We start from the raw sequence: 72,089 nt of genomic DNA on the forward strand, positions 1-72,089 counted from the left end.
GGTAGAGATAGTGTATTATATGTAGTGATAACTTGTGGGAGCTATGAGACGTGGATAAAACGTGATTGGATGAGGGGTTTTGTATGTAGTTATTTTAATTTAATTATTGTTACATTATATAGAAATTTATAAAAATAATTAAATGGTTGGATGGTCTTGAATGATTTTTTTTTTAAATTACTAGTTATGTATGTTCTATGTAGTTTTTTTATTTAATTTTAATGAATTTATTTATGTTTTTATTGATTGTTGAAACATTACTTAAAACTAATAATAATAATAATAATAATAATAATAATAATAATAATAATAATAAATCATATTGTAATCATTACGAGAAATAACAACAAAGTACAAAGCTTATATATTGTTTACGTTGATAGCTTTTATATAAATCGTATCATTTCATCATGTTATTGACACTCTCATCACACTTAGATCATAAGAACCATCACCCTTTACCGGATCATATCTGGACACGTGTCTTGATTATCTTGTTAACTTCTCAAAACATCGTGTTTCCTGGTGAAGGGGTATGGTCCCAGATCTCGCGTTAGCATGACCGCGAGTGACCATTACCCTTATCAAAACCCTCACTAGCTAACAACCCACCTATGTCCATGCGGGAACGCACAGACACAAGGGTTGAATCCAAACTGCCCATTGATAGAGGACTTACCTGGGATATGAGAGCGGTAGAGTGATGCGGCATAGCATCACATCTGGTGTATGAAAACGGAAGTATTCACAACGATGCGGCCTGGTACCGCGTCCAGTGAACACTTCTATCAATACAAGGAAGCTGGACAACAGCAACAGTCACCACAGGCGACGATGCGGCTAGCACCGCATCTCGCGTATTTCTTGATCACAAGCAAGGGACGCGGTAACATCAGATGTTACCACAGGCAGCGATGCGGCTAGCACCGCATCCTATACGCCCAACAAGTGGGACTGACACCACAGTGCAAGTAGCACCAATGACAGTCATCTGTCAGGGCTACGTAAGTAACAGACTGACGTGGCGTAACCTCCACACCCGACAAGCCTGACACACCTGCAAAGGTGCAGCACGTCGTCAGTCTGTCCATCATCCTCCTCCTTCACTCCTCGGCTATAAATACCAACCCCAAACCAGGTTTGAGGTATCTCTTCACAACTCTCTCACTACTACTACTATCATACTTTGCTTCCCAAGCAGATTACTGATTCTCACGCCGGAGAGTGGTAACAAGGAGCACCCGCCACCCCATCCTCCTTGTTACGAGTCACGGTTTGTTTCCTTGTGCAGGAGATCAACCCACCGGTGATCCAGCCAGCGATCCTCGAGAGGAAGGGATTAACCCTTCTTGACGAGATCAGTGAGTTAACCCTGCCCGGTTAACCATTGTTTCATCATTGGCGCCCACCGCTACTCTTAGCACTTTTTCAACCATCCTTTTCCCTCTCACAAGATCATGGCTGATCACCAAAACAACACCGAGGATAACCAAAACCCCGCAAACCCAGGGCCGGTAGGGGTCAATCCCTCAACCTCACACCCTGGACACATCGGCACCTCGACGCAAAGGGGCCCATCCCTTACGTTCGGACATGACTTATCACAGTACGCATCTGTGATCCCACCAGGCACGGACCTTCATACCTGGTATGACCAGCAGGCAGCCCTGCTGACTGCAACATACAACCGCGCTTGTGCGGAAGCGCAAATACAAGCCGGGCCCACCCCAGCACCGCACACCCCTGCCGATCGTATTTTACAATACGAAGGCAGGGTACATTCACCTCCAGCTTCGAGAAGCAGATGTGAAGACCGCGGATCATCTTACTGTGAGGTCCGCACAATAAACGAGGATGATTCCTCGTACGGGTCCCACACCAAGGGGCCAGTGCATACCCGCCTAGGTCCTTACGGTGAGGACAGGCGACGGTCCGCATCCCGACATGGCTCTGGAATTCAGAGCCGGTTGGGACCGTAACCGTATACCGAAGGGTATGGTCGTAACGACTCGGATGACCATACATATATCGGGGATTCGCATGACACCAGCAGCAGACCGGGAGGACGCAACTACGTCCCTCCCACTCACCCCCGCAACACATACCTCAGGGCTGCAAAACGCCCTGAGAACCAGCCCTACAGGCCGAAAGCTGTGGGCGAAAACTCCAAATTCGCCCCGCGAATTGCCCACGCCCATGTCACCACAACAAAATTCCCATTCAACGTCCGGAAATACAACGGTTCGTCCGACCGGGATGACCACATGAACGTTTTCATGGGCGCAGGGTGCAACGGCCTATGGGATGAACCCACTTGGTGCAATTTCCCCCCCCAGACCCTTACGGGTCTGGCCAGGGCTTGGTTCGATTCTTTGCCAGTGGGATCACTGGACTCATTCGAGGATCTGCATGCAAAGTTCCTCGCCCACTTCAGCCAGCAACGACGTCACGTACGTGATTCGCTAGACGTCATGAATATCTGGCGCAGGGACGACGAATCTCTAGAAGCATTCGTCGTCCGGTACAATAAAGAGTGCCTAGAGATAGGTGACGTGCAAGACCAAATGGCACGGAACCATTTCATCAAGGCCGTTAGGGACAGGCAGATGGTTATGACCATCTCTGGCAAGGAGGGCTTGCCTAAAAAATGGGAAGATGTCATGGCCGCAGTCAAGACATACGCCCAGACGCAGCGGTCCCTCGAACCGCATATGGCAAAGGCACAGCCCCAAGCCGAAACCTCCCACCAGGGGTCCAAGCGTAACAATAAACGCAACCGAGATGTTGGAAATCGCGACATTTCCAAACCATACTTCCCGCGGACCAACTCGTTTGACCTGAGGAACTACAATCCCCAACGGGACAACCGGGCGCCAAAGAAAGATTCTCGAGACCGCAACTGGACCGAGATCACTATGTCGCCAAGCGAAGTCCTTCTTACGGACGCACAGCTCTTGCGACCGGCCCAACCAATGAAGTCCAAGAAAATTCAGGATCTCACACTCTATTGTGAGTATCACAAGGACTCGGGCCACACCACAAACAACTGCATCAGTCTCCGGCTGGAGATTGAGCGAGCTTTAAAAGAGGGAAAACTGCAACCTCTTTTTCCAGGTGGACAAAAACCCACCAAGCGCATCACCCCTCATGGCGAAGGCACCTCCTCAGGGAAGAGGACCATGTATGTGGCCTCGACCCACATGATCAATGGAGGCAAAGGAAGGCCGCACAAAGCGGCGAGAAGGCCGGACAATGACTGGAAAGACGAGCAAGTCGTATTTCCAAAAGTCCGAGGCGGACCGCGCGATAGGCGCGCCGTCGTTATTACAGGCCAACTGGCGCATTACTGCACCGAGCGTCTATTCATCGACCCGGGCAGTACTTCTGATATAATCTACGAACAATGCTTCAACCAGTTCGACCAGGAGGACAAGGATCGGTTGCAAACAGTAGATTACCCGTTGGCCGGGTTCGCAGGGGAAACTGTCTTTCCCCAAGGCCAGATTACTTTTCCTGTGCGTCTTAGCAGCGGAAGGCACACAAGAACAGAAGAGGTAAACTTTATGGTTTTACCTCACACCTCCAGATATGACGTACTCCTTGGGAGAGAATCCCAAGGCGATTTCAATATGATTACGTCCGTCCCCCACTCTGCTATCGGTTTCCCAACCGAATCGGGGGTCGCGATAATTTAGGCACGCAGAGACGTCATGATGTCGGACGAAATACGTCCGACCAAGGACGCAAGGCGCACCCCCAACAACCAACCAGAAAAATGGGTTCTCAACGCGAGATACCCAGAGCAAAAGGTTACATTGGGTCACGCCTTGTCCCCGACCACCAAAGCGCACATGAAGCAGCTTCTCTTCAGGAACCAGGACATTTTCACGTGGACACCCGCAGACATGACAGGCGTCCCACGTGATATCACGCAACATCACTTGAATACCATGCCAGGTATCAAGCCGGTGATCCAAGGCCAACGCCACCTTGGATCCGCCAAAAACCAGGCGATGCAAGAGCAGGTAGAAGAACTGCTCTCCGCAGGCATCCTGCGGGAAGTTAAATACCAGACTTGGTTATCTAACCCAGTCATGGTAGAGAAACCATCTGGGGGCTGGCGCATGTGCGTCGATTACAAGGACCTCAATAAAGCCTGTCCCAAGGATTGTTACGCACTTCCAGAAATCGACGAAAAAGTCGATAATCTCGCACCATTCAGATGGAAGTGTTTACTCGATTGTTACAAAGGTTATCACCAGGTACAAATGGCAATTGAGGATGAAGACAAAAGGGCATTCCGCACTCCTACCGGGAATTACTGTTACACAAAAATGCCGTTTGGTTTACGCAACGCGGGCGCAACCTACCAAAAACTGATGAACGACACTTTCCGCGGGCAAATAAGCAAAAGTGTCGAAATCTACATGGACGACCTAGTCGTCATGAGCATGGAGGAAGATACCATGCTCACAGATATTGAAAGAACATTCCAGACTCTGCGAAGCGTTAACATAAAGCTCAATCCAGGGAAATGCTCGTTTGGAATGGAAGAAGGCAAATTCCTTGGGTTCATCGTGACTAAAGATGGATTCAAGGTAAACCCGGAGAAAGTTCAGGCGATCGAGCGCATGCCATCGCCTTCAACGATGAAAGATATGCAACGACTGGCCGGCAGGCTAGCCGCACTCAACAGATTCTTAGCCAACCATGCAGCTAAGTCTTACCCTTTCATCAAGACCCTGCGGAACTGTTTAAAGAAAGAACAATTCCAGTGGACCGCAGAGGCTGAGAACGCTTTCCGAGAAATGAAGGAGTGTTTGATACAACTCCCAACTTTAACCGCACCACGCAAGGATGAACCACTCATATTATACCTATCTGCCGCGGACAACGCGGTAGGTGCGGTATTGATAGTGGAGCGGGAGGGGGTTCAAACACCCATCTATTACATCAGCAAGATGCTCAACGACCCAGAAACAAGGTACTCAATAATGGAAAAATTGGTATTAGCACTAGTGCACGCATCACGACGGTTGCGACGCTACTTCGCGAACCATGTTATCACGGTGCTAACCAATTACAGGATCGGCCCGATCCTATCCAAACCTGACATTTCTGGGAGATTAGCAAAATGGGCAATCGAGTTGGGCGCGCACACACTGAACTATAAACCGCGTCCCGCGATTAAAGGCCAAGTCTTAGCTGATTTTGCCGCCGAGGTACCGGCCGATCGTATTCAAGAATGCGAAGCAGCACAAAATCCTACGCCAACACCAGCTTCCTCGGAGATATGGGCACTTTTTACTGATGGTGTCTCCAACGAGGAAGGTGCAGGCGCAGGTCTGCGACTCGTCAGCCCTGATGGCCAAGAACTTACATATGCAATCCGCCTCGATTTCAAAAGCACAAATAATGAGGCAGAATATGAGGCCCTACTGGCAGGACTACGTTTAGCAGTCAAACTCGGCGTACAACATCTGGAAGCACACGTCGACTCTTTGTTGGTTGTAGGACAGATACGCGGCGACTATGCCGCAAAGGGGGATATCATGATCCTCTACCTCGAGCAAGCCCTACAACTAACATCAAAATTCACTTCATTCAATATCCGACATATCAACAGAAGTGAAAACAAATCCGCAGATGCACTATCAAAACTTGCATCCACCAGCTTCCAACACCTGGCAAAGGAGATACGCATCGAAATCCTGCAGAATCCTTCGGTACCCCTGCGCCAGGTCAATGTCATCCAATACGGCATAACATCTTGGATGACACCAATTATTGCATATTTGCAATCAGGTGTGACTCCCGAAAGCAAGTCAGAAGCACGCAAGTTGCAATACAAAGTGTGCCATTATCAAATGGGAGATGGTATCTTATACCGAAAATCATTCCTAGGGCCACTCCTACGATGCGTCAACCCCCAGGATGCCACATACCTCATCAGAGAGATACACGAGGGTATGTGCGGCATACACGCAGGACCACGCATGGTAGTGGCTAAAATCATGAATGCTGGGTATTACTGGCCCGGCATGCACCTGGACGCCGTCAAAGAGTTGCGTAAATGTATCAACTGAAAGCGACATGCTCCAAAAACTTTGCGCCCCAAGAACAACCTGGTCCCGGTCACCACAACATGGCCCTCCAGAAATGGGCAATCGATGTGGTCGGACCCTTCCCAGACGCAACAGGTGCGGTCAAATTTATCATAGTAGCGGTTGATTACTTCACAAAATGGGTAGAGGCAAAACCGCTCACCTCGACCACTGCTATGATAACAAGAAAATTCATATGGGAACACATCATCTGCCGTTTCGGTCTACCAATGTGCATCGTCAACGATAACGGCACCAACCTTGATGCCGAAGAATTCAAAAAATGGCTAGAAGAACTGCATATTGAGCACGTATTCTCATCCGTGGCACACCCGCAAGGGAATGGCCAAGTCGAGAGTATCAATAAAAGTCTAGTCGAAGGCATCAAAGCACAGTTGGGAACAGCCAGACGTGGTTGGGTTGACGAACTCCCAAGCATCTTATGGGCTCACCGCACAAGCCCAAAAACGAGCAACGGGGAGACACCTTTCAGCCTAGTTTATGGCTCAGAAGCGGTGATCCCCGCGGAAGTAGGCCTCCCTTCACCCAGAATGTTGGCTATTGAAAAAATAGACAACAGTATGGAACACATGATTGACTTAGACCTCTTGGAAGAGAGGCGTGAAAACGCTGCCATCAACGAGTCTAAGTACAAATCCAAACTGTAAAAGTACTACAACTCACGTGTCCGCGTTTGTACTTTCAACCCAGGAGACTACGTACTCCGCCACAACGAGGCATCTAATGCTGAACGCCCAGGGAAACTTGCCCCAAAGTGGGAAGGACCCTACCTCATAAATGAGGTCTTGGGCAAAGGGGCGTAGAAATTACAAACATTAGAAGGCGAACTTATCGCACGTACATGGAATGCACAACAGCTTAGACGCTGTTACATGTAAGCCATGTTTTTACATTTTCATGTAACATATCGGGCCGCAGGCCATTTGCAAATAAATAAACGAGCAATTCAATGCAATATTGTTTGTTACTACTATTACAAATGTGTGTTCCACTTTGCGGTATCTGCAAAAACAGATTGGCAAAATCTTCATTCGCGATACCCACGCAAAGTGCTAACCACACACAAATATTGTAATAAGCCTGCAAAAGGCAGAATATTAAGTGTCTATCCAGCTGGATAGACTAGTTTTTACAAAACTTACACAATTCCTAAACCCTAATAAGGTAAACAATGGAATTGACGCATACTCATACGACAACGGTATGGAGTATACTCAACCCCATTCCCAATGGGTAGAGTTCCGGACAAGTTTTTACTAAACTTACACAATTCCTAAACCCTAATAAGGTAAACAATGGAATTGACGCATACTCATACGACAACGGTATGGAGTATACTCAACCCCATTCACAATGGGTAGAGTCCCGCATACACACGTCCAATCATGCAAAAAGTAAAAACACTTGTACAAATTGAACAACAAACTTTATATTCAAAAAATTCAGGCACCCACGCAGTGCATAATGGATTTACATAAAGTTTCCAAACATATACAAGAGGAAAACAAAAAAGGGGCACACAGGCCAACCTAAACCCTATTTTGATCCACTGGTACCCGCGCCATCGTGGCCGCCACCAGCAGGATTCTCCTCTTCCGCATCGGCATATAGCATCCGCAACCGGTCTACATAATCCGCAGCCTCTAAACATTCGTCCAGTTTCTCCACACAAGAGAGAGACGTATCATAAAAGGAGGCAACGGCCGCATCAAGAAGCGCTTCGGTGTCCACGTCACGGAACCCGGGCCGTTGGTCAGTATAGCCGCCTTTGGACATGATGTTTATATGACCGACACAGCGACTATAACCAGCTTTTAAACCAGCGTAACGAGCACGCTGCTTGATCAAATCTTTGCCAGTTGCGGTTTCAGGAGCATCCATAATGGCCTGAACAATCTGCAACAAAAGAATAATAAGGTCATCTGTTGGTGCATGTTTTGTGACAACAGCTTAGATTTGGTCTTTGGATATCTTGTAATTAGTAAAACAATAAACAGTTAGCGGGTTTAGCTTTGTAATAGTTTGTAATAGTGAAGTAAGAGTGATTGGGCCAAACCAAACCCACATATGGGGAGTGGTTTGCGAAATGGGCCTTGCCCATGACCTAGCCCATATGCAAAGCTTTGTCCTATATAAACAAAGCTTAGCATTAGGGTTTAGGTTAATCATCTAATCACCTTAATCACTTGAGAGAATTCGTGAAAGACAACGGCTTGGACGAATTAGGATCTTGATTGATTGTAATCGTTACGAAGATAATCAATAAAGATCGGGTTTGAAGTGATTCGTGTTCTACTCGTTTTCTGTGAAATCTAATCTAGGGGATTCCGCACTCTAGGTTGGATCGACGATTCTGTTACGATCCACACGCGTTAGGGGACTTACAATTGGTATCAGAGCATTCGGCTCTTGATTGGCTTGGTTCAGAATCGTTTTTGCAGAAAAATCGGCGTTTTTTGGAGTTTTTGGAGTTTTTGGAGGCTGTTTCGAAGATCTGCTGCTGATTTCGGATAAAACACAAGCATTTCGGATCATTACTGATCAAAAGGCTTGCATTCCGGACCATTACTGATAGAAATCTTGCATTTCTGATCAATTTCGGACCAGATTTCTTCAATTTCGGACAGAAAACAAGCAATTACGGACCATTTTGGATCTTCTGATTGCATTTCGGATTTTCAAAACTGCATTTCGGATAATCAGGCTTGCATTACGGATTGAACTGTTCCATTTCGGATTAATCAGTTGAATTTCGGACAAGTTAGGCTTGATTTCGGACCATTTTTGCTTGATTTCGGACCAGAAGGTGTGATTTCGGATCAGACAGTTTCATTTCGGACCAGAGTGATACATTACGGATCTGACTAGTGCATTTCGGACAGAAAGGTGTTCATTTCGGACCATTCCGGATAAGCATCATCATTCCTGACCATTTCGGACCTTTTCTGATCATTTCGGAAGGGGTGGAATTTTTCTTGGCTTGCGTAAGAAAAATTTCACTGTTTCGTGTTTAGGGAACTATCCGTAACTCATTTGGACAAACCGTTTGCACCGTTGGTTTCATTGGATTTTTAGGACAAAAAAAAAAGGTTTTCCCATTATATATCGTTGGAATCGTAATCTCGAGACGAGTCTAACGGTATAATTTAGTAAAAACAGATTTCGGACACAATTTGTACGGTTTTCCCAGTCTGATTACGTTAAAATGTCGAACATGACTAAATTGAACGAACTCTTAAGGATGGAACACGAGGTTGGCACTACGAACAAACCACCAAAGATGATGAAGGTGGAAAACTACTTGACTTGGAAGGATAGGTTTCAATCCTTCATTGAATATCAGGACACTCGCATGTGGATCTGTATTGTTGACGGGTACACAAACCCTACACATGATTTTGAAGGCAGACCTCGTGTGACAGCTTATGTGAACATGCAGGAGAATGATAAAAAGATGTATGAGGCTGAAAAGAGAGCCTTGGCTGCTATCAAGATGTCTTTACCTGATAGCATCAAACATACCTTTAAGAAGTACACTACTTCAAAGGAAATGTGGGATGCTCTAGAGAAGAGATATGAAGGAAATCCTGATGTCAAAAAGAACAAAGTTGATCTTCTGAAGAAGCAGTTTGCTGTGTTTAAGCACATGAAGAATGAGTCACTTGAGGACATCATCACTCGATACTACCATCTGATGTCAGAGCTGGATAATTATGATATAGACTGCTATTCTGACATAGAGAAAAATGACAAGCTGCTAGATGCCCTGCCTGCTAAATGGGATATTTACACTCTCATGATAAAGGGAGAAGCTGACTATGAAACAAAGGAGTTGGAAGAAGTTGTTGGAAAGCTAAGAGCTTATGAGCTCAGCATGAAGAAGAAGGACACTGGATATGATCAGGTTCAAGATCCAGGGATCTACAATGGGCTTACATCTTCTTCATCTCATGATGCTTCTAGCGACTCTGCCACTGCTTTCCTTTCGTGTGATAATGAGCAGGTTACAGTGAATGAGGATGGTGATGTGTGCTTTGTTGCAGCTGCAGGAGGATCAACAGGAGTTAAGAGACAATCAGCTTCTAAGCAAACAAGCAGTGTAAAGTCAATGCCTATGAGTGTGAAGTCTGCTGAAGAACATCTTGCACTACTTGCTTCCTTTGTTGCCTCTTATGAGAACTACATTCAGGGGAAGATATCTGATCCTGCTACCTTAGATGAAGACTATGATCAGATTGACCCTGATGATCTAGAAGAGATGGATTTACAATGGCAGATGGCCATGATTTCGACGCGTGTGAAGAGGTTCATGAACAGAACTGGAAGGAAGTTTGTGGGGAAGAATGTTGGTTTTGACAAGGCAAAAGTCAGGTGCTTTAACTGTCAGAGTTATGGTCACTTCGCCAGGGAATGTCAGAAACAAAAGCATGAGACTTCGAACCAGAGTTCAAACAATAGAAATTCATCAAACAACTCTAACTCAAGGGCGTTGATCTCTACTGCAAGAGAGGGTTCGTATGACTGGAGCATTCACTTGGAAAAAGATGAGAATGTTACACAAGCATTTATGGCAGAGATCGTGCCTGTTGAAGAAGGAGAAACTAAAGCAGATGCTGAGAAAGAAAGTGATGCTGAGGTAAAGAAGGTTGATCAGACAACTGAAGCTGAAGAGGAAAAGCCAGAGTCTGAGCATGAAATGGAAGCTGATGAGAAAGATGAAATTATCAAAAGAATGGGAGCTCAACTTGCTGCTCTCATGGCCAACTCAGACAAAGCGACAGGAGAGGTAAGTAACTCTACTACTTCTGTTTGTTTAAAGTGTCGTGAAGTGCAGGGTGAAGTTGACAAATTGTCAACTCAAAACAAAAGTCTTGTGAGCGAAATGTCTAACGTAAAAGAATCAAATTTCTTTGCTAAAAGAAATGAGTCATCATATTTGAAAAAGATAAAAGGCTATGAAGCTGAAATTGAGGCTTTAACCTGCAAACTGAATGAAAAACTTCAGGTCATTGACTTAGCTCATGACATGATGGCTGAGAAAACAAAAGAGATTTCTGATAAAAACAAAGAGTTGTCAGATGCACAACTTAAAATTGTTGAACTTGAAAAGAAGTTAGGTCAATTCAGAGATTCTACTTTTGTTATGAAACATATGATGGGTGGGTTAAAGAAAAGTAATGACAAGACAAGTGTGGGATTCCAGGGCTTTAATGAAGTCCCACCTCCTCTTAGTCATGACTATTCTTTCTTACCTGATGAAGATGAGTTCACAGACTTTTTGTCAACATCACCAAGTAGTTTCACTTCCAGTCAAGGTGATGTGTTTGTGGATAATGATGCTAAGAAGGAAAATAACAGCAAACCTGTTTTGAAAAAGAAAAATACACCTTCTAAAAACAATAATCAAACTTTTGTTAAAAAGGTTAATTTTGTTCAAGGAAGTGATATGAAAACTGAAACAGCTGTGATCGAAAAGGAATCAAATGTAGAGTTTGCTAAAAACAAAAACATAGAAAAATCTGAAATTAAGCAAACTGAACAAGATCCTTCTAAAGCATCATCGTCAAAACCAGAATCTAGTTCAAAGGCTTCAGGTGAGAAGTCTTCGAAAAGGAGATCGTGCTTCAAATGTCACACAAAGGGACATGTAGCCAGCTGCTGTCCAAATAAAAGGGTTGAAGCACAAGTTAGTGAGAATCAAAGAGGGAAGTCACCAGAAAAGAACGGTGATAAAAAGGAAAGAGAGTCTAACTCTCCAAAGAAATCTGCTCCAAAGCAACAACAGGGTGTTGCTAGTGGTGTAGATAAGGCTGAAAAAGGAACTCCTCAAGTTCCTCGTTTTCAAAGAAATCAACCAAGATTTCAGCCTGAATCTACATCAGGCAGATATGAGAGACCTAGAAGTAGTTCACCAAGAATGAACAACCAAAATTCAAATAATTTCAGAAGTCAAGGTCAATATCAAAATCGATACCAAAATAATGGTGGTAGAATTTTTTATAATAATGGCTTTAGAAATTACAACAATCAAGCTTCTTGGAATCAAAACTCAAGATTTCAAAGGTCACATAGTCCAAACACATATAGGAACCCACAGGACCAGAGACCTTATGGAAATCAGACCCCATTTCCATCAACAGGTCCAAGATCCAAGACTCCAATCAGGAGTGATGGACATTGGATGGATGTTCCTGTAGTTGATGAATCTGGACGACCCAAGACCATCAAGGCTTGGGGTGGTTGGTGTGTGCAAGAGCTGCTAAGGAGGATTATCAACTTATGGTATGTTGATAGTGGCTGCTCCAGGCACATGACGGGGGATGCGAGGTTGTTTTCTGAATTTGAAGAATATGATGGTGGACATGTTAATTTTGCTGGTGCTAAAGGTGGTTGGATTACTGGAAGAGGAAAAGTGACGAATGGGAAGATCACATTGGACAAAGTGAACTATGTTGAGCAACTGAAACATAATCTGATGAGCGTGTCACAAGTCTGCGACAAGGGTCACTCGGTCCATTTTACAAATACTGAGGCATTAGTGTTGAAACCGGGTTTGTTCATTCCGGACGATTGGATAGTGATGCGTGCACCGAGGAAAAATGATACTTATGTCATGGACATGGGTGCCAAAGATCCAACTGCTGCGGTAGCGTGTTTACTGTGAAAAGCATCTGAAGCTGAATCTATGTTGTGGCACAGACGCATGGCTCATATTCACTACCGCAAAATGAATTACATTATCAAAAATGAGCTAGTGAAAGGAGTTCCATTGCTGAGGTTTCAAGTGGAAGATAAATGTCTTCCATGTCAAAAGGAAAAACAACACAAGAAACCTCATAAGTCTAAAACAGTAAATTCCATTAATGCCCCTTATGAATTACTTCACATGGATTTATTCGGTCCAGTGAATGTAAGGAGCATAGGTGGAAAGTACTACTATCTTGTTGTCACTGATGATTACTCACGTTATTCATGGGTCTTCTTTTTAGGTACAAAGGATGAAACAGCAGAGATGCTGATAGATCTTTTTACAAAATTGGAAAACGTCCATGATGCAAGGATCAAGAGGATAAGGAGTGATAATGGCACGGAGTTCAAGAATCGTATTCTGGATCTCTACTGTCTTCGAAAGGGAATAGAACATCAATACTCTGCTCCTTATACTCCTCAACAAAATGGAGTCGCTGAGAGGAAAAACAGGACGTTGATTGAAGCCGCTAGGACGATGCTTTCAGATTCAAAGCTACCAGTTCTTTTCTGGGGAGAAGCTGTGAATACAGCTTGCTACGTCCTAAACAAAGTTTTAACCGTTAAACGTTTTAACAAAACTTGTCATGAATTGATGTTTAACGAAAAACCAAATTTAACCGGCTTTGAACCATTTGGATTACCCTGCACCATTGTGCGAAACAAAGATAAACAAAAATTCGGTGAGGTGGCAGACGAAGGCTACTTTCTAGGCTATGTACCTGGCACACCGAATAAAAGGGTTTTTAATCTAAAAACTGGTAAAATTGAGGTTGTTTTCAATGTGGAAATTACTTCCTACAAACCTCAACAATCGACGAGTGGTCCTGCTATATTATATGATTATGAAAGTGTTTTTAAATCATTTAATATTCCTGAGGTTTCTGATGCAGATGATTCTCAGCTGATTCAAACAGTGATTGGTGAAGACGATGAAGGCGAGTTCATGCCTAGATCGAATGTTGATATGTCAGATGCTCCGGAAACTTCCCATGGTGCTGCTGATCCTGATTCAAGTGATAGTGAACCTGAACCCAATCAGGGGGAGGATTTCATTAATCCATTTGCAAATCAAAATATTCAGGGGGAGGTTGGATCAAACCTGGGTGACAATCTGGAAGTCGATGCTGTTGCTACTACACGAGCAAATAGAGATCATCCAGTTGACATGATTCTTGGAGATCCTACTGCAGGTGTTCAGACTAGAAGAAGCATTGCAACGAATTCTGGGTTATTTGTTTCGATTGAGAAGACTGGGATAGTGAATGAATGCTTGTATAGTTGCTTTATTTCCCAAGAGGAGCCGAAGAATATTCATATGGCTCTTAAAGACAATTCATGGGTTGAAGCTATGCAAGAAGAATTGGCCCAGTTTGCGAAGTTGAAGGTCTGGGAGTTAGTGGACCTTCCTAAAGGTGAAAGGGAGATTGGCACTAAATGGGTATTTAGGTGCAAGAAAGATGAAAGAGGTATTGTCACGCGCAACAAGGCTCGGTTAGTTGTTAAAGGGTTTAATCAGCAAGAAGGGATTGATTACAATGAAGTGTTTGCACCAGTGGCAAGGTTGGAGGCAATTCGTTTGTTTCTGGCTTTCGCTTCATTCAAGGGCTTCAAAGTTTACCAACTTGACGTGAAGAGCGCGTTTCTTTACGGAAAAGTCCAAGAACTGGTGTATGTCTCACAACCAGAAGGGTTCGTTGATCCAGACTATCCAGATCGAGTGTACAAACTTGATAAGGCTTTGTATGGGTTACATCAAGCTCCCAGGGCGTGGTACGAGACACTGTCTGCACATCTGCTCAGAATGGTTTTAAAAGAGGTCAGATTGACAGTACACTGTTCATTAAGAGGAAGAAGGAAGATTTTCTGCTGGTACAGGTATACGTAGACGACATCATCTTTGGGTCATCTGATGAGAACATGTGTAAGGAATTTGAATAGGTGATGAAGAGCAAGTTTGAAATGAGCGCTATGGGTGAGCTGTCTTACTTTCTGGGATTACAAGTTGAACAGAAGGAGGATGGGATGTTTATTCATCAAACGAAGTATGTGTATGACATTTTGGATCGGTTCAAAATGAATGATTGCACTACTTGCAACACACCCATTTGTGAAAATCACAATCTCGGCCCAGATCATGAAAGCACTGAAGATGTTGATCCTACTCATTACAGGGCGATGATTGGTTCTCTAATGTACTTGACTGCTTCAAGACCTGACATCATGTTTGCCGTATGCTTGTGTGCCAGATATCAGGCGAATTCGAAAGAGTCACATATGAAAGCAGTGAAGCGTATTCTTCGTTACTTGAAGGGGAAACCTAAACTTGGGTTGTGGTATCCAACTGATAGTGATCTGAGGTTTGTTGCTTACACTGATTCAGACTTTGGAGGATGCAAATCAAACAGAAAGTCTACAACAGGTGGTTGTCAGTTCTTAGGAGGCAGGATCGTGTCTTGGTAATGCAAGAAGCAATCCTGTGTGTCCACATCTACGTGTGAAGCTGAATATATTGCTGCGGGTAGCTGTTGCTCTCAGGTTCTCTGGATTCAACAGAAGATGCGCGATTACGGTTTGGATTTCACTCGTACTCCTATTATGATAGATAATAATGCCACTATATCAATCACAAACAATCCCGTAAAGCACAGTAGAACTAAACATATTGACATACGTCATCACTTTATACGGGATTGTGCTGAAAAACGACTAATTGAATTACATCGAGTCGACACAGAAGATAACCTTGCTGATCTTTACACTAAAGCTTTTGATCGAGCTCGCTTTGAACACTTAGTCGAACTCAACGGGATGAGGAATCCTGAATAACTGGTTTTTCATAAGAATTTTGTAAATAGTTTACTGCTTTCTCAAAAATCAAAAACATAAAAAATTGAAAAATCAAAAACATAAAAAATTGGAAAATCAAAAATGAGTTTTCACTGTGTGAAAACGGAGAAATGATAGTACATTAGCAAGTTAGACTGTCACACTGAAATTGAACCTAACATTGCTTAAGTGTGATAGCAGCTTCATCATATGATGTACCAGTAGGCAAAAGCATGAAATAATCAACTTACCAAAGTGATATAAACCTAAAAGCACTGAGTATAAGTGGGGAACACATCAGTGGTGCATGGTTTAATGACCTTAATTCTTGCGTTGATAGATTGCCAAAATCTGAAGTTTTGGGTCTTTATACTGTTATTTCATCCGGGGATATCATGGGTGTCCTTCTGCTGCATCCAGATACATGCTGACCTAGACACACCCAAGATATCTTAAAAGAGCTAAAAATGCCAAAACCCTGAAAATAGCTCTCAAAGAGAGTCATTCAATAAGTGCAAAATGCACAATTCGTACCAAAAATGGTATCTGTCTTAGCCCTCGATAAGATATTTTGGTCTCTCTGCTGTACGGAAGTACTGACCTGTTCACCAATTATCTATTGTTGAAAATTAAAATGGATGAATTCAGTATACTCACCTACTACGATGAATCTTTGTGCATACCTTGATCGCGGGGGTACATCCTGAAGTGGGACACGCTTGTATTTCGGTATAATAAAATTACCTTAACGTATCATACGGTAATGGTACTTGAAATGTTCATGCATTCTGTTTAAGTGGACAAACATACTGGTAATCGTCTTGAACTGCTTTTCACTAAAACATTACATAAAGAATTAACTAATTGTGTGAAACAGTTTGATTGTGCTGATATGATCTTCTTACCGGTGATTCTCACAAAAATAGAGTGTTTATTGTTTTTGTTATTTATTTGCTTTCAGGAAAATGCAAAAATACAAAAATAGTGTCTTTTTCTGTTTAAAATTCTTAATGTACGGAAAACTGTTATTCTTGGAGGAATTGTTACTGATAGGGGGAGACGGTGTTAGTAAGTGAGTTCAAAAATTTTCAAATCAGCAGGTTATAGGGTGTTCTGTTTGAAATTTGTGCGTGTTGGTGCTGAATGGAAAATGCTTAATCTGTAACACAGTTTAACAAATCTCTTGAATAATAATAATTGTTTAACTTTTGTTGAAAAATTCTTATGGTTTCTCGAGATGTTTGTTTTATAGTATACAGATTGAAGCTGTATGTTGCTGAAGAGTTGCTGTGAGGATGAGAGTTTGCTTGGATGCATGGTAGGACCTCCTTTCTACATTGCAGACAAAGTTGAAGAGTTGAAGATTGCTATTCAAGTGCTGAACAGGAGTTTTCTCAAGCGCTAACGTTTTGAAGATTTGGTGATTGGATGCATCAGCTTAGGGGGAGTCTGTTGCTGACAGAAGCTGTTAAAGCTAAAGCTATCCAAAGACCAAAAGACTGTGAGATTCTGAAGACTGAAGTTACCTTTGCAAGCTATTGTCAAGGGGGAGTTTGTTGGTGCATGTTTTGTGACAACAGCTTAGATTTGGTCTTTGGATATCTTGTAATTAGTAAAACAATAAACAGTTAGCGGGTTTAGCTTTGTAATAGTTTGTAATAGTGAAGTAAGAGTGATTGGGCCAAACCAAACCCACATATGGGGAGTGGTTTGCGAAATGGGCCTTGCCCATGACCTAGCCCATATGCAAAGCTTTGTCCTATATAAACAAAGCTTAGCATTAGGGTTTAGGTTAATCATCTAATCACCTTAATCACTTGAGAGAATTCGTGAAAGACAACGGCATGGACGAATTAGGATCTTGATTGATTGTAATCGTTACGAAGATAATCAATAAAGATCGGGTTTGAAGTGATTCGTGTTCTACTCGTTTTCTGTGAAATCTAATCTAGGGGATTCCGTACTCTAGGTTGGATCGACGATTCTGTTACGATCCGCACGCGTTAGGGGACTTACATCATCATGTGGTCAACTTTTGATACAAAGTCACGAAATACTTACATGTGCAATGCCATGACTCCGCATCCACTCACGGTCAGCCTCCAGTTGGTGGAACGAAGAAGTCAGAGCATCTCTGGCCTCAACGGCCGCATTAACCCGCTCTTCCGCTAAAGTCATGCGGGCTGTAAGGTCTTTGACCGCGACCTCCCGGGTCTGAACCTCAGCCTTTCAAAAGCAAGAAACAGTTTACACGACATCAGTAAACATTCTCAAAAGGCAGAAGGAAAAATAAACACAGAAAAAGCAACTCATACCTGGAGGCTCACAACAGTTTGGTTTAGGCGAGTGCGGTCAGCATTCGCCTCATCAAGGGCATTAGCAACACGAGCCCCCGCTTTCTTGGCCTCTTCAAGAGCCTTCGCGGTCCGAGCCTCATCTTCCTTAGCCCTGCCTGCAACTGCCTCGGCCGCTGCCTTCTCCTTGGCCAAAGCAGCATTTGCGGCCTTCAGATTGGCCAACTCCTGGCGAGCAAGAAACAGATTTTCATTCTGTTTAGCCCAAGATTCTTTCCATGTCTTGCGCTCAGCAGAAAGGGTTTCTTTCCAGCTTTTACGCTCCTCAGAAAGTAACTTGGCAAGAGTACGCACCTGTTTAAGTTCGGCAGTCGCAGCCCATTCCTCAGTCTGCTTATGCTTCTCAAAAGCAGCCTTGTCTTTTTCAAGCTGCTCCGCACCTGCGCGAGCAACCCTAACCAACTTCTCAGCCTCTGCCCACATCCGTGCAGCTTCTTCCTCCCTCCGGCTCAACAACTTATAGTCTTCCATAATGGCATTTGCCACTATGGAACTCCCCACAAGCATGGTGGAGAGTTGGTTGATGCGAAGTTCAGGGGATGCGGCACGAGCGCGATCAACTTCAAACGGGGTGCCCAGACCACCCAAAATTTCCTTGCATGAAGAAGGATTATTGGAAATATCATCCCCCTGCAAAACAGTCCAGGGGGGTCGATGATAACTCGTACTCCGCTCCGGGGTGTACGTGCGGTAATAGTACTCCAGCTCCGACTCTCCAGGCTGAATTGGAGGTCCTTCATAACCCGCACCCCCGGATGCAGAACCAGAAACCTTCTCCACAGTTGGAGATTTCTGCTGCTCAGCATCCGACTTCTGCTTCCCAGCATCCGAAAACCTCAAGTCCAACCCATCGCTATCAGTTGGGCTGATCAGGTTGTTGGAGGAATCCACACTATCAAAAATCTGGGAAGCAGTCTTCTCCACCGTCTTCTCCACCTGCACGGTGGGATCAGGAATCACCTCAATAAAAGGTGCCGCATGCTCCTTTGGCACCCCCGCATCCACAGCTGCGGTATGCGAGGGAGACAAAGGAGCATCAAAGAAAGAAAATCCTGCATCTTGTGGTTCTGCAATGCAAAGAAAGCAATAACTATTAATCAACAAGTTGTGCATGCAAAACACTGAAAAAAGTTATACTCACCAGCAGCAACCGCAGGTTTCTTTTGCACCGGAGCAGCCCTTTTAGACTGCAGCTTCCGACACTTCAATTCACCACCACCAGCAGCCTTTTGCTCTGGTTCTCTCTTCTTACCAACAACGGGGGGCCCGCAGCGGTTCCACCCGCAACCACACCGCTACCTAGAACACCCAAACCCTCAAGGGTATCAGATACTACCAAGTAATCGGTATATCTGCGATAACAAGATCTATAGGTACCTGCGGCCTGAGACACCGGAGGGGGGCAACTGAGCCCTCAGTCTTCTCCTTACCACGACCCCGCGTGGTTTTCTTCACCTGCTTCCTCTCCACATGCTTCTTAGGGATGCGCTTTTCAAACTTCCCCAAGTCTACAAGGATAGCTGCATTGGAGAAATCAAGCAAACAAATTACAAGGGTGAACTTGGAAAACAAGTACAACTTAGAAAATACCTTTTTCGCCTTCTGGCACGGGTGCCTTCAACACATCACATTTGGGTACGCGGAAGTTGCCAACAATTTCAAGATTAAAACCTTCCCGTAGGTCAACCGGAACCAACTCAACTTTGCCCTCGAAATCGGGCTCAGACATCCTCCACAGACCAACCGCAGTCTCTGATACAACACATGCATATTACTACAAGGATAATGAAGCAAGGAAAACGATAAAGAATAACAGGCTTACCACCACTCTTTTCCCGCAGAACGGGCCTTGCCTTCCTGTCCGGCCTAGTAAGCATCATCCGCAACACCCACAGCTGGTTGTTGTCTAACTTCTTGAGTTCAATAGGCCGCAGCCTAGAGAACCAGTCTACAGTCTTCGTGGTGGCAACAGGAATATCCTCATCAGTGACACCATTATTGACATCCCGGAAAGTCATATTGGTGTATACCGCGCAGGCTTTAACGTAGAAGAATTTCATCTTCCAATGGGTCACACCCTTGGGAGGTGTCATCAACTTTAAACTCCCATGACGTTGGGTAAAAGAAAAAAAACCGGTGTTCACCGTCAACTGGTAAAACCGCCGGAAATTCTCAACAGTGATGGCCAAGCCATGGGCACGAAAGGTATACTCAAAGTTCCTGATTCGGAACATCCCAAATGGACTAAGTTGGGAGATATGGAGATGATAGTACTCCAACACCTCCGCAACAAACACCGTCACCGGCAACCGAAGGTTGCCTTCGGTGAAAAAATCTGCCCACAAGGTAATATAACCGGCCGGAGCATCGGCACCGGTGTCCCCATGTTGTGGGTAAGTGGCTTTCCAATCATCAGCCATTGTACGGTGGTCATTAAGTTCTGAAAACTACCCCTCGACCATTTCAACACTGGTAACCCACCACCAAGAGCATCACCGTCATCATCTTCGTCTTCATCAGCCGCCACTACCAGCTGTTCAGGGTTCTCACCCTCCACATTGTGTGGATTCGATGGTTCAGCCATCAGGAATATAGAAGATGAACACTAAAAACTCAAAATAACCTCACCGGAAGTTCAGGAAATCTCTTCGGAGAAGACAAAGGGAATGTTTCTCTCACCGGAAAAAATTTTGAAATTTCGAGCAAGTGAGGGGAAACCACGAACGGTTTCCCCTTATATACTCATCGCAATTAATGCGGAGGGAGAAAACGAATCATCACGTTCAAAAAGGACCAATTATGCGGCAACACGTGTACATCAACAAATCCGCTGACGGTTATCACGCGGCCACGCGCCTGACAAATGAGACGTTTACACTCCTTGCTATAGTGCATTTAATGCCTCGGGCAGTGCAAATGTCCTTTCATTTCAGCACATGCCTGAAAGATCTCACCAACTTCCACCAACTTACACGTGTGATCAGCCACGTATGCAACAAAAAGCGACTATATTATCCAAATTATAAGCGGCATGCGGTTTTTTCTGGTATACCACACCATAACCCATACCGCATGTCGTTTTTTTTACATACCCCTAAAAATAGGCAAAAAATATATATCTCTACACCATAAGGGGTATAATACCTATCCGCACTACCCACGAGCACACGTGGAATATGCGGAGATGACACACACGAGCCCTTTCAGGTGTGTCAGATACTCAGAACCAGCGTTGTTCTTTGGACTGAACCGCATCTCAGAAACAGGTAAACCGCATTGCCTTCATTCTCTTCAAGCTTCAAATCCCTCCTGTCCGGTTCACAACCACAGAGGGTGCATAAACAACTCCTTCAACGAGAAGAAGGAAGGGAATATACGTGCACGCACATCAGCAACCCTGACTCCTGATCCTTCAAGAGACACATCCGAGCAACACACCCGTTTCAAGCGAATATGGGGTGAAAAAACCGCAGACGCTCATGAGTCGCTGCGGACACAACCATAGCTTCCGCAAACGGTTGCTACGGAAGAGCCACAACTAACTTCACATCGATGAACGAAACTACTTCAAGGAAAACTCCTCGGTATTGGAGCGTGAAGAAAAGTGGCTAAGGAAGAGGTGCAGACGAGATCCATAGTACTCATACGAGCTCTTGTCGAACAACAAGCGGCCGAACAGCGGTAACAAGTCTGCTTATGACTTTGTTACCCTACTTGTATGATGGATAGAATAAACAATGGTGGGCATTACCATGCCTATGACCATGTTTATTTGACCATTATCCAGATTCACATTGTTCGACCAAACATGGCCAACAATGACGCAAGCACCCAACATTGTTCCCACATTCGTGGCCAACAATGTCCAGCAACAAGGTAACCGCAAAGGACGTGCGGTTACTTGAGAGCTAATCAAAAGAACATGAAAACCCCACAAAAGGGATCATCATTTCATGTCCAATTACTGCTGACGACCACTCTCTTCTTCATTCACCACCTCAGAGGTTGGTTCGAAGTTTGTGCAGGACAACTTCAACCACCATTTCAGAGGTTGGATCGAAGTTTGTGGATACATCCAGCTCGATCTCCGAGGTTGGTTCGACACACCAACAGGTGGCACCCAACCCAAAAGACGTCAGAAACGGTAGACCACACTACCAGATCAAAACTTGAGGCTGAGAATTTCGCATCAGACGAAATCTTCTCACCGGTACGTAAGAGGCTTCGCATGACTCTTCCAGATCTCCAGCTTGATTTACGAAGCGCAAAGACCATCTACATGGTCTAGAATCTCCTCCAGACTCCAAACTACCTTCTAGACACCATAGTCCAGTACTCCTCCGACATGCAACTTGCATATGGCAGCAACACTAGACTGGGGGGACTTGAAGGGGTATGGTCCCAGATCTCGCGTCAGCATGACCGCGAGTGACCATTACCCTTATCAAAACCCCCACTAGCTAACAACCCACCTATGTCCATGCGGGAACGCACAGACACAAGGGTTGAATCCAAACTGCCCATTGATAGAGGACTTACCTGGGATATGAGAGCGGTAGAGTGATGTGGCATAGCATCACATATGGTGTATGAAAACGGAAGTATTCACAGCGATGCGGCCTGGCACCGCGTCCAGTGAACACTTCTATCAATACAAGGAAGCTGGACAACAGCAACAGTCACCACAGGCGACGATGCGGCTAGCACCGCATCTCGCATATTTCTTGATCACAAGCAAGGGACGCGGTAACATCAGATGTTACCGCAGGCAGCGATGCGGCTCGCACCGCATCCTATACGCCCAACAAGTGGGACTGACACCACAGTGCAAGTAGCACCAATGACAGTCATCTGTCAGGGCTACGTAAGTAACAGACTGACGTGACGTAACCTCCACACCCGACAAGCCTGACACACCTGCAAAGGTGCAGCACGTCGTCAGTCTGTCCATCATCCTCCTCCTTCACTCCTCGGCTATAAATACCAACCCCAAACCAGGTTTGGGGTATCTCTTCACAACTCTCTCACTACTACTACTATCATACTTTGCTTCCCAAGCAGATTACTATCGTACTTTGCTTCCCAAGCAGATTACTGATTCTCACGCCGGTGAGTTAACCCTTCCCGGTTAACCATTGTTTCATCACCTGGCTTTATAAAAATATATAAATTTTGATAAATTCTATTCACTTAATTGTTCAGTTTGTTTAATTATTTATATTAAGGGGTTGTTTGGCAATTTCTATATAATTAAGTGCTCACCTAGTAAAAAATCAGAACTATTAAATGCCCAACTATATTTCATTTTGGAGGGGTTTTTTTTATTTTTGATGATAACAGAAAGTCTTAACATCTATTGTCCAACATGTTTTGTGGTTAAACTCATTTCAACAAAATGGAAAGCTTTTCCTTTTTAAACGTTATTTATTGATATCGATCGCTATCTTTTTTCAACGAACTCTTGTTACTCCAAAAGTGTCATCTTGTTTACATATTATTGTTTATTGGGTGTAGTATAATCCCACTTTCATGATAGGCAAGGTTAGACAAATGTCTAGGACCCAAAAAAAAAAATAATAATAATAATAGGAGCTACCAATTTTTTAAAAACCTTTTATATAGAATGTGTATTAGTGTATCAGGCCTAAACAAGTTAAACAAAAACTATATTTATTGTAATGCTCAACTAAAGAACCAATTTTAGAATAAAAAGGACCAATTCCAACTCTAAGCAATATGTGGTTCGTTTATAATTTAGACAACAATCATCATTCTCGCTAATTGAAACGCCGTGAGTGCTCATTTCACTCAATGGCGTCGCGAACCGGAGAGAAATTAGAGGTGGAATTATGGGAAAGAGTAAACTACTTTTTGAGTCCATGTGTTTTAGTGATTTTAACCATTTGAGTCCAAAATCAAAAAGTTTAACGCACTGAGTCCCTATCGACTCATTTTATAACATTTTGAGTCTATCTTTTAACACTTGTACCTTTGATTTTGGACTCAAGTGGTTAAAACCACTAAAACATTGGGACTCAAAATGTTATAATAAGAACGGTTAGGGACTCAAAACGTTTAACTTTTTCATTTTGGACTCAAGTGGTTAAAATCATTAAAATGCAGAGACTCAAAAAGTAATTTACTCTAAGGGAAATTAATGATGTTTCAAGAATATTCTAGGTAGGTTAGTTAACAACTTGATATTGTGATACTGCATTGTATCACTGTTTTCTCTAAATCCCTAATTGATAATTCGAATCTTTAAATTTTGATATTGTGCTTGCGATTGAGACATTTTTGCGAATTCTGATTGAGACTTGGAAGGCAAAAAGCAGAATTGATTTTTCTTCATAACAATTCAAAAGGGTCCCAATTTTATAGTTTGCTTAACGCCTCCAAAAACGTTAGACTAACCAGATATTCATATAAAAAAACCAATAATAAAATGCATGTTGGTCACATATTATAATATATATTAAACTATATCATGTTAGCTACAATTAAGTTTTTTCTTTTGTATTTTGGTCATCAAAGCTTCTTGTTTTTGAATTTTAGCAACATGAAAGAGTAAACTGCAATTTTACCCCCTGGAGATATAGCCCATTGGTACCCTTACCCCCTACCACGAAATTTTTGCTGTCTAGCCCCCCAACGAATGCGAAACTCTGCAATCTTACCCCCTGTCACCCAACTCTGTCAAGTCAACGTTTGTTTGACTGTACCAGCAGGAGTATTTCGGTAATATCACCTCAAAGCCATATTCAAACTCAGATCTTCATAATCTTCATGAATCTTTAAGAACACATCTTCAAACCAGAACTTCATAATCTTCAATAATTTTCATAAACCTTCAAGAACAAATCATCATCTTCAAACCCAGAGTTTCAAGAACATAACCACCTTTAACCATTATCATCATCCCCTAACCATCTTCAACCATCATTATCATCATCATCATCATCATCTAACTAAATCAAAAGAACAAGTTTAAGATGAAACAAACTCATTTTCACTTCTTTAATCACCAAACTCAGATCAAATTCATCAAATTAAACATACCCAGAAAGCAAAAAACTCATAAAAACCCTAAAAAAATCCCTTTTTTTCTACCCAGATGAGACAAACTCATTTTCACCTCTTTAATCACCAAACCCATATCAAATTCATCAAATTAAACATACCCGGAAAGCAAAAAAACTCATAAAAACCCTAACAAATCCCTTTTTTTCTACCCAGATGAGACAAACTCATTTTCACCTCTTTAATCACCAAACCGACATTAAATTCGTCAAATTAAACATACCCAAAAAGCAAAAAACTCATAAAGATAGCTAAGAAGCAAGAACTGACCAAGAACAGCCAACCGCCGCCGCCACCTCGGGTTACGGCGGAACCCTAGATGCGCCCAAAACCACCACTAAACCGCCTCCACTCGTCATCCCCAAAACACCACCACTAAACCACCACACAAAACCATTCAAACAGCCGCTGGCCACCACACGTCGTCAAGACTGCCGTAGCGCGCCGCCATGGCCGGCTGCTCTATCACTCTCATGTCTCTCTCTCTCTAAAAACTGCAGAGATGCATGTGTGTGTTGAGGGTGGTGAAAGATGTGGGGGATATGGTTTGATGAAGAACTTGATGTAATGAGTTGTAAATCCTGGTGATGAATTTGGGTTTGAAAGATAAGATAGGGGCAAAAACAACTTTTCACACTGTCACAACTCCTGATCCCTAGTTCCCGGGAACGGGCGGCCGTGAGCCAGTTTCGGTGGTATCACGTTTATTTATTCAATTTGGCAGCGGAAATTTTCATCAGGACCGTAGTTAGGAAATATTTAATCAGAGTAAACCACCTCGTTTTATAACACTAAACACATGGGTAAAACCCAAGTTTTTAGTACATACATTTCATAGGAATAAATCCTATTTTATTTCATAAAAACATCTATTTTATTCTTAGGTAACTTTATTGCCACTTTTCCAAGCCTGCAGTGCTGTCCAGCTGGCTTCTATTTGGCTTTCACATTTTGTTACCTGAAACGCGTTTTAAAAACAGTTTGTCAGTGGGAAATACTGGTGAGTGAATCCCAGTTTAATCAAGTTTAAATAAAAAGTCACAGTGAACAGTATTGAGGGCGCATCCGCAATTACATTTGTTTCCAAGTTATATCAATTACCACCACACGGTAATGTCGTTCCGACTTATGGTCATGTTACTCCTTTACCAGGTGGTAACAAATTTTGTATACAAAACCCCAAATTTACCGACTGTAATTGTATTCTTACAAATACTCAATAAATGTTATTTGCATGGAAAAGTATTTAAGGTTTTGTAAAAACAGTTAACAAAAAGAGGATTACTCACATTGCTGTTTTAGGTTATCCTTTAGGGTTTCCTGGTGAATATCTATAATTTACACGAATGCACGTGTGTTAGTATAATAACCCATTTTAACATTAGTAATACCCTCCCCGAGACGGCATTCCAACGACTACGTCGGGCAGAACCACGACAGCCGTTATGGAACCCTAGATCAATCGGGCAGCGTATCTAATACGTCTCTAGGGGTTATAACACTTACATCGTAGCAGAACCTCGCTATTTAGGGGGTATAATACCCGAGTATAATAACTTCCTACAGAAATTGTGATTTGAGATTGAAATTGTGAACGTCGGAAATCGAAAGCTGATGCGTTCTATTTATAGTTGTGAAATCTGACTTCCAGGCGGCCCGCGTAAGACACAGGCCAGGTTTACGCAGCCCGCGTCAACCTTGGTCAACACACTAGCTTGGCCTGGTCATCTACTAGGTTTGACACGATATCGACACGTGTCAGCTCAGGGCTGCGCCACAACTTAGGTCACTCGCGGCCCGCGTTAACTATCGAGAACTATTACGCGGCCCGCTTCAACTTAAGAAATCAAAGGAATCCGGTTTACACCTTCATACGGCCCGCGTGAATGGTTGGGGTGGGTCTACGCGGCCCGTCTCAACTTAATATTTATTGTTTTTAATTTATTTTAATACTATAAAGTATTTCGGGCTTGGTTTTCACATACGGGATATACATATTGGGACATTTTATAATAGGGTGTCGGAACCTATTTATGAGGGTGTTGATTTTACCGAGAGTTGTTACATCCTCCCCACCTTGTTTTAGAGCTCGTCCTCGAGATCTACTGGAACAAGTGCGGATATTTCTTTTGCATTTCTGATTCAAGCTCCCAGGTGTACTCAGGTCCTCTTTTGGAGTCCCACTTCAGTTTGACCAGAATTAATCTCTTATGCTTGAGGTTCTTGATCTTCCTATCTTCAATTTGCAAAGGTCTTTCTACAAATTTGAGTTGTTCATTTACCTCTATATCCTTAAGAGGTACTATTAGTGATTCGTCGGATACGCATTTCTTGAGATTAGATACATGAAATACATCATGTATTCCTGCCATTTCCCCTGGCAGTTGTAGTTGATAGGCTACAGGTCCTATTCTTCTAATAATCTTGAAAGGTCCAATATACCTGGGACTTAGCTTTCCTCTTTTGATGAATCTTACCACTCCTTTCCAGGGAGAGACTTTTAGCAGTACCTTGTCACCTACCTGGAATTCTAACGGTTTACGTCTGTTATCAGCGTAGCTCTTCTGTCGATTACGTGCGGTTTTCAGTCGTTCCTTGACTAAAATGATTTTGTCAGTTGTTTCTTGTACTATCTCGGGTCTAGATAGCTGTTTTTCCCCAATTTCTGCCCAACAGACTGGGGTTCTGCACTTTCGTCCATAAAGTGCTTCGAATGGTGCAGCATTGATACTTGAGTGATAGCTGTTATTATAAGAAAATTCTATCAAAGGTAAGTGATCATCCCAATTACCCCCGAAATCAATTACACAAGCTCTAAGCATGTCTTCCATTGTCTTGATTGTCCTTTCGCTTTCTCCGTCCGTTTAAGGATGATAAGCGGTGCTTAGATTCAACTTAGTTCCATTGCTTTTTGGAAACTTGACAAAAAATGAGAGGTAAAACGGCTATCCCTATCAGAAACAATTGATAAAGGTATTCCATGTAATGAAACAATTTCATTTACATATAACTTAGCTAATTGTTCCATGTTAAAGGTTTCCTTCATCGGTAAGAAATAAGCTGACTTGGTTAGCCTATCTACAATCACCCATATTGTATCATTACCTTTTCTTGTTTTGGGTAGCTTGGTAACAAAATCCATTGTTATCAATTCCCATTTCCAGACTAGCATTTCTAATTGCTGTAATAAACCTAAGGGTTTCTGATGTTCAGCTTTAACTTGTGAGCAAGTTAAACATTTAGAAACATAAGCTGCTATATCCTTTTTCATTCCTATCCACCAGAAATTTTTCCTTAAATCCTGGTACATTTTATCACTTCCTGGATGCATCGTATATTTAGATTTATGAGCTTCTTCTAATATACGGTGACGTAAATTTCCGAATTTAGGTATCCACATTCTCTTTTTATGGAACCTCCAAGTTCCATCTGTTCCTTGTTCTAATTCCTTAATCATTCCTTTTAATTTTTCAGTATCTTCCTTGATTACTGATTCTTATGCTTTTCTATCTGATTATTTAAATCTACTTGTAGATTTAATTTAAGAGAACGTACCCTTTTTGGCTTTTCGTGATATTTTCGACTTAAAGCATCAGCGACTACATTGGCTTTTCCTGCGTGATACTGGATATCACAATCGTAATCGCTAAGCAATTCCATCCAGCGTCTTTGTCTCATATTCAACTCTTTTTGCCCAAAAATATACCTTAAGCTCTTATGATCTGTGAATATGGTAAACTTACTACCATAATGATAATGGCTCCAAATCTTAAGGGCAAAAATTATGGCTCCTAATTCCAAATCATGGGTTGAATAATTCTCTTCATGACTCTTAAGCTGTCTAGAGGCGTAAGCTATAACCTTTTGACGTTGCATTAACACACATCCATAACCTAACTTAGAAGCGTCACAATACTACAAAGTCTTTAATTCCTTCTGGTAACGCTAATATGGGTGTATGGGTTAATCTTTGCTTAAGGATTCTAAATGCTTCTTCTTGTTTTGGTCCCCGTTCAAACTTAACAGATTTACAGGTTAACTTGGTTAAGGGAATGGCTATTCTAGAAAAATCTCGGATAAATCTTCTATAATAACCGGCTAATCCTAAGAAACTTCTAATCTCAGTTGGTGACTCAGGAGTTTTCCATTTAGTAATTGCCTCGATTTTTGTTGGATCCACATGAATTCCTTCATGATTAACTAAATGTCCAAGGAATTGTACCTATTCTAACCAAAACTCGCACTTTGAAAACTTAGCATAAAGCTTTTCCTTTCTTAATAAACTTAGAAGTAAGTGCAAGTACTTTGCATGCTCCTCTTTACTTTTAGAGTAAATTAGAATATCATCTATGAAGACAATTATGAATTTATCCAAATATGGTTTACATATTCGGTTCATCATGTCCATAAATGCGGCTGGGGCATTGGTTAAACCAAATGGCATGACAGTAAATTCATAATGACCATACCTTGTTCTGAATGTGGTTTTAGGAATATCCTCTTCCTGTACCTTTAATTGATGATATCCTGATCTTAAATCAATTTTAGAGAAAAATCGAGCTCCTTGAAGTTGATCGAACAGATCATCGATCCTCGATAATGGATACCGATTCTTAATCGTGACTTTGTTCAATTCACGGTAGTCAATGCACATACGCATTGATCCGTCCTTCTTTTTAACAAACAAAATCGGTGCTCCCCATGGCGATGAGCTTGGTTGTATGAATCCTTTCTCCAACAATTCGTCTAATTGGTTTTTCAGTTCCTGCATTTCAGCGGGTGCCAAACGGTAAGGTCCTTTGGCAATTGGCGTTGTCCCTGGTAACAGATGGATTCTGAATTCAACTTCCCTATCTGGCGGTAGTCCTGGCAATTCTTCTGGAAAGACATCTGAAAATTGGGATACTACTAGAATGTCTTTTAATTCTTTTCCTTTAGTGTTAGTGGTTATAGAAATCAAATACACTATAGATCCTTTTCTTATATAACTTGCAGTTTTCATCACAGAGATGAATTTAGTGGATCTAGATGGTTTATCTCCTGTAATTGTGATCTTTTCACCCCTTGGTGAATTGACTTAAATTGACTTCTGGTCACATAAAATACTGGCTTTATTGGCTATTAACCAATCCATTCCTAATAAAACATCAAATCCTGCCTGATTCATTGGATAAAGGTTTGCAATAAACTTTTGATTAAAAATTTCTATTCTTGCTCCCTGCAAGATTTCAGAAATCCTAACGGTTTCTCCATTTGCTGTCTCTACTAGACATTCTTGTGGTAGTTTAATTAATGATTGATTTAGGAGTTTGCAAAACGAAGTATTAATAAAACTTTGGTTTGCACCAGAGTCAAATAATACTTTAGCAAAATTATCATTAACTAAAAACGTACCAGCTATGACGTCCGGAATCATCCTGGCTTCATCTGCAGTTAGAACGAATGCTCTAGCATTTTTAGTGTTCTTGTTGTCTGCAGCTGGAGCTAACTTTGGACAGTTTGGCTTGATATGACCTTTTTCTCCACAGTTGAAGCACATTCCATTGGTTGGTTTCCTTCTGCAGGTTTCTTCCTTATGTCCTGGTGCTTTGCAGAAATTGCAGAAAGTAGAGCATCTTCCTGAATGCTTCTTTCTGCAGGCTTTGCAGTATGGCGCAGAGGTAGAACCTACATTCCTACGGTTGGAATTCCCAGAACGGAATTCTTGAGTAAGCCTTTGGGTTAGTTTTCTCCTCTGGTCTTCTTCTCTAGTACGGATTAACTCATCTGTCAAGGTATTGGCTAGTTCTACAGCTTCTTCTATGGTTTGAGGTCTAGCTGCCTTGACTACATGTCTAATCTCCCCAATTAATCCCCAGATGTAACGGGAAATTAATACCGGTTCAGGTGATGCAAGGGTTGGTACTATCCTAGCATATTCAAAGAATGTGGTAGTGTAACCCTTACTGTCTACCCCGGTCATTCTAAGATTCAGAAACTTATTTGCTATCTGTTCCTTTTCGTTGGGAGGGCAGAATTTCCTTTCTACCATGTTTTTGAATTCTTCCCATTCCATGTTATAAATCCTATCACTTCCTCTTGACTGGAGGATAGTGTTCCACCATTCTAAGGCTGCATTTTTAAACAGATTCGAAGCAAACATTATTTTATCTTCTTCAGCACACTTGCTTATTTTCAGAACAGCCTCAGTTTTCTCTATCCAGCGTAGAGCTGCAATGGGTCCTTCATTGCCCGAGAATTCTATTGGTTTACAAGACCAGAATTCTTTATAAGAACAACCATATGATATGGTTCTTCTTCTTTTGGGAATGGGCGCTCGAAGTGCGAGTCCATTGTTCACGCTGTGTTCCGGTTCAGTTGGTCGCTTACTGCTATGCTTACTTTTATTATTCGCTTCTTGAACCGTTTGAATAATAAATGGCATTGCATCTATATTTCCTTGTGCCACTATGTGTTGAACGGCACTATTATCCATTTGGTTTCCATTGTTGTTTGGATTCTCATTAACCATGTTATTGTTACTCTGGTTATCGTTATTCAGATTATCTTGATTTCCCTCGTCGGCCATCTGAATTTTAAACATTTACCAAATATTAATATCACAAATAATATTTGAATATAGCCAATCACATGACACGCACTTTTAGTCAAAAGTGTCGATCATTGCGACTTTTACTCTATTCATATATTATGCATCTATTACACACCAGTACTGAAATTAAAATTACAATACCGACTGAAATGTAAAGCTACAATACTAGTAGTATGCATTCGTAGTTTTTTTTTTCTAACACGTACACACATATATTATATTATATTATATTATATTATTATTATTATTATTATTATTATTATTATTATTATTATTATTATTATTAGTACTACTACTACTACCGTTTCCACCATCACATTTACTGATATGGATTCATCCAAAAATCCATATTGCGCTCGTCGTATTTCAATACGAGACGCTCTCCCACCTGTCTCATTCTCTCACTGCTTTCTAAAATTTCCTCACCGAAAGTCCTAATTTCTTGTACGTTTTCTACACTCATTGGGGGTGCAGGTTCTAGGACTGGGTTTAGAATCTGGGGTGCGGGTTCCTGGTACGGAGGGATAGGGGCCTGGTATAGGTAGGGATTCTCTAAGATCTCTCTAATGTATGCATCATTAATGTAATAGGGATCTTGAGGATCTAACCCTGGGTAGGCTCCTAGATTGGGCATTGGCACATTTTCCTGTATCGGGTTTTGTTGCACGTAGTCCCTAACATCATCCCACCAGGGGTCGTAATTGTTTGGGTCTAGGGGATTTGGTGCAGGTACCCTAGGTATCTCCTCCGGGTTGTAATCAGGCATTTCTTTTTGGTTTTCAGGGTTTTCTACTTCCATGGGTTGGTCAGGATTTGGTAGTTGTTGTCACACCCTGGCTTTGCGGAAGCGTGGTCAATTTGGTGTGACTTCTTAATACCATAGCTTAATCATAACAAAGCTATATGAATTAAAAACATGCAAGATCATCCATTAAATTTTAAAAACCAAATACAGTACCATTGTCTTAACGGGAAAACACCCTAACAATCAGAACATTGTTCAACAAACAAACAAAACATAAACATGGTTTAAGGACTGTGACTTGTCCAGGAAAGAGTCACATTCCCTAAACCCCGGATGACCTCGGAAACTAGTGCAGCGGGAAAACGCGCCATACCGTGCCAGATCTTTTAATTCCCTGAAATACATGTAAGTTGAAAAAATCAACAATAATGTTGAGCGAGTTCATGCGAAAGTGAGTAAATAAACCTTTGTATTTATCAAAATCCTGGTATGTAGCAAATAAGGAAAAAGAGATCACCAATGGTTTGCAAGGCCATTGATACGTGTGAAGTGCAAGTAGGAAGACTCAACCCTTGCGATTTTGCGTCGGGGCACAAAGTCACCCCGAGGTCCGTTATGCTGGACCTGGGGTTGGGCTCGCTACACCCAGATAGATCTACCGCTTACGTCCCTCGGTCCTACAATGAGGATTAATGGCCTCCAGTTCCCGCCTACCCACTCACATGATCTAAGTAGTAACCCTCCTTACGCTAACCATACCATGTAAAAAGTACTCGTAATCATAGTAACATGTATTTCACCCCCGCAGTTTAGAAAACTGAAAACAGTTAAGAGAAAAGGGGGACATGAACTCACAGTCGGTGCGTCTCTACCAAGTACTCCAAATCAGGCAGCTGTGCAACGACCTACATGTGCTAATTCTATTAGACGGACGGCCGTGCCTTAGCTTTATAGTTTAAGTTTTTGGGAAATAGTTAGACAACTATTCCGTGTTTACTTTTCGTATATACTTGGTAATTAATCTCCTTCCCAAGGATGGGGGATTTAATACATGTGCGTTCGAATTATATCATTAAGTCTCACTTAATATATTTTTACTTCTAATTCCAAAATATAAATATTTTTCTCAAAAGTATTATATTTTCTTTTCACATAATTTTCTCCAAAAATTATACGTTGATAAAATATGCGTTCGTAAATATTTCCGCATAAAGCGTAAGTTACGTTTTATCGATCGAGTGGTAATAATAATTACCAGTGTAACTTATATGATTATCGTAGAGGCGTTCGTATTATTTTGGATCTGTTAACGTTCGTAAATATTATTTTTACTCTAAAAATAATATTTATGTATTTTCACAAAATAATTATAAACAGTGTGGTGAAAATATAAATATATATATTTATCACGTTTAGTTTTTGTGAAAATCCCACCTCCGAATATTTGTAAATAAAGTCGTGGCGAAACTTATATTTCGAAAACATGTCAAAAGTATTTCTAACACTTATAGTGAAAATATTTCTAAGTGTTAGGTTTTTAGAAAAATTTCGCCAGAGTTTCCTCTGTAACTGGAGGTGGCCACGCTTTCAAGCGTATCATTTTCTTTTGCAAATCAATTTCAACAACTTCTTTATTCAATCAAACAATTTCCGACACATCAACTAGTCGACAAGTATGTAAATCGCATAAGTCACATGAACTTGTAGTTTTTCCGAAACTATAGTGTAAATCCCATTATATTTTGTGGATCTTTATATAAAGTAATTTGATCTCGTAAAAACCTCGTTTTTAGAGTAAGTCCGTCTTTACAACTTCCCGTCATCTTTTTCAAAGATTGTTATTTTGTCAAAACTTTTCATTTCACAAGTGTTTACACACTCGTGGTTTATAAAAATCATGCTTGTTAATGTAAGATTCATTTTTAGAAAACATGATTTTTGTGATATGTGGTTCTTTGAAAATACCACCCGCAGATACGTAGATCTGCTAGTTTTGAATACTATTTCATAAGTAAAATACTTTTACACAAGTTCATGGTTCGCGTGTGGTAGAGTTTCACCTTTTAACCCTTGTTCTATTCAAAACAAGCTTATGTCAAGATCCATGACCTTAACCAAACCGGGTTAAATGATGATCCGAGCTACCACAACGTAGATCGGGTCTAGATAACCACACAAAATCAATACTACAACATTTACACAACTTGTGATCTTTTAACCATCAATACTTGCATTTTTAGTAAACTTTAATGCTTCAAATTGTAAGATTCCAAGTTTTAACCGTTACATAACATATTAACCACTTTAGAATAGTTCAAGAGAGTGTTTTAAGCATTATACCTCTAGCTCGAGGCTAGGGAAGAATCTATGCGAAAAAGAGGTGGATAAAAGCTAGATAGAGAGGTCCTTCGTCTTCCGTTTGCTCCAAGGCTCCTCGTATGTGACCCGTAACACTTATATGGACTTGGGATTGCTTGATCAAAATCGAACAATGATGGATGGGGGTGGGGTGCCTTCGGCCGAGAACCAAGAGAGCAAGAGGGAGAGAGTTTGGTTGTGATGTGTGGAGTGATTAATCTCATGTGCATCTTAGGTTACTTATAGACAAACTCAAGTTCTTAATCCAATGGTTCATGTGTTGTCTAGATATTAGACAAGTGTGATTATTTTAATCACAAAGGTACCAAGTGTCTCCCCCCTACATGGGGACAGTTTGTAATGGGGGGGGGGGTACCTAGTTGAATTCTAACCATTAGTTGGTGTTTAGTTAGGTTAACTAGGTTAGATTTAGGGACTAACTTGGTTAGAAGAGTGTTGTGCTCTAATGCGAGTGTTAGGGTATTCAGGGACCCTAACTGGCTCAAAAAAAGATCCATATTGTTAATGTCAATATTTTTATGTTCCGGGTATAGTCCGGTTGTTCGGTTGGATAGTAATCCGTTAAGGCGCTTAACAAAGCTTTTTAGTGTCGTAAATACCATTTTTAGTGACACAACTTATTCCTGACACTTTGGAAAGTGTCTGGTAATATTTTTCTCATGTTTTGGCACTTTATTAGCTAGCCAGAAGCTGAAATGTTAATTAAAGTGCTGTGTTTGTGCTCAGTGTATGTTTTAGGCACATCCAGTCATCGTAACTTATTCCTAGAGACGCAGTTCTACAACCCTTGTATCCCTACACTCACTATGGGTGTAGTAAAATATTTCTGGCTCATACAGGCCTTAGAGGCAGTATCTGCCTGATACTGGCTTTATCAGCATGTTCAATAGGTTATCCGTTCATAGTGCTACTGTGCTTTTGTGCATCATGTTTGTCACTAGAGTTCAGTATGTAAATAATGTAGTGACGGTATGTAAAGTATGATGCAGGAATATACAAGTATCAGAAATCAAGTAGCAGTTCATCAGTAATTTCAAGTAAGCACAGTAATTAAGCAGCAATTAATTATTAGTTAAATCGTACGGATACCTGGTTTAGTGAGGGTTGTCACATTCTCCCCCCGTTAGAAAAATTTCGTCCCGAAATTTAAGTTCTGCTTGTAGAAGCAGGGTTCTTGGGAAATAGATGGGGGTATTTCTCTTTCATTCGGTCCTCACGCTCCCAGGTGAATTCAGGACCATGGCGGGCATTCCAACGAACTTTGACGAGCTTGACACTGCTCCGGCGGGTCTTGTTCACTTTCCAATCCGTGACCTCAACGGGTTCTTCAACGAAGTGGAGCGTGTCGTCAACATGAATTTCGTCGGTAGGAATGACAATGGTATCTTGTGTTGGACTTTTCTTCAGATTGGATACATGAAATGTATTGTGAACTCCATTTAGCTCAGCAGGTAAGTCCAGCTTGTAAGCTACGGTCCCGATTCTTTCCAAAATCCTGAACGGACCAATATACCGCGGATTCAACTTTCCACGCTTCCCAAAGCGTGCCACACCCTTCTAGGGTGATATCCTCAACAAAACCATATCACCAACCTCAAACTCTAGAGGTTTCCTGCTTCGATCCGCGTAAGCTTTCTGACGGTCACGAGCCGCATTGATGCGATCTCGTATTTGTGCAATCTTATCGGTGGTTTCCTGGACTACATCAGGACCAACCAACTGTCTATCACCGGCGTCAGACCAACAGAGCGGTGATCTGCACTTGCGCCCATAAAGAGCTTCAAATGGCGCGGTACCAATGCTGGTATGGTAGCTGTTGTTGTATGAAAACTCAACCAAAGGTAAATGCTTATCCCAGCTACCGCCCAAGTCCATAACACACGCTCTCAGCATGTCTTCCAACGTCTGAATCGTCTGCTCGCTTTGACCGTCGGTCTGCGGGTGAAACGCGGTGCTCATATTCAACTTCGAACCAAAAGCTTCCAGGAAGGATTGCCATATCCTTGATACGAACCTTCCGTCTCTATAGGAGATGATTGAGAGAGGCACTCCATGGCGTGTAACAATCTCTCTCATGTAAATTTCAGCCAATTTGCTCGTATTATCCTTATCCCTGATAGGTAAGAAGTGCGCTGATTTCGTTAATCGATCCACTATTACCCAAATAGTGTCATGGCCTTTTGGCGTTCTTGGCAACTTCGTAACAAAATCCATGGAGATTTGTTCCCACTTCCACTTGGGAATCTCTGGTTGTTGCAGAAGTCCTGAAGGCTTCTGGTATTCCGCTTTAACCTTAGCGCAAGTTAAACATTTGCTCACATAAACAGCAACATCGCCTTTCATCCTAGGCCACCAATAGTAATCCTTAAGATCCTGGTACATCTTATCCGCTCCAGGGTGGATAGAGTACCGCGACTTGTGAGCTTCATCGAAAATAACCTTCCTTAAACCTCCAAACAAAGGAACCCAAATCCTTTTCTCAAAACACAACGTTCCTTCCTTGTTTGGTACTAATAACTTCTCCATCCCACGGAGATACTCTTCTTCAAGGTTTCTCTCCTTGAGAGCTTCTTTCTGCGCGGCACGAATGCGCAGAGGAAAATCGGTTCGAACAACCATCTCCAAAGCCCTAACCCTTATGGGCTTGATCCTCTCCTTTCGACTTAGGGCATCGGCGACCACATTCGCCTTCCCTAGATGATACTTTATCTCGCAGTCGTAGTCATTCAACAGTTCTACCCATCGTCTTTGTCTCATATTCAACTCCTTCTGGTTGAATATGTGCTGGAGGCTCTTGTGATCTGTGAAGATTGTGCACTTCGTACCATAAAGGTAGTGCCTCCAGATCTTTAAAGCAAAAACCACCGCGCCTAATTCCAAATCATGTGTGGTATAGTTCTTTTCATGTACCTTCAGCTGGCGTGACGCGTAGGCAATAACCTTTTGGTGTTGCATCAACACACAACCCAATCCTTGACGCGATGCGTCGCAGTATACCACAAAATCATCTGTACCCTCTGGTAGGGCTAAGATTGGTGCGTTGCAAAGCTTATCTTTCAATACCTGAAACGCTTCTTCCTGTTTGATTCCCCAATCAAACTTCTTGTCTTTCTGCGTGAGGAGCATCAATGGTTGAGCGATCTTTGAAAAATTCTCAATGAATCTTCGGTAATAGCCAGCCAAACCCAAGAATTGTCGAATCTCGGTTGGCGTCTTTGGCGTTTCCCAATCCTTGATCGCCTCGATCTTGGTTGGATCCACGTGGATTCCATCTCCATTCACCACGTGTCCAAGGAATTGCACTTCTCGTAGCCAAAACTCACACTTAGAGAATTTGGCGTACAACTGTTCCTTCTTTAGCAGCTCCAGAATGGCTCTTAAATGCTGCTCGTACTCAGCCTTCGTCTTTGAGTAAATCAAAATATCATCGATGAATACAATGACGAACTTATCCAAGTACGGCTTACAAACTCGATTCATCAAATCCATGAACACTGCAGGTGCGTTTGTCAAACCAAACGGCATAACCAGAAACTCGTAGTGTCCATATCGAGTTCTGAAAGCTGTCTTTGGGATACTCTCCTCCTGTATCCTTAACTGATGGTAACCAGATCGCAAATCGATCTTCGAATAGAAGCTTGATCCTTGAAGTTGGTCGAACAGATCATCAATCCTTGGCAGAGGATACCTATTCTTGATCGTCAGCTTGTTCAACTCTCTGTAGTCAATGCACATACGGAAACTACCGTCCTTTTTCTTGACAAACAAAACTGGAGCTCCCCAAGGCGAGAAGCTCGGTCGGATAAATCCCTTGTCTAACAACTCTTGAAGTTGTGTCGACAGTTCTTGCATCTCAGATGGAGCAAGTCTATATGGTGCCTTAGCCACAGGCGCGGCGCCTGGAACTAAGTCAATGCGGAATTCCACTTGCCTTTGAGGCGGCAAGCCAGGTAAATCTTCTGGGAAGACTTCTGGGTATTCCCTCACGACAGGGATGTCTTCGATCTTCGGTTCTTCAGCTTTCTTATCCACAATGTGTGCCAGAAAAGCAACACATCCTTTCTGCAAGCACTTTCTTGCCTTCAGACAGCTAATAATCCTCATCGGCGTCTCACGCTTCTCTCCGTGAACGACAATGGTCTCACCATCTTCGGTCGGGATACGAACGACCTTCTCATGACAAACTATCTCAGCCTTGTTACTCGATAACCAATCCATTCCTACTACCACGTCGAAGCTTTCCAACTGGACTGGTAGTAGATCAAGAGCGAACTCACGCTCTCCCAATTCGATTACGCAACCTCGAATCACCTCATTAGCTTCTACTAACTTCCCATTCGCCAATTCGATCGAGTACGGAACATCTAATTTACTAGCGGCGAAACCAAGCATACTCTTAAATTCTAACGACACGAAGCTATAATCGGCGCCAGTATCAAATAAAACGGATGCATAGCGTTGGTTTACAGGGAACGTACCAGTGACAACATTGGGATCCTGGCGCGCTTCCCTTGCTTCTATGTTGAAAACCCTTCCGCGGGCTTGGTTTAATTCCGGGCAATTCCTCTTGTAGTGCCCAAGATCACCACAGTTGAAACATCCGGGCCTCTGCCCATTTCCACCACCGTTTCCAACTTGATTGTTTCTCTGGTTACGATTTATGGCGCCCGCTTGGTTTGCATTATTGACCCGATTCCCATCACCTCCATTGTTTCCTTGTGGGCGATTCCCAATACCACCACGATTATTTCTATTCCCAAGCCCTCCTTGGCCTCCCCGGCCAGCACTAGCCCAACAGGAATCCTTCAAGTGACCAGTCTTTCCACAAGCTTCACATACGTTTGGCCCGCATCGACCAGAATGATGGCGTTGGCAAGAGTTACACTTGGGATGTGCACCCATATATCCCTTACCTTTCCTCCTACCACTAGCTGTATCCTGAGCTGGCATACTTGGTTCCCCTTTCTTAACCACCACCCCGGTGCCCTTCTTGAAGTTTGAAAACTTCCACTTGTTCCCTCCTGATGACTCCACATGAGTCTCTTTCTTAGTTGGCTCAACTTCATCAAACTTGTTCAAACGAATTGCCTCCGCCGTGAGAGCCACGCTCAAATCAATGGCTTCAGTGATAGTTGCAGGTTTGGAGGAGGTCACCATGCTTATGATTTGAGGAGCTAATCCCCAAATGAAATGCTCAATTCTCTTGAACTCAGGAGTGACCATGTAGGGTACCACATGCGACAAATCGTGGAATCTCTGAACATACTCTGCTATCTTTGGGCCTTCCATTTTCAAATGCCAGAACTCGGTCTCTAATCTCTGGATTTCAGTGCGGGAACAGTACTTTTTGCGCATGAGTTCCTTCAGTTCGGTCCAGGTCAGCGCGTAGGCAGCAGCTTCGCCAAGTGTCTGCACTTGCAAGTTCCACCAGGATAGGGCTCCATCCAAAAATAGCCCAGAGATATAGGTGACTTGCTGATCTAGTGCGCATTTGCTCATGCGAAGAACGGATTCTGTTTTCTCAGGCCAGCGGACAAAGGCGACAGCACCTCCTGTGCCATCAAAGTTTACGGGCTTGTAGTCCAAGAACTGTTTGTAGGTGCACCCTGCACATACATTATAACATATGATTGGCATTAGCATTCTTGCTAAGGGAATCCATTTAGGTCATGGTATGTCTTAATGACTTAGGGTTACCATGAGGTGGATTGTTGTTGTTGCTAGTGTTGCCAGAGTTGCTTCCACTCATTCCTCCTTGAGAGGCAGCATATTGAGCTATAGCAGCAGCAATGACTTGCTGTAGTTCGGCCTGAGTCGTAGGCATTTGCTGTTGTTGACGTCTTGGCGGCATCTTCTGAAGATGTGTTTACGTTGGTCAGGCCATAGTGAAGCGTACGTATATAGTAATAGTAATAGCACATAACATCTCATGTTATCAATATATCACAAATACTAATCACACAACATCCCATGTCACAAATATTATACACACAACATCCCATGTCATAAAAAATTATAAATAAGCAATCAAGCGAATCAAATATGATGAGAATACTGCGATTGCTATATATCGAGACCACGTAGTAAGTGTATCAGTACATCACTGTGTCACACAATCATCAATCAACTAGGGGCTATATCACCCCTGTCCAAAACTATATCAAGTCAGTGTCAAATACATCAAATACATCAAATATATGTCAAAAGTCAGAATCATCATGTAGTCTCCAAAAATGCTGTGCAGTCAAAAGCAATCGCGGTCCTCTCACCAACGTCTACCCAAACAGCACTGATGAGCTCTATACAGATGGCGGTGGAGGAGGGGGAAAGTGAGTGTAAAACAAACGACGTAACTGGAGCCAGTCCTCCTCCATGGCTCCCTGAGTACGGATGAAAGAAGCGACCTGCTGCTCTAAAGCAAAAAGGCGTGCAGCATAATCTGGGTGTACAGGTCGAGAGGGCTGCAAGGGAGAGTGTGTCTGACCATGGCACGAACATGGTGGCAGCTGAGCTCTCTCAAGCTCCTGGATACGCTGCGTGTGTGACTCATGCTGAAAAACGAAAGACATCAAAACGTCCTCTATAGTGTGTCCCACATGGAATGGATGGTAAGGATCAGTAGGTGGCATGACAGGCGGTGACGGCCAAAGGAATGGCGTACTGGTGGGATCAAAAGGTGCCACATGAAAAGGAGAGACAGGGGGTACAACAGGTGGAAACTGTGGCATAACAGGAACAAATGTCGGCATATGCCCAAAGGGATGGGCCGACGAACCTTCTCCAGGTCTCGCTGGAGGTACAAACTGAGGAACTTGAAAAGAGAAATCAAGATGTCGTGTATCAGTATGGTGTGGGGGAATAGGTGGAACATCCTCATCAGCAGGAATCCACCCGTGCTGTGCGTGCTCATCTGGTGGATCCATGTGTGCCGCGAACAATGCATGCTCGGGCTCTAGTGGAACGGGATCAGGTGGGGGAGCAACAAAAGGATCAATGGGTGCAATGTGATCAACAGGATGGTCAACAGGTATATCAACAACAAGAGGTGGATCGACATGATCAGCAGCAATAACATGATCACCCTCCAGATGATCATCGATAGGCGGGTCAGCAATAACAGGCTCAACAGGGATGCCAGCATGTACGGGGTCATGCTCAAGCATAGGGTCTGGAGCGGCTGCCTGCTCAGGGGCGATGGCAGGCTCGGGATCATCAAAAGCCATCTCGAAGTCGAACTCGGGGTCGATAGGATCGACTGGGTCAGCTGGATCCTCCATGGGCTGATCCATCGGTATGAACTCTATATCATGATCCGGGTCGAATCCCGGAGGAAAGATAGGATCCGAATCCTCTATGTCATCATGGTCAAACGCAAAGCTGGGAATAGGAGCAACAGAGGATGCCTGGTCGGGGTCTGAACCATGCGAAAAGTGATGTGCGCTCAAAGGGTGGGAAGGTGCGGATGCCACAGACTCAAAGGAGTCTGGGACCGGAGAATGCGCAGGCGAATCCTCGGCGGGAGCATCAGCGATCATCAGAAGATCGCCAGCAGGAAGTAGGGCCTCGCCCTGGATCTCATCCTCAATCGGCTCGTCATCATACAGATCAATATCGCCGTCAGCCTCGGCGTCAAGAAGTAAGTCATACGCAGGATAAACGGCTAAGGGTATAGGAGCCGGAATCTCTACTAATGGTAGGTACTCAACGGGAGGGCCATCTGCAGGCTCATCAGCACCCTCAGGTAGTGCGAAGGGCTGGAAATCGTCCTCGTCAGTGCTGGTGTAGTCAGAAGTGTGCACCTCGTGCTCTGAGGATGGGAGGTCATCAGATACTACAGGTATAGGTCCGGTGGTGTCCGAATCGCCTGTACCGGGCGAGTCCATGAGTCTGTAACATAAACACAAATATGCACAAATAATCAGTCATACAATCAAGTAATCACATAAGTCACCAAGTAAGAAATCACATAATCCTCCTAGTCCCACTAGCCAAATTCTTCCCAGTCTCTAAGACTGCTCTATCATCCACCTCGACCTCCTAGATCGAGCCTCGGCCTCCATGACCGAGCCTCAGCTTTCATGACCGAGCCTACTCTTCCTAGTCTCACTAGCCATCTACCTCGATCTCTAAGATCGAGCCTCGGCCTCCAAGACCGAGCCTCAGCCTCCAAGACTGGGCCTCAAACAATAAACATCTACCTCGATCTCTAAGATCGAGCCTCGGCCTCCAAGACCGAGCCTCAGCCTCCAAGACTGAGCCTAAAAATAATAAAATGTGCTCAACATGTGTTTGTAAAAACGTTTTGGATCTGGACTTAAGTGGTATGCAGTAAAAATGTTTTCGTGAGAGCCCTAGTGATCATAGTCTAGACTCGAGAAGGAATCCTAGTTCGCTATGATCAGAGCTCTGATACCAAGCTGTCATACCCTGGCTTTGCGGAAGCGTGGTCAATTTGGTGTGACTTCTTAATACCATAGCTTAATCATAACAAAGCTATATGAATTAAAAACATGCAAGATCATCCATTAAATTTAAAAACCAAATACAGTACCATTGTCTTAACGGGAAAACACCCTAACAATCAGAACATTGTTCAACAAACAAACAAAACATAAACATGGTTTAAGGACTGTGACTTGTCCAGGAAAGAGTCACATTCCCTAAACCCCGGATGACCTCGGAAACTAGTGCAGCGGGAAAACGCGCCATACCGTGCCAGATCTTTTAATTCCCTGAAATACATGTAAGTTGAAAAAACCAACAATAATGTTGAGCGAGTTCATGCGAAAGTGAGTAAATAAACCTTTGTATTTATCAAAATCCTGGTATGTAGCAAATAAGGAAAAAGAGATCACCAATGGTTTGCAAGGCCATTGATACGTGTGAAGTGCAAGTAGGAAGACTCAACCCTTGCGATTTTGCGTCGGGGCACAAAGTCACCCCGAGGTCCGTTATGCTGGACCTGGGGTTGGGCTCGCTACACCCAGATAGATCTACCGCTTACGTCCCTCGGTCCTACAATGAGGATTAATGGCCTCCAGTTCCCGCCTACCCATTCACATGATCTAAGTAGTAACCCTCCTTACGCTAACCATACCATGTAAAAAGTACTCGTAATCATAGTAACATGTATTTCACCCCCGCAGTTTAGAAAACTGAAAACAGTTAAGAGAAAAGGGGGACATGAACTCACAGTCGGTGCGTCTCTACCAAGTACTCCAAATCAGGCAGCTGTGCAACGACCTACATGTGCTAATTCTATTAGACGGATGGCTGTGCCTTAGCTTTATAGTTTAAGTTTTTGGGAAATAGTTAGACAACTATTCCGTGTTTACTTTTCGTATATACTTGGTAGTTAATCTCCTTCCCAAGGATGGGGGATTTAATACATGTGCGTTCGAATTATATCATTAAGTCTCACTTAATATATTTTTATTTCTAATTCCAAAATATAAATATTTTTCTCAAAAATATTATATTTTCTTTTCACATAATTTTCTCCAAAAATTATACGTTGATAAAATATGCGTTCGTAAATATTTCCGCATAAAGCGTAAGTTACGTTTTATCGATCGAGTGGTAATAATAATTACCAGTGTAACTTATATGATTATCGTAGAGGCGTTCGTATTATTTTGGATCTGTTAACATTCGTAAATATTATTTTTACTCTAAAAATAATATTTATGTATTTTCACAAAATAATTATAAACAGTGTGGTGAAAATATAAATATATATATTTATCACGTTTAGTTTTTGTGAAAATCCCACCTCCGAATATTTGTAAATAAAGTCGTGGCGAAACTTATATTTCGAAAACATGTCAAAAGTATTTCTAACACTTATAGTGAAAATATTTCTAAGTGTTAGGTTTTTAGAAAAATTTCGCCAGAGTTTCCTCTGTAACTGGAGGTGGCCACGCTTTCAAGCGTATCATTTTCTTTTGCAAATCAATTTCAACAACTTCTTTATTCAATCAAACAATTTCCGACACATCAACCAGTTGACAAGTATGTAAATCGCATAAGTCACATGAACTTGTAGTTTTTCCGAAACTATAGTGTAAATCCCATTATATTTTGTGGATCTTTATATAAAGTAATTTGATCTCGTAAAAACCTCGTTTTTAGAGTAAGTCCGTCTTTACAACTTCCCGTCATCTTTTTCAAAGATTGTTATTTTGTCAAAACTTTTCATTTCACAAGTGTTTACACACTCGTGGTTTATAAAAATCATGCTTGTTAATGTAAGATTCATTTTTAGAAAACATGATTTTTGTGATATGTGGTTCTTTGAAAATACCACCCGCAGATACGTAGATCTGCTAGTTTTGAATACTATTTCATAAGTAAAATACTTTTACACAAGTTCATGGTTCGCGTGTGGTAGAGTTTCACCTTTTAACCCTTGTTCTATTCAAAACAAGCTTATGTCAAGATCCATGACCTTAACTAAACCGGGTTAAATGATGATCCGAGCTACCACAACGTAGATCGGGTCTAGATAACCACACAAAATCAATACTGCAACATTTACACAACTTGTGATCTTTTAACCATCAATACTTGCATTTTTAGTAAACTTTAATGCTTCAAATTGTAAGATTCCAAGTTTTAACCGTTACATAACATATTAACCACTTTAGAATAGTTCAAGAGAGTGTTTTAAGCATTATACCTCTAGCTCGAGGCTAGGGAAGAATCTATGCGAAAAAGAGGTGGATAAAAGCTAGATAGAGAGGTCCTTCGTCTCCCGTTTGCTCCAAGGCTCCTCGTATGTGACCCGTAACACTTATATGGACTTGGGATTGCTTGATCAAAATCGAACAATGATGGATGGGGGTGGGGTGCCTTCGGCCGAGAACCAAGAGAGCAAGAGGGAGAGAGTTTGGTTGTGATGTGTGGAGTGATTAATCTCATGTGCATCTTAGGTTACTTATAGACAAACTCAAGTTCTTAATCCAATGGTTCATGTGTTGTCTAGATATTAGACAAGTGTGATTATTTTAATCACAAAGGTACCAAGTGTGTCCCCCCTACATGGGGACGGTTTGTAATGGGGGGGGGTACCTAGTTGAATTCTAACCATTAGTTGGGGTTTAGTTAGGTTAACTAGGTTAGATTTAGGGACTAACTTGGTTAGTAGAGTGTTGTGCTCTAATGCGAGTGTTAGGGTATTCAGGGACCCTAACTGGCTCAGAAAAAAGATCCATATTGTTAATGTCAATATTTTTATGTTCCGGGTATAGTCCGGTTGTTCGGTTGGATAGTAATCCGTTAAGGCGCTTAACAAAGCTTTTTAGTGTCGTAAATACCATTTTTAGTGACACAACTTATTCCTGACACTTTGGAAAGTGTCTAGTAATATTTTTCTCATGTTTTGGCACTTTATTAGCTAGCCAGAAGCTGAAATGTTAATTAAAGTGGTGTGTTTGTGCTCAGTGTATGTTTTAGGCACATCCAGTCATCGTAACTTATTCCTAGAGACGCAGTTCTACAACCCTTGTATCCCTACACTCACTATGGGTGTAGTAAAATATTTCTGGCTCATACAGGCCTTAGAGGCAGTATCTGCCTGATGCTGGCTTTATCAGCATGTTCAATAGGTTATCCGTTCATAGTGCTACTGTGCTTTTGTGCATCATGTTTGTCACTAGATTTCAGTATGTAAATAATGTAGTGACGGTATGTAAAGTATGATGCAGGAATATACAAGTATCAGAAATCAAGTAGCAGTTCATCAGTAATTTCAAGTAAGCACAGTAATTAAGCAGCAATTAATTATTAGTTAAATCGTACGGATACCTGGTTTAGTGAGGGTTGTCACAGTTGTGGTTGGGGTGCTAGCATTTGCTCCAGGTTTAGGTCAGCAGCAGTGGTAGCTAAGATATGGATATTAGCTATACCCCTATTGAGCATATCCTGGGCATAGGCATCAGTTTCTCTTTTAGCTGCGGCTAACACTCGCTGTTCCTGCAACTTTTTCATACGTTTCCTACGCTCGTGTGCTCCCCTACTGAACCATCCCCTCTTTTTCTGAGGAAATGGCTCTTCAGATTGAGCCTTGAACACAAAGATTCCTTCTTCCATATCAGCAACGTACCCTGAGAGGGCAGGCTGAGAAGAGGAGGTGCCTTCGCTCCTAGGCGAACCAGACAATTGACGATACGCGTCAGATGGTCCTTGGTCGCTCATACTGTAAACTAACAAATAGTCAGATAACACATAACAAGTAAATACAATTATGCACGTATTCCCGTAATTTATTTCCTAACACTTTGAATTTTGATGTCAGCAGAACACTTCTGTGGCTGAATCAGTGGCATAGCTCTGATACCACCTTCTATCACAACCCCCGATCCCTAGTTCCCGGGAACGGGCGGCCGTGAGCCAGTTTCGGTGGTATCACGTTTATTTATTCAATTTGGCAGCGGAAATTTTCATCAGGACCGTAGTTAGGAAATATTTAATCAGAGTAAACCACCTCGTTTTATAACACTAAACACATGGGTAAAACCCAAGTTTTCAGTACATACATTTCATAGGAATAAATCCTATTTTATTTAATAAAAACATCTATTTTATTCTTAGGTAACTTTATTGCCACTTTTCCAAGCCTTCAGTGCTGTCCAGCTGGCTTCTATTTGGCTTTCACATTTTGTTACCTGAAACGCGTTTTAAAAATAGTTTGTCAGTGGGAAATACTGGTGAGTGAATACCCGAGTATAATAACTTCCTACAGAAATTGTGATTTGAGATTGAAATTGTGAACGACGGAAATCGAAAGCTGATGTGTTCTATTTATAGTTGTGAAATCTGACTTCCAAGCGGCCCGCGTAAGACACAGGCCAGGTTTATGAGGCCCGCGTCAACCTTGGTCAACACACTAGCTTGGCCCGGTCATCTACTAGGTTTGACACGATATCGACACGTGTCAGCTCAGGGCTGCGCCACAACTTAGGTCACTCGCGGCCCGCGTTAACTATCGAGAACTATTACGTGGCCCGCTTCAACTTAAGAAATCAAAGGAATCCGGTTTACACCTTCATACGGCCCGCATGAATGGTTGGGGTGGGTCTACGCGGCCCGTCTCAACTTAATATTTATTGTTTTTAATTTATTTTAATACTATAAAGTATTTCGGGCTTGGTTTTCACATACGGGATATACATATTGGGACATTTTATAATAGGGTGTCGGAACCTATTTAGGAGGGTGTTGGTTTTACCGAGAGTTGTTACACACACATTATTAACAGTGAAACAAATGTTGACTTGACAGAGTTGGGTGCCAGGGGGTAAGATTGCAGCGTTTCGCATTCATTGGGGGGAGGGGGTTAGACAGCAAAAATTTTGTGGTAGGGGGTAAGTGTGCCAATAAGCTATATCTCCAGTGGGTAAATTGCAGTTTACTCAACATGAAATCTAGGCTTTTTTTATTTTACTTTACTTTTATAAATCAAATAGAAAATATCAATAATTCATAACTTTATACTTAAATACTTTTTATTGTATGTATTAAATATGTTAAACAAATTGTATGTTATATTTCTCATACATATAAATTTTATTTTTAGAATAGTTATAGTTTTATCTTATTTTTTATTAATTTGGTTTATTAATTGTAACCTTTCGTTGTTTGTGAATATACCGTCATATGTGTTTTTATCTACATTTCGACACAGATGTTTTTTTATCTACATTAATACGGGTTTCCTCGAGTTTAATATACGATGTGACGTACCGTTGCAATGTGCGGGATATTTTATATACATTCACATGGTTTTCTTTTATTTGTTACATTTTATTTAGTGTTTGGTTGTTTTACACATTTATATTCTGCAGCTTTATACCGGTCTTTACCATTTAGTTTGTACGCGAATTCCCCGCCGCAACCCGTGGTGGGATATTCCTAGTTAGGCTGGAGGGTGTGGGGTGCCACCCCGCCAACTCAGCCACTATAGTGCCCTTAAGGGCGCCACTACCACACCCTCCATTTTAAGAGGGGGGCGCCATGGGTGAGGCACTAGCATGGTAACGAGCAGACTAATGTGTTCAGGTGGGGCCCACATGTCAACCAATCAAATTTTTTTAATTTTGTTTAATAGGGGGCTTCATCCACACCCTGCAAATTAAAGGTGGCTCCATGGCTGACGTGGATCCTACGTGGCCTGATAAAGCCCCTAGAGGGCTCCAATCACACCCTCCAGCCTTAGGCTAGAGGGTGTGGTTGGAGCCCCCATGGGGCTTTATCAGCCCACCTAAGCTCCACGTCAGCGCCATTTCACCCCGGGGCTTTATCATGTCCCTCTTTAATTTGCAGGGTGTGGATGGAGCCCCATGTCATGGTTACCTAATTATTTATTTATTTAAATATTTAATTTTTAACTAGAAAATTAAAAAAAAAACATAATTTTATTCAAAAAAAAAAACAGTACATAATTTCTTTAAAAAAAATAAAAACACTACATAATTTCATTAAAAAAAATAGAAACACTACTCGTCGTCTGTGTCGTCTCCTCCTTGTTCACGATAAAAGCATAGGTGCTCTGTCAGATCGGCTCGAAGGTTATGGTGTGTGTGCCTAGCCCGTATCTTCGCTCGGATATCTTCTTTCTCAACGTATGTTAGTATTGGGTTCGTCGTTTGGTTACTTTCATCATAGCTTTCTCCACAAAACAATATCATGTTATGCTAAATGATACACGTATACATGACGTTTCTCATTTTACTTTTTTCAAGTATCCTCGACGGCTGGGCGATGATAGACCATCTTTTCTTTAACACACCGAAAGCCCGCTCGATATCTTTTCTTGCTGACTCTTGTTTTTTCTTGAAATACAATCTTTTTTTGTTATCTAGACAAGAAAGAGTTTTTACCAACGTCGCCCACTCGGGATAAATACCCTCCGTGAGATAGTAGCCATACTTATACTGCACGTCGTTTGCATAGAATGAAGTATCTGGTGCAACACCGTCTATGACATCGTCGAATAGATTCGAGGACATTAAAACTGCAATGTCATTGTTCGTACCAGCCATGCCAAAGTAAGCATGCCAAATCCATAAATCTTGAGAAGCGAGTGCTTGTAATATTAGGGTAGAACCATCGTGGTCACCACGATGATGTTGCCCTTTCCAAGCGGTTGGACATGCCGCCCATTCCCAGTGCGTGCAATCAAGACTACCCAACATTTCAGGAAACCCGTGTATGCGCTGATGGGCCTAGTATAGAAGTGGAACGTCGGCTGCGGTTGGCATCCTCAAATATGGTCTCCGGTACAGAGATATTACACCTAATAAACTATTGTTAATTAAAAAATAATAACGACGTAAATAAAAATAATAAATACTAGTGTTAATAAAAATTACCTTCACAAAAATTTTCAAGAGACTCACGATACATTCTTGACGACATCCTTAAATATTCATCCCACGCATCAATCGTTGTGTCGTAAGCTAGTTGCCTAATTGTTGTTGTACACTTTTGTAATCCAGAGAAACCAACTTTGCGACTTGCACTTACCCTTTGCGTGAGAAAAGGGGATTCGCCCGCAAGATCATTGGAAATTTTAACGAATAGTCGTCGGCTCATACGAAACCTACGCTTAAACTGAACATCATCGTACAAAGGAGTTTCACAAAAATAATTTTGCACTAGACGTTCATGAGCAGCTAACCGATTCTGTTCAAGAGGCGGTTGTCTGGTACGCGATGCAGAGGATTCGGATTCTTCTCGCAAATAATTAATCGCCTCATGCGTCATGGCGATAACCATATCGTCAAGAACACCGTCGGATGAGGAGCTCGAAGAAGACATTTTTTAGTTGTGACTGGTGTGTGTTTTAGTTGTGATTGGTGTGTGTTTTGGTTGTGATTGGAGAGTTTTTTAGTTTGGAATTGGTTTATATTTATATTTGAATTAAAAAAAGTTTTTTTTTATATTTTTTTATTTTATTTTCGAACGTTGCCAAACGGTCAAATTTGACCAACTTTCCTCGTTCAACGCGTTTAAGGCTCGTTATCAACTTGGCTGAGACTGTATAGCGCTCCTCCTTAAATCGGAGGGTGTGGAGGGATAGCGCCCTGGGGCCGCTGAGCTGGTGGGGGTGGCGCCCCCACACCCTCAGACCTTAATGATAAAAGATGATCTACTCTGAAACCGTGTGGTATTTTAAAACCAGCTGGTTTGGGGATGTTGTGCTGTCAAGTTATTATTGGCTGTAGAGTTATTCGTTGTTTGTTATGGACTAGAAAAACGCAAAACCCTACTACTATCTTTGTTTTCATATTTATAATAATTATTTGTTTGCCTTGTGTTTTCTTGTCAGTGATTTGTTGCTGAGGGGTCTTGTTTAGTTATTGTCTACATCTTTTTTGGTGTTTCAAAATTATTATTATTGTACTTGAAAGTGTTAGAAACTGATGGATGGTGCTACGTGTCGCCTTTCTATACGGGACCCCATAGAAATTAAACGTCCATACAATAAGTAATACTTCAGTCTTTTTCCAATAAAATTAAATATAATATTAGAAATATTGTTGTTTCAATTTATCTTTTTTTATAAAGAAGACCATTACTTGTGTTTTTTTAAAAATTTTTTAATTATTTATCGTCTGTGGGACTTGAACCAAGACCTTCCTCTTTCCAACCTAGATGTTTTAAAGACTTCACATTTGTCAATAGACCACCATCCCTTCCCAACAATTACTTGTGTTAATATACCGTCCTTCTCTCAGTTTTCATATTTAATAATCATAATGGATGATTAAGCTAAAAAAGTAATATATTATACTCCGTCCGTCCCATTAAAAGTGTCATATTTTGATTTTTCAAAGTCTTTATTTATAAACTTTGACCTTAAATAATTTTGTTTGTGTTAGATAATATTTGATGAAAGTATATTATTTGAGTGTGTTTTACAAGTGTTTTTATCGGGTTAATTTTCATCAAGTTTTATATAACACAAAAAATATATAATTAAAGTCAAAGTTTATAAATAAAGACTTTGAAAATTCAAAATAGGACACTTTTAATGAGACGGAGGGAGTATATATTTTATTAGAACACTTGTTAGGGTGAGTGAGAGCCTGGGAAGTGCGGCTCCCACCAGAACATCTCCCTCCGATCCCTGATCCAGAGGTGAAAAAATCACAAAAACCGGTGAATTTTTAACGATGATTATTGGCTTAAACAAACACACATACTTATTTATATACACACACAATAGTTTGTTGTTTTATTTTGTTTTTATATACGATACGTATTAGGTTTCAAGGTCAGTCAAACGCTTACACTGTCTCCTCATGCGGACTAATACGCATTGTATAGGCCTATACGATACGTATTAGTCCTAGGTTGTCTTTCAAAGCTGACAGATAGGGTTCACATGCAAACCCTATACGGATCGTATAGGCCTATACGATTCGTATTATAGTACGAGGTTGCTTTAATACGATACTTAACGATAAAAAATAATAAAGATTTTAGAACTCATTAAACAAAAATAACCAATAATAAACCCCAATAACCAAACCCAAAACACCAAATACCAAACACAACACACCAAAATTCAAACCTCAAAAATTCAGAACATTAATACGCATCGTATAGGCCCATACGGTGCGTATAGGCCCATACGGTGCGTATAAGCTAGCCGTCAGACAAGAGTTGCACCTGTCAGTCTGCCATGTCTTAACTTTATCCAATACGGATCGTATAGGGCTATACGATCCATATTGGACTTTCAAATTGTGCGGATAGGAGGGCCGATGTGTCAATAGAATCCCCCTTTTATTAATACATATTCCTGTTGGACGTTAAAAAAATAAAACAGTCACACACACATACACACAACAAACACACACATAACATATGCACTCACACAACAAACACACATATTTTATATTATTTGTGTATAACATAAAATTAAATTTAAAATATGGTAACATGAAAATCTAAAATGGTTCCCAATAATCTTGGGAAATTGAGGAGAAAGTTGATGGGTCATTCGGAAAGAACGAAAGAATATGAGACAACTCCTCCACCCTTATAAATAAACAATATTGCATGGTTTTACTTTTAGCCTTACATTCATATCGTTCTTCCATAGTACTCTTTTCAAAACCTCATACCTCTATTAAGGGTTGGTAGTGGTCCAGTTTTACTCATATTCTCTCGGATGTCATATTAGCGTCACATCAATTTTCTTCTATTTTGCCTAGAATTCGGGACATCAAAGTTTTCCACACAATTTCTAAAAACCATATTAATTTTGTTTATAATTTAAAACACCAATATATATTTGATAAATTTTAATATACCTAGAAAAAAATGTAATAGTTAAAAACTAAAGTTTTGAATAACTAAAATTTAGCTATGTTGTTTTATATAAATAAAACTAGATGGGCTACAATTGTTAATTGGTGAAAGATGATGTAAAAGGTGGCTTTTCTCTTATTTTTTGTCAAAAGAAAAATGTGTATGAAATGTGTGCGCGTAACGTAACATGACTACAATAACAAAAACAAGAACAAGAAAAGAACAAGAACAAGGGGATAACAATTTTCTTCATCAAATTAGGGTGAAGATCAAGAATTTGAGGTGTGATCTTCTTGTTAATAATGAAATGGAAGTTGTAGTTATGTGAGTTTTACTAAATTATGAACCCTAGATATAGGTGGTATTCGGTTTTGTTTAACTATAACTTGCAGGATTTATATCTTACATCTCTAGGATAGAAGAGAGACATTTTACCATTACATAATTTCCGTTGGGGATCTCTAATGCATCACATAATTATATAGTTTTTTATTATCACAAATTCAATTTATCTTAAAGATATTTCACTTGTTAGACCAAGTAAATATTCTAGAAAATTATGACTCAAATAGTTATGAACGTTAATATGTTACACTAAAATAATAATATTACGTATCCAACATATACTAAATAACGTAATAAAAACTATAACACTTATAAATACATTATACATATATTTCTAACTCGCACGTTTTGAACACACAGATTGAAAATCATTTTAGGGCAGTTATACGTTTAGATTATATTGAGACCAACAATTCCAGCATTAATTAATCGAACATATATTCCTTAAACTGATGAAACAAAGTGACCATGTGTAAAATAGGGACATATTCCCTACCTCTTTGACACCACATGATGTATACCAAATTAGATCTTATTACTTTATTAGCTCACATGAGGTATTTATTTCACACATAACTCTTAGAGCCTAATTTCAATAAACAATTGGGCTTAAGGAGTATTTATGTGTAACAAAATTTTCAATGCTTGACATACTCGCATAAAAATGTTTCTGAAAGTCACAAAGGTTTAAAAGAATATTTATAATGAAGTTTTCACAAGGTTCACTTACGGGCACCCCATCAGCGAGTTATGTCTAACGAAAGCTGTTGATGCACTTTTTGTTTGTAGCTTGTAATTAGTCTTAATGTATAGCTTCCGTGTAGGTTTGTGGTTCTGACCGAAACCCGTGATTAGTGTGTGATTATGTTCAAGACGGGAGAGATTAGAGACGGATAAACAAAACTTCCTTGTATTAATTCGGTAGCATAACATTACAAAGCGGCCCGATTACAAGCTAGCCGAACCATAACAAAGGAGCATACATCTGGGGAGAGACCAAGTGGTGATTTCTCCCCCAAAGTCTAAAACCTTCATCTCCTTGCAAATGAACCAAGGGGTGGTATTTATAGCCACACCCACTTCACTTGCAAACACACACGGTCAAACAAATAACCCTCTCGTTTGACCGCTTCAAACGAGCGGGTCAATACACGTTCGTTTGACCATTTCACTAACTATTACATAATCAGCATAAAATAAATCTAATCTATTCGAACAACATCGGACACAAAAACTGCCCCAACAAATTCCCCCTTGTCCGTTGCTGTCGAATACTGAAAATGCAACTGCAATCGATCTTCAGTCAAGTATTTGTTGACGTTATCTTCTCTGTGTTAACAAATTCCCCCTTGACCGATGATCCAGGTAAGTAGTATCTTGATTTGAGTCTTCATAGCAACACCAAACTCTTGAAGCTTCTTGTATAATATTTCCCCCTCAAAGTACGCATATCCATGTTGAGTGTTGTGCAATCTCCTCGCAAGGCTAGATTGTCCGATCTTCCGCTGATCTTCCAATACTCCAACCGGCATTTGATAAGGGTTCCATTCTTTAAAACCTGCATCAAGTCTTGATCTTGTCATAAGAACTATATTTCATTCAAGCATACTACATCGGTAGAGTTTTCTGGTGAACTGTCTTCTGTAAACCATTTTTGTGGAATCGACCAAGTAATGCACTTTGATCATCAGCATCAACACTCAGGAAGCAACATGCTTAGTTGAACTACATCCAGATCTCATTGTCTCGCCTTTGTAAAGTTGACCACGTAATGCACTACTGATCTTCAGCATCAGAACTCAGGATGTCAGCTTGACCAAGTACATCGTTTGCGAACTCAACAAATTGAATTACACCCAGATCCCTGTAAATTCTCATAAAGATTCCCCAGGTCTTCAGTGAACATCATATTGAAACTACTGTAGACTTTAGATACATGTATGTTTCCGTGCAAAACCCTTCACGCTGGCTGGAAAATTAATTAACATCCTCAACTATGTGTCTGTGCAAAACATTCCACGCAGAACCTTTGGTATCACCAGAAAATCACAAACTCCACCACTTGTGATTGCGTTTAGAAATTTACCGAAGAAATTCCAAAACATATGAAAATTTTTATCCCCCCATTTCTTTGGTAAAATCTCTAAACCTTGACAAATTCCCTCCACTAAGCGGAACTGTCGTCAACTTCACTTAACAAATTCTCTCCAATGAGCAGAATCTGTCAAATTTTCTCGGTTTTTCGAAAAATCATAAAAGAAACTTTCTTCTTTGCATATTCTAGTTAATAATGAAAGTCCCCTAGCCCCGTAGGATCCGACTTGTATCCCCCAAAGTTCTGCTAATACCTAATCCGAAAACTTCCATCATATGCATAACTCTTCGACTTTGTGAACTCGTTAGGACCGGTCTTGGCTCTCTAGGTTCCTTCAATCGTTACCAAATGCGAGAATATGACAATAAACAAAATTCTTTCGAGCATTTACGAACACTGATAACAAAACAAATTTTCACGTGCGGAAATAAATATACCGTTTTTGGCTCATAATAGTCAAGTCACCAATTTTGACATTTGCATCGCTAACCGTGACTACCCCACGTTAAAAAAAATCATGTTTTCATCATCCCGCGCGCTCCCGAACCCGTACGAACTTGACGTTAAAGCTTAATTCAAATAAGCTTCACGAACACCCGACCACAAAAGAGATGAAAGATATATCCTAGCCCAAAATTAATTTGGCCAATCAAATAGGTCCAATATTACTGGGCCTTTTTGTTCGGTCCAACAATTTCAACACAATTTTCATCTCACACCAAGTGGTCTCAAATGAAAAGACCTAGCTGCCAAACAAAAGATCCTGTCGACATCCACCTTGTATAGTCGCCGACATCATCTTACCTCATCCAACCCTTCATTTCTCTCTCTCTGATTAACACCCTCCAATCCCCAAAAATGACTTTTGTGCAGCCGCCAAGCGTAAAAACCCAGCTCCATTACCGCCACCCATTCACTACAACCGAAACATCCAAAACAACAGACATTCTTGCCCACGAAGAATGCGCAATCCACGAAGAACTCAGTAGGGGTTGTTCGCGGTAGGGGTTGTTCATAGAAGGGGTTGTTTGTAGTAGGGGTTGTTCGTAGTAGGGGTTCTTCATAGTAGGGGTTGTTCTTAGTACGGGTTGTTCATAGTAGGGGTTGTTCGTAGTACGGGTTCTTCGCAGTAGGGGTTCTTCGCAAAGGGGGATTCTTCGTCTACCATTCTTCATCAGTCATGGATTCTTCGTTCAGAATGATTCTTCGGCTAATGTATGTTCTTCGGCAGGTGGATTCTTCGTGAATCATGAATTCTTCGTGGGTCCTGAAATGAAGAAACCCTAGTGCTTCTTCAACATCCGCCACCCCTCTTCAAGAACACAGCTACTGTTTACTTGGAGATATGAGGATTTGATGAAAAATACCTCAAAATGATGATGAAAACTTGGTAATTTTGGTGTAAAACATAAAGGCCAACTCTTGTGTATGGTCTGTTTCGTCTAGATCCATACTTTTTGGGTCCAGATCTGTAATTTTGTTTCTTTACACCACATTTACATCTTGAACAAAAACACCAAAAATCACTGATTTAGAGCACATGTGACTTAGCAAATTGTTAGATTCACTAAATCGGGTACCATTGCTCTGATACCAATTGTAGGTTCATGGTTCTGACCGAAACCCGTGATTAGTGTGTGATTATGTTCAAGATGAGAGAGATTAGAGACGGATAAACAAAACTTCCTTGTATTAATTCGGTAGCATAACATTACAAAGCGGCCTGATTACAAGCTAGCTGAACCATACCAAAGGAGCATACATCCGGGGAGAGACCAAGTGGTGATCTCTCCCCCAAAGTCTAAAACCTTCATCTCCTTGCAAATGAACCAAGGGGTGGTATATATAGCCACACCCACTTCACTTGCAAACACACACGGTTAAACAAATAACCCTCTCGTTTGACCACTTCAAATGAGCGGGTCAATACACGTTCGTTTGACCGTTTCACTAACTATTACATAATCAACATAAAATAAATCTAATCTATTCCAACAGCATCGGACACAAAAAATACACTAACATTCCGACCTTCATCATGGGTTCAATATCTTATGCCTTCACAATCTTCAATGATTTCCGCAAGCTAGTGGGCATTTGTTGCAAATCAAAACCAAAGTATTCAAAACCTGTTGATGAGTGATAATGAGACGGGAAGCAACAATCGTCCACCTAAACTTTTTCATTTGAACAATTATCCATATTGGAAGGGTAGATTTAAAACACATGTTCTCGGACAAAATGCTAAACTTTGGCTTTGTTTTTTTACTCCTTTTACTGAAGCACTTGAAGAAGCTGGATCTGATCTCCTTCAAATTGTTTTAAGCATTTATGCACATGGCAAAATGAATCACTAGGTGAATTGGCTACAAGGTTTCATAATCTTCTTAGTGAGATGTTTTCATTCCGTGTAGCTGCTACTCCTCTTGAGATTGTTACAAGATTTGCGGATGCATTACCGACAAAATGGAGTGGATTTTTGGAGAATAATGGAGATTTAGATAGATTGAGCATCTATGAATTCATCAAGAAGTTTGCAAACAATGATGCTGAGGAAATTAGTAAAGCAAAGAGAATATCAGATCCTCAGAATTTGGAAATTTATTTTCTGGGATCAGGGGTGCAAGTTAACCCACTCAACATGCAAAACATCAAACAACTTTTGTTTCAAATACCAATCCCTTTATACCTTCACACAGGGTTGCAAATGAATCGAACGAACATGAACTTATGGAAAGTGTGAAACATGGGTGTTTAAGGGCGTATCTTACATGTTTTGTTTACAAATACAATTTACAGTCATTTTCATAATTACTCTCAAAAACTGCAAAAAGTAATTAGGTTTTAATTTAGATAATAGTGAGTAACAACGAGCTTTCATACTTTCCACTGATTCCCTGTGGATTCGACACCCTACTTGCCCTTTACTAGTAAAAGGTGAATAGGACATTTTCACTTATATTTTTGACCGACCTTATGACATCGATCAAAATGGCGCCGTTGCCGCGGAATCGGTGCACTTAGTTTAGTTAGTTGTTTTTCTTAAAAATTCAAAAGAACCTAAAAATTAGAAAAACCCAAAAATCCAAAAATATTTCCTTTTGTTTGTCTTTTATTTGTTTTGTTCCGTATTACGCTTGGTTTCTTGTTTGTCTGTGTGCAGGTAATTCTCATGTTGCATGCATACCAGGTTTTCAAAGAAATCATCACCGCTCTTATTTGATCTAGAAATTGAAAAGACTGCTCGACAAAATCTCGTTCTTCTACGTTCAACAGTGAAAGCTAAAGCTCAGTCGTCAACAGTTGCACAAGACCTTGAACATGCAGCTCACGAGATGGTTGACCAAGAGCCACAAAACCAAGCTCCACAAAACGGACCAATCCCACCTATTCCAGATCCACCAATTCCTCAAAACCAAAACCAAAATCAAAATCAAAACCATCCCAATAACCAAAACCAGAATCAGCCACCATCACAACCATTTCCACAATTTAACCCAGGCCCACAAAACCAACCTGGAAATCTTAATCTCCGACATGGGGAAATTATTCTTCTTAACCAACCACAGCATCAACACGGGTATGATGAGGGTTCCCAAAATAGAGAAGGCAGTGTTCACACTTGGGAATCCGGTTGGGAAGACGATGACTATCAAAACTGTTAGTGCACCTACGTCTGTTGACTACGTCTTCTATCAAGTCTTGAAGGATGATCAGATAGGAAATGGCACGGAATCCTAGAATAGCTTATTTGTATATGGATCGCTTATATGTACAAGGTCTAGGATCGCTTATGTGTCAGTTTATGTTAGGATCGCTTATTTGGAAGTTGCTTGGATCGCTTATACGACAAATGTAGGGTCGTTCATACGGACATGTCGTATGAGCGGACCAGAAACTCTATAAATAGGACTTAGGGGCGATCCACAACACATAGTTGATGGTGTATTGTTCCGGTACTCTGCCGAAGTGCTGTCTGATCGTGTAATTGCATTCGATATCAATACAACAGCAAGTTTAAAGTGTATGCAGCCTGAATAGCACCGAATTATTAGTTTCCGCCTCTTAATTCGGATACGAACTTCTCTGAACGACTCAAACAGGTCGACGAACGATCCTACAAGTGGTATCAAAGCTCAGGAGGAGGAGTTCTTGCCATTTTAGCTGCTATTTTTCTATTTTTCTACACTTTCTTCACTTTTTAAAAAATTTTTCACGAAAAAAACAAGCTCAAAATCACACAGTGCACTCGGAATCATGAATTAACAAATCCTTGAAGTTTTCAGATCTAAAATCGAAGTAGAAACCAAGATTTTAGGTGATTTGTTCATTCAGGTTCGCTCATAAGATGACGTAAGCTTCTGGATCGCTCGAAATAGTTCTTCTGGATCGCTCAAACTAGTATTTCTGGACCGCTCTTTTGACTGATTTTGGACCGCTTATCTATCAGTATCCGGACCGCTCGAAATTTTAAGCTTGAACCGCTCGAAAAATTAAGACTGGACCGCTTATTCATACAAGGTTGAACCGCTCGAACTGACCTTTGTGAACCGCTCGAATGAATTGTTGTGAACCGCTCGAACGTATCGTTGTGAACCGCTCGAATTGATAGCTTTTGGATCGCTTATTTGGTAACCTGGTCAGATCGCTCGAACTGATTTTGTACTTGGACCGCTCCAAAGAATATAGATTGGACCGCTTATTAGATCAATCATTTGGACCGCTCATTGAGATAGTATATTTCAGTCGCTTTTGTGAACAGATTGCTAATATTTGAAAGTTATTGAAAATTTTTGAACAATTTGAAAGATGGATACGGAATTTTATAACGCTTTTGCTACCCCGGTCTCGATTACTCAGAATGCTTTGATTGAAAATGAAACCGGAACATCTCAGAAACCACCGAAACTCATGGATATTGATGATTACAATGTGTGGTCGGAACGATTCGGAAATTGGGTTGAAGCTTATCATCTTGATGCATGGGAACACACTGAGGAACCATATGTTAAACCAGTTAAAAATGGTGTGCAACTAACACTTCGAGATATGAGTACATATGAGAAAAAGAAGTATTGAGATGAGAAATTGATGGTCAGTCTACTTCAGCAAGCGATAAAAGAAGATATTTTGATACTGCTTCAACATGACGGAACTGCATATTCGATTTGGACAGAATTGGAAGCAAAATTTATGGGAAGTGATGACATGTTAAAGAACAAAATGTCTCTTATGAAGAAAGAATTTGACTTGTTTCGGGGATTAAAAAATGAAACCACCAAACAAATTATTGATCGATACTGTAATTTGGTGAGAAATATGATAAAGTTGGGTGTTAAGAAAGATACTGATGAATTAATTGAAAAACTTGCAGATGCGCTTCCATATGAAATCTGGGGAACATTTTTGATGATGCTGAAGTCCAACAAAGCAGAATACAAAAAGATGAAACTAGGGGACTTCATAAAGCATTTGGAAGCTTAAGAAATGGAGCAAAGAAAGATCGCTAGGATGAAGAACTACGATGGAGAGCAGGATATCAGTCTGTACTACAAGCATGGTGCTACTGATTCAACAAAGTTTCTCCTAAGATCGAAACTGCTTACAGTGTTAAAGATTCTCCTGAAAAGAAGACATCTCAAGGATCAAGCAACAGCACAAGATTCTCATCTTTTGATCCTAACATTTCTGTAACAAAGAATGGTAGAAAACTTCAGTGTAACATTGTGTTAAGCCTTGAAAATGATCAAGACTACACTGAAGATATTGCAAAAAAATCAAATGTCTTTGTTAGGGATGATTTTAGAATCTTATAGTTGTTTTGTTGCAGGAAAGATCGGAAATCCAATGCTCACGAAAGAGGATTACGATCAAATTGCTGCTGAGGAAATGGAATTGATGGATATTAAATGGTGTATGGCTAGTGTGATGAAACGCGCTGAAAAGTTCAAACAAATTACCGGCCGTGATGATTTTCGTGATGCAAACGTTTCAGCTTTGGGTTTTGATAAATCCAAAGTTACATGTTTTCGTTGTAGAGAGAAGGGGCATTTCAAGAGGGAGTGCAAAAACCGTGAAGCTACCGGTGCCCAGAATCCTTTCGGAAACAATGATTATCACAAGAAGGCCATCTATCATCAAATCACTCAACCAGCACAGCAGCATCAGGCACAAACGGCTCATGGGAGAGATCTGATAGATAATTCGAAAAGAGCATGTGTTGTTAGTCAGGGAAAATATGATAATTTTACCTGGGAAAAGTATCTTCCAAAGGATAGCAAAGTGTGTCTAGCTGAACAAGATGATGAAAAGATGGTTAAAGGTTTTACCTGGGATGATTTTTGTCCAGATCAAAATCTTATGGCTAAAGAGATGTCTAAAAACACTTCTCATGCTTTCTTTGCTAATGCTTATGATTTGAAATGTGCAGAAAGGTGCAGAAGAAAAGTCATGGAAGCTGCTGAAGAGAGACGAAGAAAGAACATAGAGGAAGCTGAAGAGGAAGAGAGATTGAAGGAAGAAGCGAAAGCTGAGAAATTGAGAAGAGCTCATTTTTTAAATTCAAGCAGGACAGTTAAAGAAGTTCCTGAATTTGAGATTAAAGTGGATGCTGAACCGGTCATGGTCCAAGAAAAGTGCATGAACTGTGATTCGCTGATTAAGCAGAACAATGAGTTATTGCACAATATTCACAAGTTGAAAGAATCATATGATACTATGAACAGAGAAATCAACAAATATACAGATTCTGATGGTGAACAAGCTGAAGCTATGAATACTTTGAAGATAGCTTATCTGAGACAGCTTGATACGGCGAACTATAACATAAAGAAATGTGCAGATCTCGAGCTTGAGTTGGCAACACAAAAGATAGAAACTGAGAAAGTTAAGAAATTATTAGACAGTTACTCATGTTCTACTTTTGTTGTTGACAGGATTTATCCAGTGGTGAAAGATTTGAAAACATTTGAAGAAGTGAAAATATTTGAAGAAGAAAAATCTGTGACAAAAGATGAAGAAAAATTGAAGACTTCTGGTAAGAAACCGAGTGTATCTTACAATAGATGTCCGCTCCCGGTCGAAAATGGATATTCACCTCGAAATCCAAATTCAGAAAGAGTCAATCAAGCGATCAATTTGAAATGGGAGTCTGGGTCGTCGGATAACTTACCAGAAAGTATTGATGTCATATACGTCATCAGACACTGATCATGAGTCAAAGTTGATAAAAAGTATGGTCGATCAGGTGTTAGACACAGATGACAATGAGGAATCAAAACCGAAGTCTAAACCCGAGTCAAAGTCTGGGTCCAGTGCGTCAAAGCAAACAGTCAAAAAGGACAAACGAGTTTATGATAAAGAATTTTTACTTTCAAAATCTAATTTGAATGATGAATCAGTCAAAATGGCATATACTTTGAAAGGTTCTGACAAATTATATTCTGATGAGAGTTTTCCAATAAGAAGTGTCAGATTTGAAATGATTCAAAAGGTTTTCAAATTAACAGAAATTAATAATTCTGAAATAAAAGATTTCAATCTTAATGGAAAACCTAAACAATACACTTCAAGAGATCAACAAAGAATCAACAAGAAAATGGGTTACAATTGTGGTTATAGTTTCCAAAAGAAACCAAACCATGATCGTAATTACAAAAAGAAAGGTCTCGGTTTTATTTCACAAAAAAACTATAAAAATGAAAAAGTTTATAAACCAAAAACAATGTTTGTTGCAGGAAAAACTACAGAAGCTGACAAAGAAAAATCTTTCAGAAATCAAACAAATCAAGAATTCCTTGCTAAGAAGCAAGAGGACATAAAGAAGAAGGAAGATTCGAAGAAGGTTGAAAAGAGATCTTGTTTTCAGTGTAAAGCTGTGGGTCATGTTTAGAAAGATTGTCCAAAGACATTTCGACCAAAACAAGAAGTCTCAAGAAAAATGAAAGAAAAAGTGGTTGAAAAGACTGAACTGTCAACCCGGAAGTTCACAGGCTTTGAGAATTCAATTCATGAAAAAGGAGAATGTTCAAAGAGTGCTTCCAAAAGAATAGACAATGCCACAAATCAGAAATGGGTTGTAAAAGGTTCAGGTAACAAGTCTGGTGATGAATCTGATTCCATAAAATCAGAGGAGCCACGTGTTGAGAAAAAGATTGAAAAGAAAGTTCAGAAAGTGGACGATGTGAATTTTCCGCCACGAAATGCTAAAAATTATAAATCTAAAATCGGAAAAGTTGAAATTTCAAATCAGTTTTATTCTAACAAGAAGAAAATTGATGTTGAAAAAACTTTCAATGGAAATGTAAAACGCATCTTTGGAAAAATGGTCAGTGGTAAGGCCCAAAGCATTCAGGATTTTTATGCTTAAGGATGGGTTTACAAGTCGGTTGAAAGGAAAGATGAAAACAATGAGGTTACACCCAAGGAAGGTCAGGCTTGGGTGGATATATTTTTTCAAGAATGAAAACCTGACTTGCCGGAGATCCCAAGATGGTATTGTGGATCATGAATCGGCATCTTTCTAAGTCTGTTTGTGAGGTGTTTGCAGGACTTGCCGGAACTCCCAGGTTTGTAAGCGAGGAGTAGGAATCGGCACTTTGAAAATTCAACCAAATGATGGTAATTGGTTGAAAAACAGGTTTGAAAGTTTTTAGTTGTGATATGGAGTTGATCTTACAAGTGGTTAAATCAAGGTCATTTAATTGAACTTGATTTAATTATAATTCAAGAATTGGTAAACAATGTGATGATTTTGCCCCATTTTTACAAAAGGTAAAAACAACTAAACTTATTTTCCGGAAAAACCATTCTGATTAAAACAAACTTAAGTGTTTTGAAATCATTATGGGAAAATAGTTTGTTGTGAGGGGGAGTTCTGATTGTTTAAGCCAAACGGATGGAGAATTGAGGTGTTTTGATATCAGTTGTCATGTTCTGTACAGTTTGTTTTAAATTTTCATTAGATGTATTTGAATTTTAGGGGGAGTAAGAATTTTTTCAGAAAATCCAAAAACATTAGAAAATTTGAAAAAGACAAAAACATGATAAATCTAAAAAATGAGTTTTATTGCATAAAAGAGGAAATGATAGTACATCAGTGAACTATCACAGCACGCTAAAGAATTGTAAAGTTAAAATGTGATAAACAATCTTACTACGGATGTGTCAGTAGATTTTCGCACATTTAGTAAATTGAAACGAGATATAAACCTAAATCAAACTTACTTAATTCATGGGTAACTATTCTTGGATATATGGGTAACCCCCGAAATCTTGTTTGAAAGGTCCCGTATTCTGAGATACTAGGTCTTTATGCTCAGTGATATCTGGGGTATTATTCCGGGACTTCTGCTGTATGGAAATACTGACCTAGTCCCCAAATAATACTTTCTGCAAAAAGCTTTGAAACATAAGCGCCGCCCTCAGCAAACTGATTAAACAATAAAATTGGTAATCTTTGCTGTTGTAACAAAAGATCCTCTAAAGGGGACCCACCAAAAGTCGAGCCGTCATCTCTCTGCTGAACGGAAGTTCTGACCTGAGCTCTCACGGTTTCGCATTTACCCCTTTACAGATATCATCTGTGGTATACTCACCTGTAAGACTGAATATTTGGGATCGGGATACAGGAGTATATTCAAGTGGAGTGATACACAATTAAGTTTAAGTCTTTAAAACATTAATATCGTATCTCGAATCAATTGAAGTCTGTGTGAAAATTTAAGTGGACAAACATACTGGCAATCTAGGTAAATTGTTTAGAACTTAATATGTAATCAAGCTTAACGGTGTTTGTGATATGTTTTATAACTGATATGATCCTCTTGCACGAACTCACAAAAATATTGTTTGTAAATATTTCATTTCTGCATTTATTTTCATTCAGAAAATCCAAAAAGATTTTTAGTGTGTTTTAGCATAAATTTTGAAAAATCAAAAAGATTTTCGACAACTGGTGTTGAGATGCTGATTTTCGAAATTCAAAGTGCTAAACTTGAAGAATTGGTTTGGGGAATATTTGTGTGTAAATGATAAAGTTGTTTTGATAAGAACCAGTAATATTCTTGAATGCAAAATCATTACTGTATTGGTTCAACATAGTTTCTAAATTGTTGAAAATTTTTACTTTTGTAGAAACTTATGGATGGGTAGAGATTGTGCAGGTGTTAAAGAGCCAGGTTACGATATGGAACCTGATGGGCGCCTATTAACGATCTCAGAAACAGTGAAAGTTTGAATTCCAGACTACGATCCCAGCTGTGTGAGAGGGGGAGTCTGAAGACACCGAGTCAACATTCAAGAGAGAAGAGTTTGATGATGATGAAGATAGAGAACGAGGATTCTTGGAACGACAGATATTTCAAAGGCAGATTGTCGACTGATGAAGATAGTAGATAGACATGTGCGAAGTCAGTTTGGAAAGATCTATGAAGACTCCGTCAACATCCGGGGGGGAGTCTGTTAATGCACCTACGTTTGTTGACTACGTCTTCTATCAAGTCTTGAAGGATGATCAGATAGGAAATGGCACGGAATCCTAGAATAGCTTATTTGTATATGGATCGCTTATATGTACAAGGTCTAGGATCGCTTATGTGTCAGTTTATGTTAGGATCGCTTATTTGGTAGTTGCTTGGATCGCTTATACGGCAAATGTAGGGTCGCTCATACGGACATGTCGTATGAGCGGACCAGAAACTCTATAAATAGGACTTAGGGGCGATCCACAACACATAGTTGATGGTGTATTGTTCCGGTACTCTGCCGAAGTGCTGTCTGATCGTGTAATTGCATTCGATATCAATACAACAGCAAGTTTAAAGTGTATGCAGCCTGAATAGCACCGAATTATTAGTTTCCGCCTCTTAATTCGGATACGAACTTCTCTGAACGACTCAAACAGGTCGACGAACGATCCTACAAAAACCAGTATGATGGGAGATATAGGGATTACAGATATGACGAAGGGTATAATGTGAATCAAGGCTATCTGGTACAACAACTGGTCAATCAAAGAATTAATATCCCGCACCCGTTCCCACAAAATCACGTTCAACATGGAATCCCACATTTCAATGCGGGAAATCAAAGAGCTAATAATCGGGGTGGGGACGATCAACTACAGTTCATGGATGGTGTCCCACAGGTTGTTCAAAGGGTGCCAGTTCGAGGCGTTGAAGGTCAATGTCGACCCATCATAGTGCCAAATTCATCGGCAACAGTTACACCGACTGGAAACAATAACAGACCTTTCGAGGTGACGCCTCAATACTTAGGCCATTTTCCCAAGTTTTATGGAAAAAGGACAGAAGAACCACACTTTCACATAGAAAGCTTTGATTCAATTTGCCAAACTATAGGAGGTTCGGGTTTTACAAAGGACAAAGTTAAGTTGATGCTGTTTCAGTTCACCTTGAAAGACAAAGCACGACAGTGGTTTGCAACATTACCTCCGGGTAGTATTTTCACTTGGCAAGAGATGCAACAGGTGTTTTTGGAGGAGTATTACACGATGGATAGAACCAGTGAAGCTCGGGAAGCAATAAGGGCTTTCCAACAGCATTCAGGGGAGACATTTCATGAAGCTTTCACACGATTCAAGGAGTTGCTGAGAAAATGTCCACATCATGGCATTTAGACATGGGAGTTGATTAAAGCATTCTATGATGGGTTGCTTTCGGAAGATGTTAGAGACCTTATAGCTGTCAGAAATGGTACATTTCTCACCAATACAGAAGCTACAAATTGGGCATACTTGGAGAGACAGAGTGCCACTTCTAAAAGGCAGGCACAGTCTAGTAGGAAGGCGAGATCAGCGTCAGCGAGAGCAATTAATTATAAAGCTGAAGAACGGGTTGAGAAACTGCAACACCAGAACATACTGTTAGAGCGACAAGTGGCGCAGATGAAGATGGGAATGGGAACTGAAGTTAGGGCAGCTAATGCATTTACGGTGTGTACAGATTATGGTGAGTTAGGACACCAGGTTGGAGAGTGTCCCGTAAGGATGTGTCCGAATGAAGAAGTGAACCAAGTATTCGGTGAACGAAAAAAATATGACATGAAACCGAATACATATCATCCATGTTAACGAAATCACCGGAATTTTAGTTATGGAAATACTGCTAATCAAATGAACCCTAATTTTCAGGTACCCATGCAAGGAGGCCAGCAGTATCAGAGCCGTCAAGGGCTAATATAATCAAGGTAATCAGCAAGGGAACTCCTTAAGTAGTGGTAGAACGACTGATGAAAAATTAGATTCTATTATGAAGTTCATGAAGGACATCCAAAAACATAATTAAGTTCGAGACAAAACTTCTGAAGCAATGCAGAAGTAGTTAGGACAGCTAGCAGAAGATCTAGCTCAACTGAGAAGAGATCCAGGTAAGTTGCTGTCACACCCCGATATTTTCACGTATTACCGGTGGGCCCGGTGGGGAGTACGTGACGTAGTTGATATCATCATAGTCAAATCACACAATTTAAATGCACAGCGGAAGCAAAAATATATTACAATCCGGTATGAAGTAATATCCAAGTATTACAAAACGGAAAGTAAAAGATCCACAGGCGGATCGCAAATAAAATAAAACATTGTTCAACAGACTTCAGGCATCTAAGCTTGCGAGACTTCTATATGATGCTAGGAGAAACCAGCCTATTACGCGTAGTACCTGCACTTAGTCTTTTTGGGAAAATACGTCAGTTTTCACTGGTAAATACAATTTAACTGACTAATTTTGAAAAGGGTTTTTAAAAATTTGATTTGAATGCCCGTGGCACAAAACATTTTATAACTTGGGATAATTATTTGCTTAATAATCTTGTAAAAGAATTACATGTTCGTTATGCGTTCAGTAGCCCGGGTCGTGCCGGGTTAAAGCTCAATAGACACACCACTTAATATAATTCGCCGCGAGACTCCTCCCGTGCCGATGATTATACACAATAAAATGCACCACGGGTGTACGCCTACAGCCGTGTGCTAAGGTCGTGGCCATTCATGGAATGATGCCAAGGATATCCGGGACATGGTCATTAAAACCCCAAAGGCGTTAAACAAACAAAACAGCATTTTTAAACGAGTTAATTTGACAGCACTTAACCATCAACTGGTTAAGGTCAATTCCCCGACCAAGCGGTATTTTATATACCGTACCCCAAGCCCGTATAGGGAAAATAAGTTAAACGTATTTACCTGAGCTAAATATAAATTTAATCCCAGCCGTATACCACCAAGCAAGTACAGATAGCTTTTACTGGGCTCCTAAATCTGGAACGAAGGTTTTTAATAATCTATTAGATTTCTAACGGGTCTTTAATTTGGCCTAAGCCTAGACCGGTTAGTTCTTAAATGAAGATTACGGTTTAAACGCACGATAAGGCGAAGACCGTTTTAGAATGTGGTTTTGACCCAATAAGCTTGCATACTTGTTTAATATGGGTAACTTAATCACATTCTGGATTTTGAGACTGAAATGATATGGTTTGACCCGTTTCGGCTAAAATGGGTAAACTAGTTACCTACGCCGATTCGAACGCATAAAGCGCGTAACGAGTAACCATAAGAGTCATATACAAATTTCCTAAGTTAATATGCCTTAAACATGTTGTGATATTAGAATGATACCTTCCATTATGCCCCAAATGGTTTTAAACCCAATTTATGCCTTATGAGGGCATTTTGGTCATTTTAAAGGGTGTACAAGGGTTTAAATCATAACCTGAAGTACAGGTCTGATTAAATCAGTAAATATACTTAATTTACTAAGTTATAACAGTAGGGTATCAAACCTAGGTGAATTTTATTACCTTTAACCTTACTATGCACCGTAGGGACATTTTGGTAATTTCACATGTGCCTAAAAGGTCAATTCTGGAATTCTGAGTTTAAAATATTTGCCTACTGTTAAAAGTATAAAAACTTACTGAACACATCAGCAGGTATCAATCCTTTATGCTTAAAAAGGTTCTAGTACATACTTATGCGCTAAAAATGCTTAAAAAGGCGATTTAGAGCCATTTTCGGGTTTTCTGTAAAAAGCTGATATTTTTAATATTCCAGAAGGCTCAAAATAATTTATTTAACATTTCAAATCAGTAGAAAAAGGTTAGGGGTCAAAAGAATTTATAAAACTCATTTTATAGCCCAAAAGGGCAAAACCGGCATTAGCCGAATTAAGCTTAGAACACACAGTTATGCTCAGCCTGAAATTAAATAAAAATTTCTAAAAATCCCAAAATATTATTTTAATACAGTAGGTACAAAGTTTTGTATAAAAATTTGGGTTTAGATAGGCTATATGCAATTTTACGCTATTTAATTACTAAAGAAGCTTCTAATTACGCTATTGAGCATAACTCCTAATCTAGACCTCAAACTGATGTCAAATTTTATGGACAACTTTATAATTCAGTAGTGAAGGTTTCTATCCTCTCACATTTTCAAAAATATCGTTTTAAGGTGAAAAGGGCATAACGGTCAACATTTAGGCTTTTAACGGAAACAAGCATGAACTAGGATTTCTGTGGAACCAAGTTGTATAACTTCAGAGAGTTATACTAACTTATAATACGGTCCTAATGGAATCCTAAGGCATATCTAAACTAAGCTAAATCGGGTCAGAACTGAAAGTCAAAGCAAAAGTCAACTTTTGCGACTTTCGGTTCCGAACCGAGCCTATACTTAGAATTGTCGGGTTGAACATGCTTAGACATGTTCAATTAATAATTACCAAGTTATTAATATGAGAAAACTGATTTTATGGCTTCTATATTAATAGTTATGTATTTATTTAAAACTAACCCGTTTGACTTTTATTTGACCCGACAATTTAACTAAGTAAACGTGGTAATTAGGATGTGCCCTTTTGAGGGTTTAACACCCACCTAATTACGGTCACGTAGCCATGTTCGTTGCGAACCATGGCTTAGCCGTTTAAAAGTCAAAGCGTTTATCGAAACGCTTGACTTTTCGGCTATAACCGCTAAACAATAAAACTAAGAACGAAAGGATACTCACAAAGGGTCCAAGGAAGGATGGAAATGACCTTGGATGTTCAGGTATGAAGCACTAAGGCCCCAACTTAGAACAATTCAGATCATGGGTGAAATGAGAGCAAGAATTAAGTGGGTTTATATAGGAAAGCAAGGACCGTTAGGATCGTTTCTTGGTAAACGTGATCAAATCTGGATCGTACACCTTTACCCACGGTTTTGGTAAACAATGGGCGCCCCAAAACAGCCCCTAGGTTGATAAAAACCCACTCGAAACACCTGGAAACAGCTGGAACAGCTGGTAACAGCTGGAAATTGAAATGGCAGTTTTGGTCCCTGCATGCTTCCAGCCCCTTTCTGATGCGTTTGAGGCCCGTTAAACCATTTTTAAGCCTCTACAATGATGCCTAAACATGAGGGACATGAAACATGCTCAAGAATATGTCGGATGTCGGTTCGTTTGGTCGTACGGTCACGTTGTGCGTCTAATTACGACGAAACACGAACGGACGCGAAAAACGATCCAAACGACGCGACGAATGGAATTTTATCATGGCGATCACTAAAATAAAATATTTTAGTGCTTACATAAATTTTTGGGTGTCCGGGGATATTCAGAATGCGAGATATGCGCAAAAGTGCAAACTTGTGCACTTTTTGACACTTTTAGTCCCTGCATGACATAAAAGTTTATTTTTGCGTACCAAACACCTCTAAACCTATATCTAAGCTATATAAAGGATAAATAGGGTATGTTTAACTTATGGACATATTCCGAAAGGTCCGTTACCATACGATTCGACCTCCTTTTGCAGTTTGACGCAATTAGTCCCTTAATTGCGCAATGTAGCGCGAAATGCCGTTTAATGATATCTAAGCCTTCCATGGCCCATAATAATCATTCCCAAGCATATATTTAAATATTACTACGCTCCCGTTTGCTTAAATGGTCACCGAATGGCGTAGATTCAAAAGTTGACGCTTTAGGCCCCTCTATTGCGCAAACTTGTGCATTTCATCATTTATTAGCATTGAAGCCTCATCTAATCCATATTAGGCACTCTTGAAAGTATTATCAAACATCACGATGCTTCGGGTCCGCCAAAAGGTCATTCAGAGGTATAATTAAACATATTGACACTTTTAGCCCCTCTAACTTGCAAAGTTGCGCGTAACTTTACTTATAGGCATAAAAACCTTAGTTGGCCATTACTTGGCATTCCCGAGAGTATAATTAAATATCATGAAGCTCCCGGTTTGTTAAAAGGTCACTCAGAGGTAAGAATTAACATGTTGACGCTTTTAACCCTTCATTGCGCAAACTTTCAATTAATTACGCAAACGGCTACACTTTATCATCAAGAGGCACATTTGTGAACATCACCATCGTGAGAGGTTATTTAGAAACTTATTTTAGGTATGCTAACACTTCCAGTCCTTTAAAAATCAATTTTTTTCGATTTTTCGAAAAAGTAGT

General features: G+C 40.8%; 2 protein-coding genes and 1 non-coding gene across 3 annotated transcripts; all 3 read right to left on the bottom strand.

Moving 5' to 3' along the window:
• Positions 1 to 49,544: 49,544 nt before the first annotated feature.
• LOC110869989 lies at positions 49,545 to 50,045 on the bottom strand. The gene has a single exon (XM_022119185.1). It carries the CDS (start codon positions 50,043 to 50,045, stop codon positions 49,545 to 49,547), a length of 501 nt encoding a protein of 166 aa, XP_021974877.1.
• A 30-nt stretch (positions 50,046 to 50,075) lies between these two features.
• LOC110869987 lies at positions 50,076 to 50,670 on the bottom strand. The gene is made up of 2 exons (XM_022119184.1): positions 50,223 to 50,670; positions 50,076 to 50,146 (listed from the first exon to the last, which is right to left on the bottom strand). Exons 1-2 carry the CDS (start codon positions 50,668 to 50,670, stop codon positions 50,076 to 50,078), a joined length of 519 nt encoding a protein of 172 aa, XP_021974876.1.
• Positions 50,671 to 67,140: 16,470 nt separating this feature from the next.
• LOC118481485 lies at positions 67,141 to 67,246 on the bottom strand. The gene has a single exon (XR_004865694.1). It is a non-coding gene; the product is annotated as a small nucleolar RNA R71 (small nucleolar RNA).
• Between the last annotated feature and the right edge of the window lie 4,843 nt (positions 67,247 to 72,089).

The sequence above is a fragment of the Helianthus annuus genome, chromosome 8 (genome assembly GCF_002127325.2).
Source record: "Helianthus annuus cultivar XRQ/B chromosome 8, HanXRQr2.0-SUNRISE, whole genome shotgun sequence".
NCBI classification, from domain to species: domain Eukaryota; kingdom Viridiplantae; phylum Streptophyta; class Magnoliopsida; order Asterales; family Asteraceae; genus Helianthus; species Helianthus annuus.

Excerpts from the sequence above, each read along its gene's own strand:
- LOC110869989 (XM_022119185.1), bottom strand. The coding sequence starts at position 50,045 with ATGTTGGGTAGTCTTGATTGCACGCACTGGGAATGGGCGGCATGTCCA.
- LOC110869987 (XM_022119184.1), bottom strand. The coding sequence starts at position 50,670 with ATGTCTTCTTCGAGCTCCTCATCCGACGGTGTTCTTGACGATATGGTT. Across the intron at positions 50,147-50,222 it reads TCTTGAAAATTTTTGTGAAG|GTGTAATATCTCTGTACCGG; the intron begins GTAATTTTTATT and ends ATAGTTTATTAG.